Here is a 72,089-nt window from a genome sequence, read left to right as displayed (position 1 = left end):
AAATTTTAGTAATTTTATATAGTTGAAATCATGAGTCAATTGAAGCTAGACTTTCATGGAAAACCTGGCAGTATTGAACGGCCGTTTCATCATATTGTGGGACTCCTCGGGAGTGCGCATCCATGATCCCGCTTCGCGAGATTACCAAATAAATCCTAAATATCTTTTGAAATGTTTATTTTTTTAAAAATTATCAAGATTCTGACTTATTTCTTTACTTATTGTAAGAAATATCCGATTAGAAATTGTTTTCAATGATAAAATATTATTAATGTAGAACAGCTGAACTGTTACAAAAAGATATACATCCGTCTTCGCCCGCGAATGCTCTGGTACGGTCGAGAGTGAGGAGAGTTCGCTCTCCCTCTCCAAATGTTCTCACATGGCCCCGCGAATATATAGCCTCTGCCAGGGAGGTCCTACTAACTGTCTTCTCGTGGCATTACTGTTGTTTACGAAATTGACAGGACAAAAAGCCAATGTCCCATGCTTCAACCGGGTTGATAGACACGGCGTGTCCACCTAGGGGAGTTGGAAAACCCTCATTCCAAACCAATGGTGCACATGGGCTCCAGTATCCTGATGGAACGAATGGCGTATGAATCAATTGCTGGTCATTGGCTACCATGGGACTGCATCTCCTCACGATGCTCCACTGCCTTGTGGATCATACCTTTAGGTCAAAGAATGCGGGTGTTGCCCCCTAAGAAGGCCAGGTGTTTCGGTTTGTGCTCCTGGACAATATCACAGCCCTAACACGAATCAAATAAGATTAGTGTGGTGCATATATATCTGATGCGTCCTTGTACCAATATTTATGTGTTCAAATCAATAAATAAAACATCCGTCTTCAAAACTTTAGTTTCCAAAGATGTTTATCAATAATGAAAAAAACAAAAAAATAGGAAATTGTAAAAATCAATTATTTTCCGATGATCAGTTTAGTTACCAAGCTGATATTCTTCCACTCAAACTCATTTTTTAAAGTTGGTGCAAACTATATATCTTTTAAGATTGTCTATATACCTTGTAATATTAACATTTCATGGCTAATTACTTTTTATTCTCACTATTTAGCATTTCTTTGACTTTATAAATATACATTTACTTAGTTCTTAGCATCAAGAAATATATCCTTTAAATCTTTACCAATGATGATGTAAATATCATGCCCACTGAAGAAGTTAATGGTTACCTGGCCTCATTAGTTCACTGAATAACTCGCCTAGGATTTGAGATGAAAATTACTTGGTTCTAATCCCAATATAAACATTAGTACTATGATCCAGTTAAATCCATCTGACGGATTTTAAGACGAAATCTGTTTCTTGGATTCTACTGCTATCCATAATCCGTCTGTTTTATAAACAGCTTATCTATCAGTAGTTTCTCAAGTGGAAATATTGAACATTGGTCAAATTGGGTTTTTAGTAGCTCGTAACATATTTTTTAAAGATAATTTTCATGAAACAAACTGATATCATCTTCAGAAGTACTAAAAATCTCATGAGTGGATGGGAACAATAGAAACAATAACGGGGCGGACTTGCCAGCATATAGCGAACAATTCTCTTTGAACCTAGCGCACAACAATATTGTCATGCACTGTTCCATCGTGCATGAGTGGATGGGACTGACAAATTTTTTTTCATTCTACTCTGTAACTATTTGGTTTGATCTTTTGTAAAGTAACTGACGTGCCGTGATGAGTAGTTCGAGATGAAAATAAAATAGCTATAGAATGTATGATAGTCTTCATTAGTCCTCTAACTGACGGTGATCACTTGTACAGAAGTACGGATTTAAAGATGATCATTACACAAACAAAATATCTTAAAATCCTAATTTTTAATTGACCAAACGATTGTACTAAACTTCATTTTGTCTACACCTAAAGCAAGCAATTGTCCCATAGAGATTTTTGAGTAGATTGTTAAAAATGGATAAATAACTAAATTATATTACAGTATTTATTAAAGGATGCAATGGACAGCTAGGATCCAGCTGGACGATTTAGACTTCACAGATGATCTGGCTTTTCTATCACACACACAACAACAAATGCAGGAGAAGACGACCAGTGTAGCAGCAGCCTCAGCTTTAGTAGGTCACAACATACACAAAGAGAAAATCAGGACCCTCCAATACAACACAACGTGCACAAATCGAATTACAGTTGACGGAGAAGCTTTGGAGGATGTGGAAACCTTTACATATCATCGATGAACACGAAGGATGTGATGCAGATGTAAATACGCGGATCGGCAAAGCAAAAGCAGCATATTTACATCTGAAGAACATCTGCAACTCAAAACAATTGTCAACCAATACCAAGATCAGAATTTTCAATACAAATATCAAGACTGTTCTACTGTATGGGGTGGAAACCAGGAGAAATATGAAAGCCATTATCCAGAAGATACAAGTGTTTATTAACAGTTGTATATGCAAAATACTTCGGATCCGTTGACCAGACACTATCAGCAACATTCTACTGTGAGAGAGAACATACCAGATTTTAGCGGAGGAAGAAATCAGGAAGAAGTGCTGGAAGTGGATAGGACACACGTCTAGGAAAGCATCCAAAAGAAAAGAGGAAGACCAAAGAACACATTACGCCGAGAAATAGAAACAGACATGAGAAGAATGAACAAAAATTGGATAGAACTAGAAAAGAAGGTCCAGGACAGACTAGGTTGTAGAGTGCTGGTCGGCAGCCCATGCTCTATTGAGAGTAACAGGCGTAAGTAAATAAGTAAGAAACCTATTAGTAGTATGAATACAACAATGAGTTTTAGATATATCCATTTGGCAAGTCTCAAATAGGATGAAACGCTTCCATAAGATTTCATAAATGTAACAAAGCCTCTAACCATAGATCTTATCAACACATCGATTTATTAAGCCTAAATTTAACTTCTCAACATTAATCTAACCGATAATAACAAACCTTTACTAATAATCAATGAGAAGTTATATTAATGACAATATGTAACGTGAAAGCGTCCTCAATTATAAACTATAATGTAAAAACAAAAGTTCATATTCTGTAGGAATCCAGCACATACATACCTCAAGGGTATGTATCCTTCATCTTTATTAGTTTCCATGCTAATAATCTATATATATATATACTTTGAGTTGCTTAAATCTTAATAAGTAATATTATTATTCTTTTCTTTGATTTTTTTTTTGACCATATTAAAACTAACTAACATTCTAATTATAAATAAATATTAAGGCTAGATTAAGGTTAGTTATTATTTTGGAAGGAAATGTATTTCTTTCATTTTATTCACCAAGTGAAAATACAAAAAAAAAGCAAACACTAATCTCTTTCTCATCCCCCCCTCTCCTTTTCATTCTCTTTTTTTTTATTTTTTTCATTATTGTCCTACTTTAAAAGAAAAACACGTTAGTTCAAATCTATAGGGAAATAACTATTTATTTATTTATTTATTTATTAAACAGAGGGGAAGGCATAACCTTTCCCATAATATACATATAAACATATATATGGATACATATTCTCTAGGCAACTGTATAACCAAAAGTTCAAAATAACTATATATAACAAATCTTAAGTTAACTTAATTAATTGTATATTAGACACTTGCGATTATATGTGTTTTTATTTAGAATCAAAAATTAAATTTAATAGTTGAATTCATGAGTCAACCATGTAGAACCTGGAAGCATTGGATGGACGTTTCGTCCTATTATGGGACTCCTCACCAGTGAGCATTCATGATCCCGCCTCGTGAGATTCGAACTCAAGACCTATCAGTCTGTAAAGCAAGCGCTTAACTTCTAGACCACTTAATCGGCCGGCATCCAACGGTGTTAATGTTTAACTTCAACCAATCCACAAAACTGCGTCACCATCCACTATTGTCTTCATTGAGTTACTATCTCACAACAGACCCGGCTCAGTGGTCTAGAGGTTAATCAATCGTACGCGAGACCGATAGGTCCAGGGTTCTAATCCTGCGAGTGGGATAGTGGTTAGCATTGAAATCTGGGACACAGGTTTCAAACTATCAGAGACTAGTCAGATAGATAGATATTTGCCTGAGTGTTGGTATACACACCGAGATTCGAATCTAGTAAATTCTGCATAACACTAATAACAAGAAGATACAAACAATCATTACAAAGGGATTACAATGTAATTTGCTCAAAAGACTTAACTTAAATCGAAACTGAACGAAGTGAAAATTCCAACTTTTAGCCATATCGATTAATCAAATTTCATTTATAAGGTAAAGAGGAATAGAAAGATACGCGGAACTTCATATGGTTCATCTACTACTTTAGTGTTGAAACAATATTCAATAATATTGATATGCTTGATACTATTGCGAATTCACCTTACTCAGTAAACGAAACGAAGGTCAATAACACAGTGATACGATAGGCTATTCTAATCCGTTGTCCCCGGCCCTGCTAACTAGATCAAGAAGTCTTGATGAGGCGTACAGAATGTACTCTACAAGCACCTAGAAAATACGAGGTCACTAATCAAATCAAACATATTTATACAATAATAGAAACGCCCTTGGGAGAGCCACAAAATAGCGTACTAAAAAATCCGTCAACCAATGACAGTCAACGATTCCCGAATGGTAAACGTAACCTGGAGGTCAACTAACCCTCTCTTGGCCCGAATAAAATTACAAAATACGACCTTTTCCAAGTGATTTCTGGGGATCTAACGTCCTTCACAAATATATGTTATCATTTTGAACCATTGAATATTATACACTGACTACTATACCATATCTTTGGTAATCTGATACAAATCAATACTTACTGATCATGATTTCTAATTGATTGTAATAACTTATGCCTTTTAAGCATAATATCTATCTTCATTTATATTCTCTTAGTATTGTTTGTTTGAATCTTCGCATTGATGTTTAGGACTGCAACTGGTCAGTCTCTAATTGGCATATGTGCATACTGAGCGTATTGCCTCGATATAGCCTTAATTCACAAGCATAGTAAGCAAAGATGAACAATGGCTAGCAGTGGAATCCAGGACGCGGGCTTCGTCCTATTTGGGACTTGTCAGCCGGATGTACCTGCATCTCAGAGTTGATGTTCACTCTGAGACTGGAACACAAGTACTGTTCTCTTCGAACGCCATCACGTTATTCACTCAGCTACTGAGTCCTGATAGTTACTTGCTTATGCAATGGGGTGAAGTTTAAATTCACTTAGTATTGTTTGTTTGAATCTTCCCATTGATGTTTTTAGGACTGCAACTGGTCAATGTCTAATTGGCATACCTTCATTTATGAATTTTTTTATATTGAAGAAAATAAAATCTCATAAATTTTCTTTCAAATTTCATATTAGCTAATTGAATTTACTTTACTATTGAATTAAATTTGAAATTGTCCAATATGAAGTTACTTGACTTCATATTGAATCATTATTATTATTGTTATTATTCATTTGGTATTGTTGTTTGCTTGTAACTTCCTATTGTTGTTTTGGACTGTAATTGATCAGTCTGTTGTTGTTGGTATATGGGCATCCTGTGAGCATTGCCTCGATATTGCTTGAATTCACAAGATTTATAAGTGAAGATGGTAGGAACTTACAGTGGAATCCAAGACACGAGTTTCGTCCTAACAGGACTCAGTAGCTGAGTAGATGAAGCGATGGTATTTGAGACGAACAGTACTGGGTTCGAGTGTTGGAGTGAACATCAACTCTGAGATGCAGGTGCATCCAGTTGATGAGTCCGAAATAGGACAAAACGTACGTCCTGGATTCCACTGACAACAACTATCCATCTTTTCATTATTATCATTTATAAATATTTATACAGTCTTCTAATCTTATTTACTATGAATATGGATAATATACATCAATTTTTCTTTTATCTACCTAGAAACGTATGTCCATTTTCAAAATCCTTTTCATTCATTGTTTTTTGTTTTCAGGAACAATGTGAATTTGAATAACTACTGAATAATACGCAAGTGCATTCTTATACGCCTTAATTATCTTCAACTTCGATTATGTAAATAGCACAGACTTGATAATCAGGTCAATACGAAATACAGTAGACATTCACTTCATTTAAATTCCTGACTATTTAAGGACGAAGATTTACGATACAGTACTTAATGGAATATTTGTTTTATGTCTCCAAAGAGCCATTCAGTATCACTCTCAAAAAATCTGCTGACAAAAGTGTATAAAGAGGAGTAATCTAATCAATCAACCCTACGCGTAGTGGGTAATATATCGAAAAGAATTCAGATTTAATATCATAAGTCGAGATGACAAAAGGGATTAGATCACAGTGGGTCTCTCTGTCAAAACATACAATTGAGACAGGTTATAGTTTCCATCTCAAAGCAAACTTTACTAGTTATATCGGAATCTTTAAAGGTATATATTCTGAGGTTTCCGGAAGTCCTAGTAATTAAAATATTTAACCTTCTTTTAAACATTTGGGAAAGGGTTTTTTCTGATTTTAAAATTATCCTAGTAAATCTTACTTTAGTGAGGGAATAAGTAACATTGTTGAAAAACAAATTACTTTCTTAATCAGTTAATTAACTTCTCGTTTATATGCTGTAGTGAGTGAGAACACGAATTAGGACAATCGAATGTATTTAAGCATACAATTACAGACTATCTCACTAAAATCTGATAACCATACAGTAACAAGTTCATTTGCAAAATAACAATCAATTATCTCAATCTTGACTGTTCCTTCTGTAAATATTAGTCTATCTTCTCTGATTTCATTGTTCATGCATTTTCATACCGATTGCGCTTTGTTGCTGTTCTTTCCTTATAGAGTTTCTGCCAAAATACATTCTATGTCTGACGATCACCATATACTACTTATATGGATTTAAATAACCCACATCACTGTACTTCCATAGAAACTTGTTCATTTAGTTACTTATTTGCTTACTCTTTAACTTTCGTAAATCCTCATAGTAAAACTTAGTAACTCAGTACACTACTAAGTGAACTCATAAATCCCTCAGTTTGTACATACATATAAACAGCCTTATTTACTTACCTACTTACTTACTTACACCTGTTACCCATCTTAGAGGAGAATAAGCCTCCAACCAGCACTCTCTATGTAACCCTATCATAGTCATTCTTTTCCTGCTCCCAAATGCCCTGGTACGGCCGAGAGTGGGGAGATTCCGCTCTCCCTCTCGAAACGCTCTCACATGGCCACGAGTATACAGCCTCTTCCAGGGAAGTCCTACTCACTGCCTCCTCATACCACGGGTGTTGTTTACGAAATTCAGAGGACGAAAAGCCAATGTCACATGCTTCAACCGAGTTGGTGAACACGGAAAGTCCACCTAGGTGAGTTGGAAAACTCTGGTTTTAAACCAATGGTGCATATGGACTACAGTATCCTGAAGGAACAAATGGCGTATGAATCAATTGTTGGTCAACGGCTACCATGGGTCTGCATCTCCTCACGATGCTCCACTACTTTGTGGATCAGATCTTTCGATCAAAGTTTCCAGGTGTGGCCCCCTAAGAAAACCACCTGCTTCGGTTTGAGCACCCGGGCAGTATCACAGCCCTCACACAAATCAAATAAGATTTGTATGGCACATATATATTTGGTACTTCATTATCTTCCAGTTCTTTTCAGTTCCTATTCATTTTTTTCATGTCTGCTTCCAATTCTTGGCACAGTGTGTATTCATTGGTCTTCCTTTTTTTCCAGATCCCTTCCGGAATCCAAATTACGGTTTATCTTATTTATTCACCATAATTTCAACAGTTTTACTTTTGAAATACTCAAAATTGGTCGACCAACCCTCTTTGCATTGATTTCGCGAATTTACTACAGCAAAATACGACGCAAATATGAGAAAACCTGATATTCATGCAACCCAAGGGACAACCAACACACCCTCAACAACTCAAATACGGAATGACCACCACTTGTCAGGCCGTTCAAGGTCGCTAAAAAACGAAATGGCGGGTGGGTTTGAAAACGTTCTGACTTATTTACCGTGCCTAATATTATCCAATATATAAAAAACTATTTTATAAATTAAAACAATCATATTCCATTAATATAAAAAAAAAGAGAAATGAACAAAAATTTGACAATTGAATATTTATTGATTTTATTTATTGTTACCATCCACCAATATACAAAAAAAACAAAAATCAGTAAAATCATGATAACAAGAATTTGAATCAATAATGTTGAGAAGAAAGAAAAGTTTTTCACACACACACACACACTCTCTCTCTCTCTCGTTTTCTAAACCACCTATATGTGTGTGTGTGCGTTTGACATGAAAGTTGATATAGAAGATGTTTTACTGATTAAATCATATTTGTAAAGAATATATATATAATTCAATTGGATTAGAGACTATTTGAGTAAACAACATTTTTTTTGTAAATATTTTTTTTAATAAAAAAAAATTTAAAATGAAAAAAAAATTATCAGAAGCGGGGAGGGTTTGTGGAGATTTGAGTAATTTTATAGAGTTGAGATCATGAGTCCATTGAAGCTAGACCAACATAGAAAACTTGGAAGCACTAGACGACCGTTTCATCCTATTGTGGAATTCCTCAGCATAGTACGTCCACAATAGGACGAGTTGGCTGTCGAGTTCTTCCAGGTTTTCTATGGTGATCTAGCTTCAATTGACTAATGATCTCAACTATAGAAAAAAAATTGCCAATGTTTTTTTTTAGATAATTTTATATTTTTTCCAATTTAAGGTTGGTTGTAAAGATTGTTGAATTTTAATGAAATCATGAACCGATCAATATAAGAGATAATGGATGCATACTGTTGAGGAATTCTATACTAAGATGAAATGATTGTTCAGTATTTCCAGGTTTTTAATGGTAATCTAACATTGATAAGTTCATGATTTCAAAAAATCTACAAGAACATTTGTACTCAGGTTTTGTGGTGACTGGCACCGAGTCAACAAAGTATTTTATTAAACATAAGGATTTGAAACTGTATAACACAACTTCACAGTTGAAAAAGCTACTATTCAAACTATGAATCATTTAATTTATGGAAAATATCACTAATAGCGAATGAAACAGTCATGATATAAAAAAAAACAAGAACCAAACAATACTAAATGAATTTAAACTTCACCCCATTGCACAAACAAGTGGCTATCAGGACTCAGTAGCTGAGTGAATAACGCGATGGCGTTTGAAGCGAAAGGTACTGGGTTCAAGTCTCAGAGTGAACAGCAACTTTGAGATGCAGGTACATCCAGCTGACGAGTCCCAAATAGGACGAAGTGGCGCTCTTCCTGGATTCCACTGCTAGCCACTATCCATCTTTGCTTACAAGAACCAAGGAATATTGTCATTTTTTCTAAAGAGGTTCATGTGAGGAACACCTAAAACTTTAGCACTCATATTCATCAGCCTTAACCTTGAGTCATTCACACTTTTGGAGACAGACTTAAAAGAAATGGTACCTAACCATAAGAACTAACAATTAAAAACCTTAGTGAAACTAGTGAACCACATTTTCATTGTGTTATGAAAACGATTAAACTGTCATTTAAACATAATCTAAAATGATAGAAATACACTAATATTACAGTTATGTTATGCTTTCAACCTGTATATTTGATATATGGCTAGCAGCTAAAACCGGGAAGAATGTTTCATCCCATAAAGGACTCTTCAGACTACTGTATTCTCATCCTAGGGTTCATATTCACAACTTTGTATCTTTCACTTCAAACGTTCCATGCATTGTCCATTTAGCTACTGAGTCCATATAGACACTGACATTTCCAACAATCATGAAAATATTCTTAAGGATTTATGATTTCTCGCTACTGATACTGAGGACTGTAAAATCACAAACTGGTTCAAACGTCTGTAGTACACATATTATTTATATACTTTATTGACACATCAAAATATTCAATAGTTTTTAGAGGTAAATAAATCCTCAAAATCAATAGCTCTGTAAGTGTTCGACGTCGAATCCTGACAACATTAGTTTTAGTGAACTCACTTAGCTGAAGGCATTCAGTCAGGCATCCGTACCAGATCACTAATTGGAACCGCGTGCTCAACGTCTCCTGAGATCACTAGCCAGTTTTGACCAGTCACTTCTTGATAAATTGATAATCTATCAAATATATCTTCCAACCTCCGCGCTTCTGACTTTTGATTTCACTAGGTGGGCGCGATTCATTTATACAAGGTGTTACTGGTAAAGCGTTGTCAAACTACAATACCTGTGGTATCTTCAAGTTCTTTTACTAAGCATATATAATCTTAAATAATTGATGGCTCCATATGAAAATTTCATTGTCCAAAGAATAGCTGTCTATCCCCAGTCTCAAATAGTATTTGCGTGAGCAATTATTATTTTCATGTCAACTACATGGTTTTTTCTAAAGTTTATCATTAAAACTTCAAATCTAAGGGGTAAAGAGAATATATTACGTTCAGGGTTGATCTATTCTAGATTCTTCATCTGTTACGTTAAATGAAGCATGACCAAAGATGTCAGTAGTTGTCAACAGGAAATACCTTATTGATTTCACGTCCACCAATATGACTAGTTATTTGACCTTAAATTTGTTTTATTTCATGTTATTAAATTCTCTAGCTGAGGTAATATGCAACCTCGAATGGTGACCTAATCGAAACACTCTATCACCATTTTTTCAAATGTATATTTATTGTCATAAATTTTCTTGATTCGTATTTGTTTTAATTCACTAACTACACTTTATAACTGTGTGTGCTTAAACGCATTCATAAATCTTTTACAACATCTTCCAAATATAACCACTAAGAAACTCAAGAAAGACACCCCAGGGACTCACATATCTTCCCCTTTCCTTGCTCATTAGAGAATTGAGAAGTGATCATATTGGAATTGATGTATCAAATATATTCAAAGATGATAAGAGACGTTGTAGAAGCAAAGCTAACCATAAAAATGTTACGGATAAATATCAGTGGAAGCTTGTAGTATCGGTTGTTATGTTAAGCTCATATGACTTATTCTAACTTCTAAACAATTCAATTCACCTATCCATCATGAGTCATGTTTTCATCTTGTTGATTATTCAATTGTTAACCCTGACCACTTTTATATCAGCGTAGGTCTGTGTACACTTCTTATCCTATTCATCGCATGTCTGTCATTCATTTTTATCTGACTATAAATATCGATTAACGCTTGATTAAAGTGAGTTGACTTACCCGCCAGCTCCAATGCGTATTATTTCGGCTTCGCTCTGTCAAATTGGCTTATCCGCTATCTCCAATACGTGTCATTTTTGTTTCGTTCGCTGATATTTACTCATATGCTTATAACTTTCTGGTCTGTATCATTTGTCAATAAAACTGTAGCTGCCGCTTTTCTTTGCCTTCTGATTCTATGAACCATTAAGATTTGTATTATAACGGTTATCGAGGTGAACGATTAGCGAAGCATGGCACTACAAGCTAATCCCTGTTTAAAAGCTTTTGAACACATTTTTTTCGAATACTGACAAGTTACTTGCTTACAAAACAAGAATTCTGTTGTAATATATCATACTTCATGCTAAGAATTCTTACTGTAATCAAACATACGATATTGAAGAAGAAAGCGAGTATTATTACTATAATCGAGTGATTTTTACGAATAATAGTATAAACATGCTTAACCGTTTCGTCAATGCTCCACAACTTGGTTTTCGAATAGCCGATTTCTTGCCAAAAATTTCGCCTCTTCACATTCAATACCCAGATGATTGATATTTGTATAATTTAAACTAAGTAATCTAGAATATTTTCATAGTTGAAATCATGAGTCAATTGAAGCTAGACCACCAAGGAAAACCTGGAAGCACTGGACTGCCGTTTCGTCCTATTATGGAACTCTTCAGCAGTGCGAAACCACGATCCCTCACCCGCGAGATTCGAACCCAGGACCCACCAGCTTCGCGCCGGAGCACTTAACAGATAGACCACTGAGCTTCCAGGTTTCCATGGTGGTCTAGCTTCAATTGACTAATGATTTCAACTATGAAAATATTGAAATACCCACAAAAACCCCTTCTGATCTATAATCCAGAATAAATCGATTATTAAACAGTATACACTGAGTATAAGATTGATAATAAATATATGTATACAACTAAACTAATTCCCATTACAACTCAATTCTTAGAAGCAATGTTAACCACCTTCTAGTTTCCCTGTTATATCTAGAGCATTGATTCTTGCTATGCCGCGTACTACTAAACTACTTGGACGATCAAACCCGTAACGTCGCAAGAGAGGAGACAGAAGACTGGTAAGTAAGAATGCATTTCCCAACACAGTGTCAATTATGGTACAAAACTGTCAGGTATTTCTAGTTTTTAGTAAAAACGAAGTCATCATTATAGTTATCCAATCCGCACACAGAAGGTTATTAGCATCTGCCCTATAGGGAAGCTACACGTAGTGATTCTGGAATATTCTTTCAAAACCTTATTGGATGGAATATGTTCAGCTCCTTCCGAGCTTTTTAGAGCTTCCTCAAGTCCACCTATGGACCATCCTCATATTCCTCATCAATCAGAGATAATACAGTTTTGGTTTTTTACCTCTTGTAATTAACTTAACTTCTATCATTCATATATCCCTTATTTATACCAAAAAAGACTATTTTAATGGATAAAACCTTCGAGGTTGAATCAACTTAAAGCAATACAACTGTCATATGAGCGAAACAATAAACCTGTTTATCTTAAAACAATCTTTCGAAAATTTCTGAACAACCACTGTTTATGTCATAGTTCCATTTTGTTCAATTTTTGCAAGTGTATAGTTAAGAGGTCAGTTGTATCAATAATTTTGACTAACTTCTAATCTGATCATCAAAAAACGATAATCAATCAAAAAAAAGAAATAAATTAGCAATAAATGAGTATAACAGGGATATGTTTCGTCTCTTTTCAACATTCTTTACTGGCAGTCAATAACGACTTGAGCAGGAATTGAGTTGATGGAATGTCACACTTCAACAATAAAATTCTAGGATTCGAACTGTTAAACTATATCCCGATAATAAATATATTTAAGAAATTAAATTAATAGGCATTATGGATTCGTTGGTAGCTATCATTACTCAGTAGTCAAATATTTAAGGCTATGATATAGTGGTACTAGGTTTGAGTGCTAATATAAACCTCGGTTACATCTGATTAACACATCTCGAATAGAACGAGATGTGCTTCCTTGATACCAATGATAGTGGAAGTAAAGCCAATTGATTCAAAGTTATTTTATTGGTATATATTGGACAATCACCAAGAACATAACACTTAATTTTCCTTTACCTGAAATTCATGAACAATTTGAAAGTTTGACTACTCATAGAACTAAGCAAATTTTGGTTTACATTTTGTCTAGTAGTGTTAATTTAAAACAAACGGCATATCAACAACACTGATTTTCTAGATAATTACAGTGAGTAATATAAGACCACACAGAGCAACCAGTTGTCTCTCACTCATTAAAATGAATACCATTGAATGGTGTCCCAGAAACAATTAATTGATGAATCCACGAGTCAATCTAAGCTAGACCAACACTGAAAACCTGGAAGCACTGGATAGCCGTTTTGTCCTAGTATGGAACTCATCAACAGTGCTCATCCATGATTCCTGACGTGGCACTCGAACCCAGGAACTTCGGTCTCGCGCAAGAACATTTGACCTTTAGACCACCGAGCCGGCATCTAACGGTGTTAATGTCTAATTTTAATCGATCCATGATCTTGAACAACCCTTCATCCATTGTCTGGATAACTCTCTGATACCCAACACTTATTGAACTGCGCTGATCACAGCTTCTCACTAGGACTCCAGAAAATCCATTTTGAAGCTAGTCATTAGTGAGCACATGATCGTTATCAGTATGGGAATTGGTGGAGTCCCATACTAGGACGAGACGGCCGTTCAGTGGAACTATGTCTAGCTTAGATAAACTAGTGAATTCAACTGTTAAAATACTATAATCTCCACAAATCCCCATACTGAAAACAATTAATTGTTGAATATGGAACTTTGATGAACACAGTAAACTAACAGTGTCTTGTGTATTTTTTTCTCAACTACTGTTTTAAAATCAAGCTGTTGCTACGTTGCATAATATATAAAAGAGAAGAAAGAACTAACAAAATATTTTGATGAATGGTCAGTAATATAGTAGTTATGTAAGAATCAAGAGACGAATGTTGAGAATAAGTAAAATACAAAAATGGAAGGAATAAGATAATTGTTTACTAAAGTTCTGCTACAAACTCCCCTAAACCGATGGCCAAGTTAGCGAGAGTGGTTTAACAAACTTCTTTTGGATACAAAGGTTCGGTTTGTGAATATGAATTGCGATGGCTTCAGCAATGTGCAAAAGACGAGCTCGTAAACCATGTGGCAAATTTGATGGAATGTGGTGAATAACCTTAAAAGCTTTATTTAGTTCAACTTGATGACCTGTATCCACCAAATGAGCGAGAATAGAACTCTTAATCCCCCTTACCTGTCCTTTGGTCAACCACGACGGATGGTGTTCTGTTATTCGTTGACGAACTTGCCGAATTGTACGCCCTATATAACTGGCTCCACAGGAGCAGTTGAATTGGTAAATACACATAGATGTGACGAATTCAGGCAATCTGTCTTTATTAACAGTTGTTATTGTGGGGCGGTTGTAGAAGACGGTACTCAGTCTGGCTGCATTAAATGTTTTCTGTACTGCTTTTCCTAACCTCTGTGTCACGATTTCTTCCGTAGCATCATTTAAGAATTGTAACTTTAGGAACAATAGCTTCTTCGGATTGGTAGGTACCCTTGTCCTTCTTTTCGTCTCCTTCATGTGTTTGTCGATGAATTTCATTATTTTAAAAGTTCCTCAAAAGAAAGCTTGAGTTTCGTACTGATTGGTACTTATCAGCAAAGTGTACTTGAAGTCTCGGAAGAAATTGTACTCTTTACCCACCAATTGTTACAATTAGAGATGTTATAACTAAGCTAATCTAACATCAACTTACCTCCTATATAACTAATATCAACATCTAACTGGTTTCGGACCCCTAAACAATCCATACTCACAGCTCTATATATTAGGATCTTTAAATCCCTTAACTAGCGCTATATCCACTGAATTCAAAACAATAACAGTTTAACTTTCATCAAATGGTAATATAATGAAACAATCAACTAGTTCACTTGCTTAGTTACTTTTTCCCTCTCTAATACACATTTAACTTCTAAGGTCATGGTCATAATTCAAAGTAACCGACCATGTAATGAAATCATCTAATCTTTAGAATGATCGCATACTTATTGTATAGATTATTAATAATTCAATTACAACGTGATGAATATTAGTTATACACTAATGAAAATTAATTCTTATTCATTATGAGATTTGGGAATATGTGACTTGTCAATACAGAATTGATAGATACAAATACATGGTTACAAGTTAAATTATGATTGACCTAATATTTAAATAAGATAAAGTAATTCAATTAATTAATCTATATAATCATAATAATCATAGTAACAATGTTTAATCACGTATCATATTCCGTTGAAACAATAGTATTATTATTAGGAGGGGGTTAGACCACCATGGAAAACCTGGAAGCACTGGACGGCCAACTCATCCTAATGTGCGCAGTCCTGAAGTGCGCATCCACGACCTCACCTCGCGAGATTCGAACCCAGGACCTATCAGTCTCGTGTCAGAGCACTTAACCGATAGACCATTGATCAGGCATCTGATGGTGTTTATGTCTAACTCCAACCAATCCACGTAGTTGAGCAAGCGTTCACCAATTGTCTTCAGTGAGTTGATATCTCACAACAGACGTGGTTTGAACTCCACTGGTTATTGCTTCTCACTAGAACTCATGGATTTACTTCTCGAAGTAAGTCACTAGTGAGCATATGATTATAATCAGGGTTTTTTTATGGAGATTTAGTATTTTCATAGTTGAAAGCGTGAGTCAATTGAAGCTAGACCACCAAGGAAAACTTGGAAGCACTGATTCAAGTACCATTTAAAAAACTCGAAACTTCTGATCCCTGTCTTGTTATAGCTTGAGATTTTCCATCCATAGTAAACATAGTCATTAAACTGAAATCCAAGTTTTCAGGGCGACTTACTACTTCCAAGTGCCTAACAGTAATAATAATAATGATAATCGTATTTTTACTTGTGACAAGCTTTAAAATGAGTTTACTGAAGACTTTTCGAGAAACCATGATTTGTAAGATCCACTAAGTAGATAACAAGTCAGTAAACCATTAATTTTATCCAACGAAGATTAACTAGGATTAACTCAAACGTTTGCATGAGAGTAAACATTTTAGTGAAAACTTGTTTGGTCAGGATCAAGGTAATAATTTTTAGCTTTGTGTAGAATCCAAAGTGTGCTGTCAGCCTTCATTTGTTTTATGAAGAGTTTTGTAGACAATGCCTTTTAATTTAATGTTTTAAAATGTGTACGATTGGCTGAGTAAAATTCGCCATCAATATCTATATGTGACTACGATGGAACTATTGATTTCTTCACAAGTTTTAGTCGACATTCGAAACATCTATCTGTTTAGTTTTTTCACATGATTTAGTATTATATGGAGTTATTTGCAGCTTGAATGTATGTGGCTGACAACAACGGATAGCTCAGTGGTAACGTCTCTGACTCTGAAGCTGAGTGGTACGGGATCGAATCCGTCAGGGAGCACCAGTTACCTCAAGATTACAGGTACACCTTGCTGACGAGTGCCAAGTAGCACGAAACTCGGGTCCAGGGTTTCCTGTTGACCACCTCCAACCACCATCTTATGACAACAAGGTTACTAAACATAAGTTTAAATATTATTTCCAAATGTCTTCAAATATCTACCTCATGAAAACAATTATCACACTGATAAACAATGGAACTGAGGAAAAACGGCTGGTGTCGTAAATATGAGTATGAGCCTGTTGTTGGTGACCGGCTACCATATGACTGAATCTCGTCCTGATGCTCCACTGCCTTGTGGATCTGATTTTTAGGTCAAAGGCTCCGGCTGTGGCCCCCTAAGAGAACCACTTGTTTCAGTTTGGGCACCTAGGCAGTAAGTATTACAGCCGTCACACAAATCGAATGAGATTTTTACGGCGCATATGTATCTGGTGCTTCCTTGTACCTGCAAATTGTATACCAGAAAATAAAGGATGAAGAAGCAAGCGTTAAACAAAGAGCTAAAGAATTTCCCAAAACAAAATAAAACTCCTTTAAGTAGATCAGTTTTGCTCCTTGTGAAAAGATTAAATTGATGCTTTTTGTTGACGGAGAACTTTTGTAACACAGTCTATGATTAATCTAAACAAGGAGTTCTGTTAGGCATTATAGCATACTGCTTGTTGGTAGAACAGTAGATAACATTACCTGTTATTAGCGAAGTCCTATAATCACCTAAAAGTTCTGTAATACAAGGAAAGCTTAAACATCCAATTAAATCAGCTATCAAGCTGCATTTTTCGCTACACCACTTTACGAGACTTTGAAACTAGTTAACATAGAAAATGAATCGATTTTAAATATAAAACAAACTAAATACTGCAATGTTCATTTAAGTGACTGAAAAATTATCATGAAACAATAGCTTTGAATAATAAACTGTTATAAGTTGTGGATGCACAGTTAATGTATGACGTGACAAGACCGCCAGTCAGAGAGCAGCGAATTATCGATTTGAACAGTGACACACGAAAACCGTACAAGCAGTCTAGAGTACTGAACGGTCCTGCTTTCCGCCTAGCCCAGCCAGTTAAGTCCAGAACAGCCCCTGTGGTATGAATCATTATATTTCAAACATACTGGGTTTATATATCAATCAAACTGACCACATCGTACCAATAAAATAGAAAATAACATTTGTACAAGATTTAGCTAAATATGGCTGTGAATGTGGGAGGCAGCAATTAACAGACTAGGGATAACTCAAGAATGGTAAATCGTATAACAATAGTCTATAGATCAAAGTACAGCTTATAATAAGGGGAACATGGATAAGAATAGTTTAGTTATTTAGCGATTATACGATAAAAAATATATGCATAATATTGGTCCATAAATGGATCCCAAAGTTACCATTCACTATTGTTATCGGGATATAACATAAACACATTTTTGTTCGATTACAATCAATAGAAAAATTGTATTTCTGACGTTTCGTGACTGACGTTTCGTGACTTAATGTGAAACACACCTATTAGTAACTCTCTTACCAATTCTCAATTTCTTTAAAACTATCAAGTTCAACCTTAGTATCAACACCTATTAACTTATTAATAGCTATTGAAGCTTCCAATAATCATAAAACATTCCATTATATCAAAATATTTATAAATAAATTTTGTCCACTCAATTCATTCATATGACAACATTTTCATTCATATGACAACATTTTCCTGCATTTCCATTTCTCACTATTTAAGTTATAGTTATGTCTATTTTATTTATTTATTTATTTATTTATTTATTTATTTACTTGAACACATAGATATTGGTACAAAGGGGCACCAGATATATTTGCACCACACAAATGTTATTTGATTTGTGTAAGAGCTGTGATACTGCTCAGGTGCCCAAACTGAAGCACGTGGTTTTCTTAGGAGGTCACACCCAGAGCCTTTGACCTAAAGGTCTGATCCACAAGGCAGTGGAGCATCGTGAGGAGATGCATCCTCATGGTAGCCAGTGACCAACGATTGATTCATACGCCATTTGTTCCATCAGGATACTGGAGTCCATGTGCATCATTGGTTTGGAATCAGGGTTTTCCAACTCCCCTAGGTGGACTTTCCGTGTCTATTAATTATGATTAAATATTGGACAGTATAAGACAAAAAGTTCCTTAAACTTAAACAAATAACAGAACCTCCCTCCCCCTTTGTTTTATTTCTTCTCAAACTTATTATACATCCATAAATACTTTCTTGTCCAAAATAACAAAATCCTCACTTTGTAAAATATTATACATTTGAATATTCCCGCTTAAAAAAAAGTTAAAAATTAAAACAAATTAACACCCATACACTTTTGAATTATATAAATAATAATTATATAAACGTTCATTAGCATGTTATGAAAAGATTAAAACTTTTACAAAATTATCTTTTCACCATTCAACAACACTTACATACAATATGAATTCACTCTATACTCACCCTATATACATATATATCTTATAAAGAAGAATAAATAACATAATGACATGACATGAAGAAAATTTAAATGATTACATAATCGAAATTGATGTTTTATTTCCCTTTCCTTCCTTTTTTTTTGTTTTTTTTTGGAGGGGGAGGGGGTGGGCGGGGGGATTTCAAAATATGATTCCACGACAATTTCAATGAAAAAAAATTGAATATTTTATTCTTTATATTCTTCTGCTGTTTCTGTTTTCCTTTGACTAATAACATTCATAATAAATTGGATTTTAAAAAAAAGGAAAAACAGAGTAAATTTTTTTTTAATTTTCATTCTTTGGTGATTACTGTTGTTTGGTTGTTTGTTTTTACTGTTGTTGATGGCTGCCTTTGTTTGCTTGCGCTTTCTTTCAAGTTGGGATAAAGTATATATGTACATATATATTCACATAACTAGCAGTCGCATCTTTTTTTTAAATAATTGCAATATTAATGACATTTTAGAACCCCCCCCCCTATTCTATTTCTTTGTTGTTGTTTTTTTTTATCTCTTCTACTTTCATTTCACTATTCACGTTTAATAGGATTATAACTGTGACTAGTTGGGTTGTGTTTTTTTCCCTGTCACACACACACACTTACTCTCTCTCTCTTTCACACACACAGACACACTTGTTGTATCTTCTGCTCATTTATTCATTTATTCATTCACCATGTCTTCCTCATTTTTTTGTTTTTATAACATGATTCAATACTTCAAGATTTCAATTTTCCTATTTTAATTGTGAAAATTGAAATTTGATATTCGCTAAAAAAGTTTGAACAAAAGAAGAAAAAAAATTAGAAGAAAGAAACCAAAAAAACCAGACAAAGTAAAGAAAAGTATAGAATAGAATTTCATGAAAGTATTTTGATTTTATTAAGAATTATTAATTAGTAACATGGATGAAAGAATAAATAAATTCAGTTAGTCACAACGTAGAACTTCGTACATACGTACGTACATCAGTTCGAGTTGCCATACCACATTAACACAGAGATACAGTTGTCCATTCAAATCCCATAGTGCCCCTAAATGCCCTTGTACAGCCGAGAGTGGGAAGAGTGCGCTCTCCCTCTCCAAATGCTCTCACATAGCCAAGCGTATATACCTTCTACCAGGAAAGTCCTACTTACTGCCTTCTCGTACCACGGGTGTTGTTCACGAAAGTGAGAGGACGAAAAGCGAATGTCCACAGCTTTAACCGAATTGGTGGACACGGAGGGTCCACCTAGGGGAGTTGGGAAACCCTCATTCCGAACCAATGGTGAACATGGGTCCCAGTATCCTGAAGGAACAAATGGCGTATGAACCAATCGTTGGTCACCGGCTACCATGAGACTGCTTCTCCTCACGATGCTCAACTGCCTTGTGGACTAGAACTTCAAGTCAAAGGCTCGGGGTGTTGCCCCCTAGGAAAACCACGTGCTTCAGTTTGGGCACCTGGGCAATATCACAGCCCTCACACAAATCGAATGAGATTTGTGAGGTGCATATTTATCTGGTGCTTCCTTGTACTAATATTTATGTGTTTAAATAAATAAATAAATCCCATAGTGGTAGAAGTAGTTAGAGTATAAGACGTAACCCGAAAGATTAGGGTTCGAAGATGTTATTCAAGGAGTATAATGCAGTGAAATATATTTGGAAAGAGAAAAATGATAGAGACATGAAGAATTCAGAAGATTAGAATTTGGCAGAACAAAAAGAGTGGATGCACCTTCGCCATTGCAAACGATTTTGAGCCATTCCATTCAAGGTCTCTGAGTATCGATTGCTATCATCTCGCGAATCCCAACCAGATAGTCTACACCTACCAGACTGGCTCAGTCAAATTGTCAGTGACTCATGGATTGTGCCACGTTTTGGTCTCTAATTATCTATTAATGTCTACTAATTTATTTATTTTTACAATAAATAAATTAGTAGACATTAATAGATGATAACAGACAAAAAGTTGATAAACTATCAAAAACTGAGAAACCATTAAATGATTGGAGCATGTCAGATATGTGGTAGATATCCACCAATGACTTTGAGGGATAGTTATACAATATTTCTAATCGACTGAAGTTAAAAATGTAAACCATTGAGTGCCAAATCTGTGATATAAAAGTTAGACGCTTACCATGAACAGTCTAGACTCGACTCCTGGTCGGATCGTGGATGCGCAATTCTGAGAAACTTCATACTAGGTTAAGACAGTTCTGCAGTGATTCCTGGCTTTCAATGGTTCGTGAAAAATATCAGCTACATATGCGATCAAATTGTTCAACATCAGTCAAACAAACAAAAAGATATACATTTCTTCGTACTGCATATTTGTACTTTTAAAATACATTCAATTTTATAATAGCTAATTATTACGCTGTCAAAATCATCTAATACACCGTACATATTGCTGACTAATTGCTAGGTAATTTAAATGTGAATAATTTAGAAAGGAATGTGAATATATCAATAATACAAATAAGTGAACTTAATATGTTACATACCTTATCTACTTATTATAAGGTATCTCTATGTTAATTAGTGTATAACAATTACTGAGAAACTAAACAACATACTTCGTATGCGTTACTTATTTACTTGAACACATAAATATTGGTACAAAAGGGCACCAGATATATTTGCACCACACAAATGTTATTTGATTTGTGTAAGAGCTGTGATACTGCTCAGGTGCCCAAACTGAAGCAGGTGGTTTTCTTAGGGGGCCACACCCCAAGCCTTTTATCTAAAGGTCTGATCCACAAGGAAGTTGAGCATCGTGAGGAGATGCAGTCCCATGGTAGCCGGTGACCAACAATTGGTTCATACGCCATTTGTTCCTTCAGGATACTGGAACCCATGTTCACCATTGGTTCGGAATGAGGGTTTTCCAACTCCCCTAGGTGGACGCGCCGTGTCCACCAACCCGGTTAAAGCTCCAGACATTAGCTTTTCGTCCTCTCAATTTCGTAAACAACACCCCCTGCCACGAAAAGGCAGTAAGTAGGACTTCCCTGGTAGAGACTATATACGCGTGGTCATGTGAGAGCATTTCGAGAGGGATAGCTGACTCTCCCCACTCTCAGCCGTACCAGGGCATCCAGGGGCACTTCGTATGACAGGTATATACGAAAAGATACATAACACTGTTAAACCGAGCATAAAGTGTATTCATTTCAGCGACCAGACATTATAACAGAGAAGCGCTGAAAAATCCACTGTAGGAAAACACAATAAAGGCGAGGATAAATAAAATCTAATGATATATCTAATTGAGAAAGAAACGAAATCGTTGTGAATAACAAAAAGAAATATGATCGAACAAGTTTGATCTCACTTCAGACATTGCTTGTTACATGTGTTCCAAATTTATCTCCAAATAAATACACAAGTACTAGTAATCATAGGCCTAATATAAGCGAGTTTTCAAGTCGAAATGTCACATAGTGATGACGAGATTCGTCTTCTTATTTCATTTAACTTATTAAGATAGCTAAAATAAAAACTTCTATTCAGCTAAGCTATATATTGTCTTCTCAACCCGGCCTACCAGTCACGGATATGTTAGGGGTAAACGTTCGCTCTGGACCGAATAGATGTGGATTATTAAATTTGCTCCATCTTGTAGAGGAAGTTATATTGGCTACACTAAGCGATCACTTTCCAAACGCGTCTAAAAGCAACACATGGGGTAGCTTTTAAAAGAGGAATCCAAATCTATCATCAACTCAATACAAGAACACCAGAACAACTCTGGATACGTTACTTCACAGAAGTGATCCTTGAAGGTGATCTTTACAGTCTAAAGAATTGGACCAAAGGGAGGTTGAAACAAAAACCTATACACTGCTGAAGAGTTGACGATCCACTAATTCAAGCCCGTACCACATGTGTGAAAACGATACATCTAACCACTCACCCATTCTTGGTCCTTATTCCCCTATCCAGTATGCTTCGATGTAGTTTTTTATTTAGCAATTTTACAAGACCGTAATCACTGATTATTCTCTTCTAACTACTTTTCATGATTATTATTCAATTTTCGGGAGCTTTACGTTTCTCATTTTTGCTTCATATCTGTCAAGTAGACAATTGTCTCTCTTATTTCCACCCTCCTATCCTTCTCCGACCCCGTGATCATTACGCAACCTCCTTTTGATATTTGGGACGTCGGATCACTTTAAAATCTATCTTCCTGTGGACATATATTTATCGAACAACTATAAACACGAATGTACAGTAAATGATTTCCTCAAAAAGAGAATTATCTTCGCTGAACCCTCTTCATTTTTATGACACAGTGGGTTACTTTAATTAGATAACTGTTTAAAATAGTATTACATCTACGGTTATTATATCATTATTCGTTAAACCCACTTTTGAGTTTAATAATAATCATAATACAAACACACTTCTACGTTGAATTCTGCAAAGACACAATACAGTAGTTTCAACAAATTTACTGACCATTTAGCTTTCGAGAGATACGATGACAATAGTGTGTTAGAAACAAGGTGAAGGTCTATTCCTTATGTATATTTCCCAGAAAACTTAAGCGTACTAAAGTCTGATAATGTGATGATACAATGCGTTGTATAATACAGCTTAAAAACCATTGAACGCTAGGATGATTGTTAAATTTAAGTTGGCTCATCTAGCTTTCGCCAACTTGCGCCATTTATGGCGTAGGCGAGATATCCGTCTAGCAACAAAAGGACGGGTTTACTGTGCGGCAGTTCGTTCCGTCCTACTTTATGGCAGTGAAACATGGCCGATAAGAGTAGAGGATATTCGTAGACTACTAGTGTTCGATCATAGGTGTCTTCGACGCATTGCTCGTATATCCTGGGACCACCGAGTAAGTAATGCAGATGTTAGGGAACGGGTACTAGGTAAGGATGGCAAATCGATTGATGAAGTAGTGAAACTTCATCAGTTGAGATGGCTGGGACACGTGTTACGTATGCCCAACCACCGACTGCCCCGACGTGCAATGTTCCATGGTGTAGGAGTAGGTTGGAAGAAAGCTAGGGGCGGCCAGACCAAAACATGGCATAAATCCATGAAGTCACTGACAAGTGGACTGGGCCATGTTGGTAGGTGTAGACTACCTGGTTGGGATCCGCGAGATGATAGCAACCGATGGTTAGAGACCTTGAATGACATGGCTCAAAATCGTTGGCAATGGCGAAGGTGCATCCACTCTTTGTGCTCTACCAAATTCTAATCTTCTGAATTCCACATGCACCTATCCTTCTTCTCTTTACAAATTTGTTTCACTAAATTATACTCCTTCAATAACATCTTCAAACCCTTATCTTTTACATAATACTTATACTCTTACTACTTCTACCACTATGGGATTTGAATCGACAACTGCATCTCTGTGTTAATGTGGTATGGCAACTCGAACTGATGTACGTACGTACGAAGTCCTACGTTGTAACTGACTGAAATTTAAGTTGGAACCAACTCTATAACGTGATCTACCGGAAACATAAAGGAGTGGACACCGGACCAGGGGATCACGTAGCGAGCACAGTAGCCCTGAAATCCATAAGACAATCTGACGATCGATATTTTCAACCTCAGTCAATTAATGACGTGACGGATGTTCACAAGCATTCTGACTAAAACGATCGAGATATACTCCCAAACATTTATTTAAGTTCTTAGATCAATCAAATTAATTAGTTGCTTTTACTTGTTATAACGACTTTTTGAACTGGTTTTAAGAATAATTCTTTTGAATATTGGGTGAATGATTGGATTTGAAGCTGCATCATTGTAGGATTTCAACTAGCAGCATTTTAAACTATGGGTCTGATTAGGCAGAAAAATATTAGTATTTATGTATGTAGTTGTCTGTAAGCTCAAGTATTAAGTACAATTCATGTATGTTGCATTTAATACAAATACAAAGAGGAATTTCATTACTTTAGTCATTTTCTAAAATCAGTCAATGTATAAGTCACCAAATATTCCCACTGAGATATTAAAAATACAGGTTGGGAGAAATATTTCTCTGCAATTAGTCCTTCATCAAGCCTCTACATTAAATCATATTTGCAGTACTCCATTGCATGAAGTAATTGACAACCGAACTGTTCCATCTAAGTAGGTGTAGACTAGCTAGTAGGGTTCCACTTGGTTATCGTAGCCAATGATTAGGCTTCAAGCGAAATGTCTACGTTGCCCCCAAATGCCCTGGTATGGCCGAGAGTGAGGAGAGTCCGCTCTCCCTCTCCAAATGCTCTCACATGGCCACGCGTATATGACCTCTGCCATGGAAGTCCTACTCACTGCTTCCACATACCACGGATGTTGATGACGAAATTGAGAGGACGAAAAGCGAATGTCTGGAGCTTTAACCGGGTTGGTGGACACGGCGCGTCCACCTAGGGGAGTTGGAAAACCCTCATTCCGAACCAATGGTGTACATGGGCTCCAGTATCCTGAAGGAACAAATGGCGTATGAACCAATCGTTGGTCACCGGCTACCATGGGACTGCATCTCCTCACGATGCTCAACTTCCTTGTGGATCAGACCTTTAGATAAAAGGCTTGGGGTGTGGCCCCCTAAGAAAACCACCTGCTTCAGTTTGGGCACCCGGTCAGTATCACAGCCCCTACACAAATCAAATAAGATTTGTGTGGCGCATATGTATCTGGTGCCCCTTTTATACCAACACTTATGTGTTCAAATAAATAATAAATAAAGTGACATATCTCAGAATCGTTCGCCATAGCACATGTTCATTTACTTCATGTCTTTCTATAGAACCTGAGTCTTGAAATCTCCTTATACCTTCGTTTTCTTTTCTGTATACCAAACCTTTTACATTAATGATATTTTCACTACTCTAAGATTAGTCATGTAATAATTTTATCTCGCCGTGCTAATGTGATATGGCGACTTGAACCAATATATCAGGTTCTACGTTGCCTATAACTGCCTGAACGTATACTATAGTCTTCATTTATCCAAATCGCTGAGACTGACTATTTCTAAACAAAAAGAAGCATCTCCATGTTTCCTTTAAAATATATTTCGATATTAAGACAAAGTATGAAAGACAACAGAAGTCATTATTGTCGTAAAATACGTTTAGATATACAATCAAAAATAACTGTAAGACCTATCAAAAATGTTTGCTGACCCCTATCGTTACAATTTACATTTGTTAAGTAAAAAATCAAAAAGATGAGGAATAAAAGCGTAAAAATAGCCAACCTTAATATGTAAATCATATCAAAAATAAATAAATATTAACTGAATAGATTAGTTTTCTTGCACAAAATTAATAGTAATTATGATTCCAGTCCATGTTTTGCAATAAGGCATTTAGCTTTATCCACGTACAACTTTTTGGCTTCTTCTCTGCAAATACCTGTAATTTAAAAGTAAACAGTAATAAAATCAACAGGAAACCACTTTTATAACTTATGCTAGCGATATGGCAACAAGAACTGATGCGCATATATGCCAGGTTCTACGTTGTGTAAGACTAAATGGTGACTTTTTGGAACCATTTATCAGGACAGTGATACATCAGTAAAAAAACCGCGAGCTGATGGTAACAAAATAAATCAATGCGAAATATTTTGCTGGCTTATAACATTAGTAAGTACAATTGCTATATTTCGCAAATAACTACAAGATGAAATGAGTGAAGATATCCATTTATACCACAAATTGTTTTTCTAAATGTATTGTCCGTTCTTCTTGTTATCTATATGAACTGTAATCCAAGGCCAAAGTACGTCTAGTGTATTGAGCTTTAAGGTGGATAATTCAGACATACGTTTAAAACATCCCTTAGTAAAAGTTGTATCCTATCAGATGAGTGACCGATACTATGGGAGTTTCTTAACTGTCTTCAACGAAAACTCAAGAAAATTGCTGGTAATTTGTACCAATCAAAAGCAAAATATCTGCAATCATAATTAGATGAATACTATGAACTTAGTTCACAGTATATAGGTTTCTTTGTTTGTAGGAGGATGAATGGTCATTGATCCCTAAAGATTGTCATGAACAAGTATTTATTGTGGTTATACATTTAGCAGATTAGAAACCTTGATATAAGGATTGAAAATTGCAAAGCCCAGGTCTTGGATGATTATTTTACTGCTTTCTAGCACTCTGCTGTCATGTTTTAAAATTCGGTCATACGAATGCGTATATATATATATATATTCTTTTATTTTAAGCTTATTCAAGAGCTCAGCAATCTTTTCTATGTTGCATGAGAAATACTTGGGAACAACACGTAACTAAATAGGGTGCCACTTGACTATTACATCCAAGAGGAGTGGATCACAGGTTGGCTTACGGATAAAAAGCCAAAGCGGTCCACAGTTCTACCGGGAACCAAGTAGACCGATCATTACATTTATTTAACTTCAGTGGAAGATTGAAAGTTGACTAGATCTTCGACATGTGAGTTTCAAAACACTGTAGATTACTCGGTAAGAACCCTGACAGCCTCATGATTGGTGCAATCAATTATTGATAAACATCATAGGCCGGTCTACATAACGTTATACTTGGTTAAATGAATGTATGATAATGAGCATTGATTTAAACCAATGTTGCATAATCTATATTGCAAGTCAAGCTTTATGTACATTTATATAAAACTAAGGGATGTGACATCACTACTAATATATTTCTGGACGGTAGAGATGGGCATATCTAACCATGTTTAATAATATTTAATCCTACGGTTTTGTACAAACTGTCTACAAATTTAGTTTGTAGCACACGGAAGTAGCTTATTTAAAAAAAAATAACTATGCACTAGTAAACAAGTCCTTTCTTGGTAGTCAGGCCAAATCTGTTTATTCCTACGAATGTCACTGTGCTGAATATTTTAGTTGAAATACGCAATACTGAGGACGAGTTTATAGTACCTTAAGTATGAACCATTAGTAAGGAATCACAACCACGGCGACATACCGTACAGTGTACGGTAAATTAAGCAGAAGCGCACGCATCCCAGTCATATAGGACTAATAACTAACCATATTGAATCTCTCCGCTCATCGTAAGCAAAAAGATTCCTAGCTTTAGTCTTCAGAGTGTATAGTTGTTATAATGTTGTGGTAAAATGTCTTGCTTCAGTCACCATGTCATTATTCAACTGCAAAAACTAACCTAAATACTTATGCAGATGGTTTTCAAGTACAGGTATGTCTGCACTACATATACATATGGCCTTAAACAACTTACCTTTTTTTCCATTCCAAGCGTTCCACTTCGCCTTTCCTTTCAGATCGAGGATTCCAGGTGAACCTACTGAATAAAATTTAAACTAAAAAACGTACTCGTATTGTTGTCACCAACTGTAGCTTGTTTGTACAAGGCGTAAAGCTCGAGAAGATCATGATCATTCGGTTTTGTTTTAAGCTTTTTGACTTTTTCAGCGTGACTGTCAAATTCCTAAAAACAATTAAGATAAGCAAGAATGAATACTTTCGTAATATCCATTGTTCTTGTGGCGCTACACCAAGGTCGAAGTTGTGTTAGGCGCTGTGAGTTTTAGGTTCGCTGATTTAATTTCAATCGTGTTTTCCTTGTTTGTTTGAATGTGGCTGATGAGCGTATAGTTTAACTTAAAGTTTTTAAAAGTTTATTTATTAGCACGTTTTCACGGTTACGGTCTCTTCAAAGTATCTTAATATTGGTTCTTAATTGGAAAACAATTTGTAAGGATTTACATAGATCCACCGACCTACTATACTTCTTAATGAAAACTCTTCATATTCTTACTGTTTATTTGCAGCTCTTCTACTTAAGCACGTACCGAGTGTATGGTATGGATTTTTGAGATGGTCTTTACTTAAGTGGTTTTGCGTTCGTCACGCCGTTCACGTCTAACTCCAGTAGACCTCCAATCATTCGACAGAAATCATCTACGCTGATAATCTACAGTATGTCTTTTCCCAGATATTTTTCCATTGAGCATACAGATATCGTTAATATAGTAAACAATATCTTAAATAATTCACAGCTATCTGTTATCTAAAGGAAGATGAAAACGCTCCGATTTCTTCTTCGTGTTTAAAACCACGAAAAAGTCAGAAATTTTCAGACGGTCTTACTTAAGGAATGTTTTTCACTCTATCCATAGCTTAACCCTTTCAGTTTTTATATCAGGCTTAGAACCTAACAAAACAAATATCCGTAAGGAAAAGTGAGTCAGCACAGAAGGAAGCCAGTTATAGAAACCTACTGCGCCACTAAATTACATCAAAAGTCTGGTGTCCACTTTACATTTCAGATTCAGATTTGTATAATGAAGACAAAAAACGTAGAGCCTGTGCTAGTTGTTTTCTAGAAGGCTCTGTGAGTGTCTTATTTCCCCTTGAATGAGATAATTGAGGGTTTAGATGCCATATTTTCTCCTAGCATATTTCAAGTGTTGATTAATCGGTGGGAAACTTTGTCATGGTGATTTCTTTATTCTGAGTTTTTGAGCTACATCGCCATTCCCTTCTGATTTTTCTTTCTGCTCGAAGGAAAAAGTGAGTATATTTCAGTAAATTATACTCGAAAACAAGATGGACTCTTAATTATCTGTAAAGAAGAGAATAGGTCTAACTTTTCAAATCCCATTGTGTACTGTTAGGCTCCGTAATTCCCTCATTGCACGGATAGCTGTCCTCCTTACTCCCTCCAAGGTATCTCTCCTAAATGTCCTATCACAATATATGAAATCGGACAGCGGTGACAAGTGGTCTCAAGACTATAACATACCTTTACAACTGTATCGTTGTGACTCAGAGCTGACAGTGTAGATCGACAAGGAAGATTATCTATGCCAAATGATTGAAAGCCTATTCTAGTTAGACGGGAATAGTGTTGCGAACCATCTGACTTCGATGTCACACTTCGTAATCAGCACCTAATGTGGATTACCTCTTCGTCGTATCAAGGTACTATGGCTGCTTTGAAGACCGTATAACACAAAGGACGTTATTACAGAAACGTATTGGTAAAAGTAGATACAACAAGGGAGAAGTTGCGGTCACCACTGTACGGGCAAGTCCACGGTATACGATTAACTGATCCGCATTAGTTGTTCTTGGTCTTGAAGGGAATCAACCGCCGGATGATTTGACTAGAGCTCAATAACATCTCACTGGCCTTACAACAGCGCTGATTTTTACTCAGTTTTTTATTTATTGGTAACTGCATGTCCAGAGTACATGTAGCTACATTTGTTCTCACTGAGAGTCATTAAATATGACTTAGACAAGCCTGCTAGAATGTCTAGGTTGGCGCGAATTTCTTGTGCGTCGGCATCTTCCGCTACTTCTCTTCAGTTTTCAATGTGACCAGCGTAAAGTAGCGTCGGGAATCTAATATACCAGGACTTAATTCACGTGGGGTATTTACAATAAATGACCTAGGATGGTGGCTTACTATAATCTACCAGGCACTAGTTTCTAAGTGTTATGTTATTTTTCTATGGAGGACCCACCACTACACTTCTGGACGGTTATCTAGAGATTCCTAGCTTAAACAGAAGTTCAGTTTATGAAACCTCCTCAAAACGTTTTTTGAAGCCAACGTAGATATCACCTGCCAGTCTTCCACTATCGAGCGACTAACCTCAGATGTGTATGACAATCGTTCACAAAAACCATGTTGTGTACTGTTTGACAAATTATCAGTAATGCGATGGGCCGATTAAAAAGTACCATTCAAGAACAGTACATTGCACCAGTCAGAAATTACCAAATGACATGTGTATTCGTTTTTCCAAGGAATGGCTTTATTTTATAAGCGATAGACCACTAAACACCGGTATACTTAACTTACTAAGGGACTGAAAGATATATTTAAGTGAGTGTATATGCATATAAAATAGACTAGATACAAAAAATCTCCTTTCGACTATATGTTTTCGCACTCGGTAACCGGGCGCATTCGGCGTACTGGAAGATTCCAAATAGAAATCGACATTCAGGCGCCATATGTCTAAGCCTGAGGAGCTTATGGCCTTCAGTACATCATCCCCATTGAATTTCACTGTAATCAGCCGGTTGAGCGATTTAAACGTCGTTATAATTGGAAATATAAATACAACGCGAAGTAAAAACAAACACTTGAGCAATAATGTTTTAACATTACAAAGCTTTTTTCGGCCAACTCTGAATCAACCAGTTCAAGTCGTTAAAATGCTACCGCAGTAATATGCTGAGGGGTCGGTAAACATAGACACCAGCTAGATACTGAATTATAATAACACAGAGAGCATGCGAAGTGGAGGGACATATCAAACAATATTCTCATTGTGATATACAGTACACCTGGATGACGTTTAGGCAGGATATCTCTAGTGACCTTTTATGCTCACTGTAGAAGCCTGCATTTTATTATACACCATTGTGAAGTTCCCTAGCTTTAAGACGAAAGAACTATCTTGATCTTACTAGTTATTCCGTCATTTATATATGTGACCGTGGGCATGCGTGGATAACAGTATGTATCGATACACTCGCCTGAATTTATCATGATAAAGAATGTTTGGTCATTATCATAGTTGATGGTTTTATTCAATAATATTGTATCGTATAATGCAGAATTCTAAGTACAATGTATCTCAACAAGTTTCCCTTTCTTATTTCTTGATCGATCCTGACGATAAATATTGAGTGGCCGCCAGTAAGATGTCAGCAGTCTAGGAAATAACATGTGAAAAATGTTCATTCTTTTCAATTCATATTACCAGACATTACGATGTCTCTTAATGTACTTTTTTAACTGGTACAGCAAAAGGCCATAAACATTTGATAAACGCTCCTGAATAGGTTATGCGATTAATAGACGTAAGGATGTATTAAAACAAACGAATTTAAATAATTTGTCGAACAATCTAGATTGCAGGAACGGGTGGTCCAGATATCCAAGCAAGCTTTAATTAAATTCAGAAGACGCGTTCACCGTCTCTGACTGTCAGTTTGCATTGACGCATGTGTGAATTGTATGTATTTAAAATTATTCTCGAACTTCATTGCATTATTTACTAACGCAAATTAGATGGACAAATATACAAAGTTAAGCGGGGCACATATTCCACAAACGTCATCGTTGTCCGAAAATAATAAACTTATACAAGGGGCAATAAAATACTGATTCTGATGTTTGATATGCGAGGGGATTGACTACCCCGTCGAAACACTACTTAATTTGAACATCTTAGTACCATAGTATTCATCTCAGATTTTGGCTCACTTGTGGACAACCAATTGCGACATCGTTAACGAGATCATGATGCAGTTCATGTCCTCAATCCGAAAGGACAGAGTGAACAGATGGAATCATACTGACATTGCCTAATGAGTGTATAAAAACTACTTGTCATAGCACTGAAGAAAGATGTTAACGCACTTATCATTTTTACTATAATTATGGTCTAATTCTTAATATCTACTAACTATACATTGGTTTCTTATAAATTGTGGAAATAGTTATGTAGATCACCAATGTAAGTGACCCGTGTCTATGATTGGGATCTACTCAAGTCGGAAGGAAATAGTGTGACCTCCTAGCTTACATTGAAGTCACTTAGCTGTTATAAATTGGTTCAAATCATTTCATCGTGACAACTAGGTGAATCAACTTCTCATGTGACTGGCTAGAATAAATACTCCCAAAAGGCACCATGATATATTAGTATTAATATATTACACAATACAAAGCGAGACCACAGCAGCATGCGCCTGTCCATAGTTGGTTGTCTTTCAGCTTAATAAGGTTCCGTAAATTGTTCGACATTTATTCACCTGCTGCTGGATGATTTAGACAGGGCTTAGTGACATTCCACTGGCGTAACAATTTCATAACCTGATAAAAGTAGACCACTAGTTAGATACCTTCAAAAATTACTATGCTTTTCGTATTGTTTACAAATGCATAGCTATGGTAATGAATGTTTACTAAAAAGAAACATTTCTCTCCACAGATTCTTGGATATTGTAAATAAATAATACAATAGAACTGAGCTGTCAGTGAATAATAAGACTAATGAAACATGGAGCGGGAGGAAAGACCATACTATTTAGATGGAGGTGTAAAACGAAGTTAGGCTCTCATCAATATGGAAAACAGTGAACTAAATATGGAAAGAAATCGAATTATTGAGTTGGTAAAACATGCCGTGACATGACCGGATTAGGTTATTTTTTCTTCAGTCTTCTTGGAACACAACGCACTATATACCTAACACCGTCACGCATGATCTACTATGAAAAAACAAATAGCAAGGATATTTATGCACAGACATTGTCAGCCTTGTTGTAATTCAGATAAATCCAAATTACCCGCATCCAAGAAATAATGTTCAATCTGCAATGGGTCCCAAATAGGAAGACGTATGCGTCCTGGATTGTTACTATCCATATGCCATATAAACTTGACATAATAAATATATCAAGTTATTCCGCACAGAGATGCAATTATGTCAATTCATACTGGTCGAAATTAAGGCAGCAAAACATGACCGGCAAGAGTAGAGGATATTCGCAGGCTACTAGTATTAGATCATAGGTCTCTTTAAAGCCTTGCTCGTATATCCTGGGACCACCGGGTAAGTAATGCAGTTGTTAGGAAACAGATACTACGTAAGGATGGAAAATCGATTGATGAAGTAGTGGAACTTCATCAGTTGAGATGGCTGGACACGTGTTACAAATGCCCAACCACTGACTGCCCCGACGTGCAATGTTCCATGGTGTAGGAGTAGGTTGGAAGAAAGCTATGGGCGACCAGACCAAAATGTGGCACAAATCCATGAAGTCAAAAACAAGTGGACTGAGACATGTTGGTAGGTGCAGACTACCTGGTTGGGATTTGCGGCATCATAGTAATCGATGGTTAGAGACCTTGAATGACATGGCTCAAAATCGTTTACAATGGCGAAGGTGCATCCACTCTTTGTGTTCTCCCAAATTCTAATCTGAATTATTCATGTCTCTATCTTCTCTTTCCAAATTTATTTCACTGTATTATACTCCTTGAGTAACATCTTCAAACCCTAATCTTTCACATATTGCTTATACTCTCACTACTTCTACCACTATGGGATTTGAATCGACAACTGCATCTCTGTGTTAATGTGGTATGGCAACTCGAACTGATGTACGTACGTACGAAGTTCTACGTTGTGATTGACTGAGTGGTCGAAATTCAGTTATATTATCAATAATGTAATAACTCAAGTCACTAGAAATTTATTTAAAGTCTGGATTACGTACCAAACTGTGCAAAATTAGATATCAAATGGAAACTAAATTCGCCTAAACTTATATTTTATTGATAAAAGTCAACAACCAATTACAAACGAATATATATTTTAGAAAGTCCAAAATTGAAGAAATATCCCATATATTACAAAATAGGTCAATGACAGTTTAATGTAAGGCCAAAAAAAATAATATATCCATACTATCAAACATTAACAGAAAAGAAAGTGATGGAGTTATCCAATGAAAAAAACAATCACAATACAATTACAATCAGAGGTGAGTAGATAAACTATAGAATAAATGAATTTTTCCCTACTACTAGTGTAGTGAACAAGAACACGGGTGGGGACAATTGAATGAATTTAGACACAAATTACAGACTATCTCATTAAATTCTGATAACCATACAGCAAACAATGAATGGGCAAAATAACAATCAATTGTCTCAATCTTCACTGTCCCTTTTGTAAATATCAGTTCATCTTCTCTAATTTCATTGTTTATGCAGTTTCCTACCAATTGCGCTTCATTTCAGTTCTTTCCTTATCGGTCTTCTGCCAAAATACATTCTATGCCTGACCATCACCATATAATACTTATGTGAATATAAGTAGCCCACACCACACTAACCCAACTACTTAATTTACTTATAATTTCGTATGGATTTTCTTCTTTGTAAAATAAAAACTGTTCCTCTAGTGAGTAGCATGAACTTAACAAAACTTTCAACTCGAATTTTGTTTTAGTTTATTTGATATAATCCAATTTCATTTATTTACATAGTCAACAATTTAAGATTGTTTCTATCTTTTGTAATTCACAAGTAAACTAGATCTAAAAAGAAAGATGGACAATTGAGAAGAATGAATAGTATCGAAAAACTCTTTTAAACTAAAAAAGAGTTACTTAGACTAGTGGCTACATTACAACTTGATAGATAAAGTTCGATCAACACTAAGAAGTACCTGAGCCCCCAAAATGCCCTGGTACGGCCAAGAGTGGGTAGAGTCCGCTCTCCCTGTCGAAATCCTCTCACATGGCCACGCGTATACAGTCTCTGACAGGGAAGTCCTACTCACTGCCTTTTCGTACCACGGGTGTTGTTCACGAAAGTGAGAGGACGAAAAGCGAATAACTGGCGCTTCAACCGGGTTGGTGGACAGGGAGAGTCCACCTAGGGGAGTTGGAAAACCCTGATTCCAAACCAATGGTGAACATGGGCTCCAGTATCCTGAAGGAACAAATGGCGTATGAACCAACTGTTTGTCACCGGCTACCATGGGATTGCATCTCCTCACGATGCTCCACTGCCTTGTGGATCAGATCTTTAGGTCAAAGACTCCGGGTGTGGCCCCTTAAGAAAACCACCTGCTTCAGTTTGGGCACCTGAGCAGTATCATAGCCCTCACACAAATCGAATGAGATTTGTGAGGCGCATATGTATTTAGTGCCCCCTTTGTACCAATATTTGTGTTCAAATAAATAAATAAATAAATAGTTATAGCCAATTATCAAGATAAAACATTCTTATACAATATTTGACTGAATTGAGAAGAAAAAAAACTTACCGAGTTAGATAACTATTTAGGGAAGAAATCGAAATTTCCCAGAATATTTATAAACATATAGAATTGGAAGTATAGATAAAATTAAAAAGCACAAATAAGCCATTCCATATCCGAATACATCTGTAAAGTATGCAGCTATTGTACCAAATAAAAGTTTTCCCAATAATTCTGCTGTACTTAATATGGAATAATGAGTTGCTTGATAAGCTTTAGATGTTTCAGAACATGTACAATGCATCATCAATGTGAATATAATTGTTGTAATCCCTCCACTTACAACTAGTAAACTATCCATCAATAAACAACCTATCCCTAAACGAATAAAAAAGAAAATACGAAAGTAAATATAAAATATATGTTCGTTAAACTGATGAAAAGTTATCGCCTTCTTCCAAACTCTGCTTTCTATTTTGAATTATGAGAAGAAACAACTGAAACTCAAACTAACCAGCTATCTTCATGATTAGATATAAAAGTACGTCCGAAAACAAGCACCTTTGCATGCTGGATCAATGGTTTAGAAGTTAAGCATTCGTGGGCGAAACTAAAAATCCTTGGTTTGATTCCTGCATGCAGGATTGTGGATGTGCACTGTTGAGGAGCCCCATACTTGGACGAAACAGCCATCCAGTGCCTCTAGATTTTTAATAGTGGTTTAACGTAGATCGGCCCGTGATTTCAATAAAATTCAACAACCTCCACAACCCCATACTGAAAGACACGATTGGTATCGGATATCCAGTAACGAGACAAGAAAAAACGGTAACTATAGTGAATTCTGTCTAGTAATTAAACTTAAAAATTTCATAAACCTAAGGTTTTTTTAAAAATAAAAAAAAAATTAATTGTATTCTTACCAAACGCCACCACAACAGATGGTAAGGATAGCGCGCCAGATTTCTGATTCCCATTCTGGTTCAATAAGTCTCATTTAGTTGATACTTATCAATAAGACTTCTTTCTTGTTAACAGTAATACAAATCATAATAACATCAAAGAGCCAGGCAACCTCAACAGCTTTATGCATTTATTCACGATATCATGGTATAAATAAACAGTATTTGGAGAAATGGGTTGTTTTTCATCGTCAATGTAGAACGAGTGTTACATCCCTTAATTACAGTACACTGGTGGGTTTTCGGATAATAGAATAATACTTGGGAATTGATTCTAATCTGGAAAATGACACTTTCTAGAAAGAATTTACACAGATACTCATTATTCAAACATACACTTCTCATTAACAACTTGAGGAGAGCTAGAATAATGATGTTACTCTCTTCATTGATAGTGATAAATTCAACTGATCAGTTACTGTTCCCATATGTGCATCCTGACCGGATTGCCTTGACCTAACATTATGTATCAAGCTACAGAATGTCTTGTATGTGACTAGAAGTGGAAACTATTTGGGAATCGTTACCTCGATTTGCCTACATCTCACTGTTGTTGTTCATACAATAAGATTCTGATCCATGACTTTTCCGTTCAAATCCCAAAGCATTATTCGTTGTGCTACCTAATAAGTTTATATAGTCCAATTCTGAATATCAACAATGGGAAATTACGAACAGACAATAATGCATACCTAACTGTTGTAGTGGCTAAGTGGAGTCAGTAGATTAGTGAATAGCTCATTGAATGAAAGATACTAGATTCGAGTTGGATGAAGGCATGTCTAGCTGATGGGTCCCGACCAGGGCGAACCATGCCACCTGGCTTCTATTGCTAGCCACATGCCAAATACACCAAAATAATAAAATCACTCGGTACTGGAGAATTTACAAGACAAGCCTATATATCTATGTTAAATCCTAGCGAAGATTACATTATAGGTAACTTCTAAGAGCTGTTAATGGATTAATATTATACATGTATTCTTAGATTATGTATATTCATATCCCTCTAATTATAGGCTTTACTATTCTTAAGTTATGCCCAGTTTATTAATTACAGTCTCCCATTCACAACCACTTTTTGTCTTGATCTTGTACAATGGTTATTTTTTATTTTATGGTATGATGTGGTCTGGTTTGCTTGTATATAAACTGAGTATGTCCGAAATAAATGATTCGTATAGTGAAAGCTGATATTGGCGTTCTGGACTCAACAAGCAATGCTAGGTGGAAAAAAGGATCAATAATGATGTCAGGCTGCTCATACCGGTCAATACATCATTGTTGTGGCACAACACAGTGTTAAGATTGTATAAGTCGTATTCCGATTGACGAATAAGTGATGTGATGTCTAACGGGCCACAAGTCATAACAATCTCTGTATTTAATACGATTGTTTATATTCGATTTCTAATCTAATTTATGTTTTTTTTATTTACCTTTCTGTGAAATCAGACCAAAATCTCTAATAGTAGAGTTGTATTGTAGTAAACAAGAACAACAGTGGGGACAACCGAATTTATTTAAGCACAGATTATAAACTATCTTACTAAGATCTGATAACCATACAGCAGAAAAAACTATTAATCAATTGTCTCAATCTTCACTGTTACTTCTGTAAATATCAGTCCATCTTCTCTAATTTCATTGTTTATGCATTGTCCTACCAATTGCGCTTCATTTCAGTTCTTTCCTTATCAATCTTCTGCAAAAATACATTCTATATCTGACCATCACCATATACTACTTATATGGATATAAGTAGACCACACTACAGTATCTTTGGTCTTTAATCTATCACAACTTTTTTAGTCCGTTTGACAATTTAAGTTTACTAATTTATAATCTAATCCCTTTTATAAACTTCAATAATGTAATGGGGCATTTCTTAACATTACAAATAACACACTACATAACTTGACTTTTTAATTCACATTATTCTAAACTATAATTAAATGAAATAGAGTACTCCAGTCTCTCTCAGTCTGTCACAACGTAGAACTTCGTACATACGTACATCAGTTCAAGTTGCCATACCATATTAGCACAGAGATGCAGTTGTCGATTCAAATCCCATAGTGGTAGAAGTAGTAAGAGTATAAGCAGTAATGTGAAAGATTACGGTTTGAAAATGTTATTGAAGGAGTATAATCCAGTAAAACAAATTTGGAAAGAGAAGATAGAGACATGAAGAATTCAGAAGGTTAGAATTTGGGAGAACACAAAGAGTGGATACACCTTCGCCATTGTAAACGATTTTGAGCCATGTCATTCAAGGTCTCTAACCATCGGTTGCTATCATCTCGCAATAGAGTACTTAAAAAAATTTTTTTTAGAAATAGAGTACTAAAAAATTACACATACTGATATAAATAAAAGTGGATTGAATGACTTACAGAAAGAAACGTTAGGTGCACTTGTCCAAATAGATTTGAAAGCAATCATTGTTAAAGGGAACTGTAGACATGCACGAATTATCATCAGGCTTAAAACTGAAGTCAGTGGAGATCTAAAAGCGTTAAGAGGAAATTCGAAGCTGATGATAATGTTATCCAAAACGATCATATAAGCCTAACACAATTACATCATTCAACTTAGATAACAAAATGAAAACAACAAATACATCCACTTGGTGAACTACAAATTCAGCGAGAATTCCTATTTCGACATTTGATAAAAAAAGGACGAATCGAGAGAAACTTCTTTTCCATTAGTTTTTCATCATGGCTCTACAACCACCCTATAATAAGAACGGCTAATAAAGACATTGCCTGAATTCGACACACCCATATGTATTTACCAATCCAAATGCTCCTGTGGAGCCAGTTATATAGGGCGTACAATTCGGCAAGTCCGTCATCGCATAGCAGAACACCATCCGTCTTGGTCGAGCAAAGGACAGGTAAGAGTGATCAAGAGAGTTCTATTCTCGCTCACTTGGTCGACACAGGTCATCAAGTTGACTTGAATAAAGCTTTTAAGGTTATTCACCACATTCCATCACATTTGCAGCATGGTGTACGAGTTCGTCTTTCGCACATTGCTGAAGCTATTGAAATCCATGTTTGCAAACCAAACCTTTGTATCCAAAAGAAGTTTGTACAACCACAATGGTTTGAATCACTGACATAATTTGAGTGTCTATTGTATAAACCTGAGAGGAAGTTCCTGAAATATTTAACACTAAAGAGAAAATGATTTCAAAATCTGAACTATGTGCTGTACGTGTTTCATCTAATCACTACTGGCATCATCTAAGCTGAAAATAAAAATACGGCATTGTTTCCTGACTTTTTGAAAAAAAAACTAACTTAAGTAACGTTTTTCATTTGTTTCCAAGTGGAAAAGATTATGAATATTACTATGGGAGACTGAGACACCACTACAAAATAGATAGCTACAAAAGTTTGTACGCTAACATAGAAATTGCTTAATATCAAAACCCCTTTCCGATACTGTACGAAGGAAAACGGAGGCTGAAAACAGACATGAAACTGCCAGATCGATTGTCATCAAGAGAACAAAAGTAGTATTTTTACATGGACGTCAATATCACCATAAATGAATAGGCAAAATTTAACGATATTCTCGATACCACATAATAACAATCACCAAGTGTTTACTGTTGACTAACTTCGAGAGGTAAATCCCAGAGTTTCAGTAAGAAGCCGTGGCCAGTTGGATGTGATACAAATGGCCCCAATCCCAATGGATGTTGGTCACACGATATCGTGCATGATTAGAGTCAGAAGTGTAAATTGTGACCAGAATGTTAGATGCCCACGGTGAGACCTGAAAAGATGACGTCGTAGATGTGCAATGCTGAGAATTTCTACATTAGGATGAAATAACTGGCCAGTGCTTCCTCGCTTTCATTGGTTATCTACTTAAAGTCAGTCTGTGATGTGGAGCTTTAGATGCAACGATCTTTACAACATCATAAAACAACATTCTGTTAATTTTATTGATTTAAAAGTGAATGGAAACAGTAATCAACCTATTCAGTTGGTGGATGTGACTGAAATGACTTCGTATTTCGTTAGGCCCTCAATCCCAGATAAGTGAAGGCAAAGCAAGAAACCGAAATAAGTGATAGAAATAACCTTTCAATAGCCTTCAAAGCCCATATATAGGAACTGCTTTCGGTGCATCTTCAAGTTTATGACTCCTAATAAAATGAAAATATGAGTATTCGTTAGGTATCCAGAAGTAATTCGTTCGTTTCTAACCTGACCTGATAATTCACAATCAATTTTAGTGCCAATGACAACGTGAAAACCAGTTATTACTACTATACTAAACCATATTGTCTTATATACTTATGATGATAACATTATCTATTTGACCGTTTACTTAGATGTTATACACTAGTTTTCACATGCATTGTTTTGGTAAGTAAATGTGTGGTCAGATTTTTTGAAATGGACTGAGTCAAGCATACCATGTATTTTAGATCAACTCCGTCCTTTCGTCACAATTTTTAAGCATTCGAAAGTATTTGTTTGATAGCTTAAACAAACCTGAGCTTTTTCTGAATATAATATCCAGATGTAGACCCAATTATAGATGCCAACTGTCCAACAACACCAGTCCAAAATCCAACTTTAGATAAAGAAAATCCTCTATCTAAAAGCATCAAAGGTAACATATTCATAGATCCTTGCTCTCCAAGTTTATAAATCAATAGAAGAACAATAAGACAACGTGAACCACCTGAATCACCCAGGGCAATTTTGAAGGCGTTCGTGTACGAATATTCTTTTGACACAATGGTTAAATCTCCTTCGCCGTCTGAATTCTCATTCTCTGATGAAAATTAAAGTCGATTATTCAAGTAAAATGAAAGAAGTCAAAGATATACAATATTAAAATGTAAAACTATGACTTAATTAAACTATAAAATTTATAGTATCTGAAAAGCGTGATTAGCTCAAATATGTTATAAGGCCAAGGGAGTGATAAGGGTGTTACAAATTTCTTATGAACACAAAGACTTGGATCGTTGGATGGAATTCCTATAGCTTCTGCTATGTGTAAGAGATGAGATCGAACCCCATAAGGAAAACTAGTAGGAATACGATAAATAACTTTAAAAGACTGATTTCTGTCAACTTCATGACCGCTATCGATCAAGTGTGAAAGAACCGAGCTCCGTATTGTCTTGACAGTACCTTTTCCTAACCACGAAGGGAGGTGTTCACTAACTCTTTGGTTCAATTGTCTGGTAGTGCGCACAATATAGCTTTCTCCACATGAGCAGCTGAATTCATAGATACACATAGAAGTGACATAACCAGGTAACTTATCCTTTAGTTGGGGAATCACCATAGATCGTGTCGAGTAAGAAAGAAAGAGGTCGGCTGCATTAAACGTTCTCTTAACTGCTTTAGTCAGTCTATCCCGTAGTACATCATCAGCTAAATCGCCGTTGAATTGTAGTTTCAGGAAGAGCGGTTTCTTCGCAGCTGTTGATATCTTTATTTTCTTATTTGTTAAATGCAAATGTTTCTTCAGGAATCCTTGTGGATAACCCCTTTCAATCAACATATTATGGATAACCTCTAACTCATTGTTGATTGAATCGACTGAGCAAATCTTCCTAGCTCTATTTGCCAGACATTTGACTAAGTTTCTTTTATAGTAGAGAGGTACAAAGCTTAATAAGTGTGTGTACTGGCTAGATGAAGAACTTTTCCTAAACATACTTCTACTGATAGAACCGTTTGCTTTTTTGTTTAACAAAACGTCAAGGAAATTTAGTTTATTATCTAGTTCCTCTTCACATGTACACTTAATTGCTCGGTGTTTGTTGTTAAATAGTTCTAGTAGTTCTTCTTTTCCAATGTCCTGATCGACAATAATGAAAGTATCATCAGCGTACTGACAATTGAAGCCAAGCTTATTGATAACATCTTTGAGAGGTCCATTTTCTAGTTTCGCAATAAAAAAAACAGCAAGGATATGACCTAGAGGTGAACCCATCGCTATACTATCAATTTGTCTATAATAATTGTTATTAAAGACTTCTATTGTCAGTACGCTGATGATACTTTCATTATTGTCGATCAGGACATTGGAAAAGAAGAACTACTAGAACTATTTAACAACAAACACCGAGCAATTAAGTGTACATGTGAAGAGGAACTAGATAATAAACTAAATTTCCTTGACGTTTTGTTAAACAAAAAAGCAAACGGTTCTATCAGTAGAAGTATGTTTAGGAAAAGTTCTTCATCTAGCCAGTACACACACTTATTAAGCTTTGTACCTCTCTACTATAAAAGAAACTTAGTCAAATGTCTGGCAAATAGAGCTAGGAAGATTTGCTCAGTCGATTCAATCAACAATGAGTTAGAGGTTATCCATAATATGTTGATTGAAAGGGGTTATCCACAAGGATTCCTGAAGAAACATTTGCATTTAACAAATAAGAAAATAAAGATATCAACAGCTGCGAAGAAACCGCTCTTCCTGAAACTACAATTCAACGGCGATTTAGCTGATGATGTACTACGGGATAGACTGACTAAAGCAGTTAAGAGAACGTTTAATGCAGCCGACCTCTTTCTTTCTTACTCGACACGATCTATGGTGATTCCCCAACTAAAGGATAAGTTACCTGGTTATGTCACTTCTATGTGTATCTATGAATTCAGCTGCTCATGTGGAGAAAGCTATATTGTGCGCACTACCAGACAATTGAACCAAAGAGTTAGTGAACACCTCCCTTCGTGGTTAGGAAAAGGTACTGTCAAGACAATACGGAGCTCGGTTCTTTCACACTTGATCGATAGCGGTCATGAAGTTGACAGAAATCAGTCTTTTAAAGTTATTTATCGTATTCCTACTAGTTTTCCTTATGGGGTTCGATCTCATCTCTTACACATAGCAGAAGCTATAGGAATTCCATCCAACGATCCAAGTCTTTGTGTTCATAAGAAATTTGTAACACCTTTATCTCTCCCTTGGCCTTAATAAACAATTTTATTTTCCATACTCTTTCTTCGTTTATTTTTCTTCATCCCCTCCTACCGCTTTTTTCCCTCAAATACAAGTTTCACGGCCCAATCATCTGAACACATCTTAATACGTTAAATGAGCATAATAAAGGAGATTATACATGAACAATTTGAAGTCAGTCATTCAGTCATAATGTATAATCTGACAAAGATGTGCATTCGCCCAAGTTCCCGTACAATTTAACATGATGAGTTAGAAGAATCAAAATAATGTAGCACCAATGACAATGAGGACTGAAGACTAGGAATGTGGTCCAGAAAAACAGAATGAAAAGGTATACTGAGGAGAGTATTGGAACTTACGATCTAGAACAAAATAAGGACTTCATGAATTTGGGCCATTTATATGCAACTAAGAAACTGGCACAAATGTGAATCGGTTCAATTTTCCGGACCACATTAGCACAGTGAGATGAAATTGTCAAAGCAAATCCCAGAGTGGCAAAGATAGTAATGGTCATAGGAAAGACTAAGCATATAAGATATGGATTCGTGAAAAAAAAATAATAAGATAATTTAGAAACTTAGGATCCAGAGGAAGACAGAATGAATGTGCCTATGCCATTAGGAACAATTTTGAGCTGTGTTATCCGGTCACTAACCACTTTTTACGATTCTGAGACATATTATCCAATGTTTTCAACCATTGATCGCGTGGACCCCAACCAAATAGCCTTCATTTACCAACATGGCTTAGGCCAGTAGTCAATGACCTCATCAACTAACGTTACATTTTGGTTTAGATCTTAGCTTTCTCCTAGCTAATTCATACACCAGCTAACACTGAACATTGAAGTAGGTGGTGATTAGGCATACGTACCACTGGTCCTAAGCACCCCAGTTGATGAAGATCCGCTGTGGTGTGTGCTACTGACGTCGAAAGATATAAGTAGTACGTATCATAAATCGAAAGTGAAATGCCTGGAGGCATTAGGTTAAGAAGATCAAAGAAAAGAGGACGAGAACAAAAAATGATTGGTATGGAAACAAAAGAACAATAAAGTCCGAGACGATTGACTGATATTTTGCAAATGAAGTATTTACTGTAAGGTTTTCAGATTTCACTAAGTTGTTCTGTAATTTTGTATTCAAATAGATTCTACTGTCCCCACTCTTGTTCTCCTTCACTACACCAAAACCTCACCAATCAATTCACCTAGCACCTTATGCCCAGTATTGTTTATAATGATAAACCAAACACAGAACACATATTTTAGGAATGAATAAAATCAGGGGATGAAATCAGATAAATATTAAAAATCAAGATTTGAAGATCGAAAACGAATGCATCTACGGGACTTTGATTGGTTTTAAGAGACATCATTTAGTCTCTTAGCACAGATTACGAGTACCTTGCGGAACAACCAAAAATTCTTTACCTTCTAATGGGGCTCATTGAAACAATTACAGGCCGCATAGGCTGTGATATCGTATTTTGATAGTAGAGTTAATATTCTCGTGAAAATACCAAAAACCATAGTTATGGTGGTTATACTGAACTGCTTAGACTATTTGTTTGTATGGCTATTCCAGTCACCTTAACACGGGTTAATTAGGAAAAAATTCAATCCATTCGCAAGCCAATATACTGAAGTCCCACACATGAAAGTACGCAACCTAACGCCAACCACCCTAAAGTGAAATAATAAATCGGACGTATGAATTAGAAGGATTTGGCATTATTACATGTTTAAGTGTTATGAGATTAGTAGATAGCTTACAGAAGTGACTTAAGGCTTAGTCGAACCACCATTAATAATTGGAGTGCTCAGAGAAGCAAACATTTACTACTCGCTTCCAAACTACGTTCCATAACAAACAAGAGAAATTAATCCAGAATGTCACATATGAAAAGAAGAAAACATGTCCTACTTTCTTCAATTCAATTACATGGGCGTTGACAGGCAAACATAACAACTTGGATTTTTGCCTTATATATTAAATTTGAAATACTTTCAGTAGTATAAAAAGAAGATACAAGTGTTTATTAACAGTTATCTACGCAAAGTACTTCGGATCCGTTGGCCAAACACTATCAACAACAACCTACTGTGGGAGAGGACAAACCAGATTCCAGCGGAGGAAGAAATCAGGAAGAAGCGCTGGAAGTGGATAGAACATGCATTGAGGAAAGCACCCAACTGCGTCACAAGGCAAGCTCTCACTCGGAACCCTCAAGGCCAAAGGAGAAGAGGAAGACCAAAGAAACAGATATGAAAAGAATGAACAACAACTGAATAGAACTAGAAAGGAAGGCCCAGGACAGAGTGGGTTGGAGAGTTTTGGTCGGTGTCCTATGCTCCATTGGGGGTAACAGGTGTAAGTAATTATGAAAAAAGGAAATCAAAAGAAATGGAGAAATATTACAACATACAAGGGTAAGGATTGGAAAAGATAAGAAGCAATAAAGTGTAAAACGTTATCTGAAAGTATGAATGTATCTGGGCAGATTACAACTAATTTTAAGCCGAGTCATCTAGGATCGTTCTAACCAGTGACCATTGTTTCATGAACCTTTTTGCAGGAAATACAAACATACTTGCAAGAATCAGACCAACAATTGATTTCGGTTTGTTTAACATTAGCTAATTTAACTCATCGACAACACACTTTTGAGTAGACGATGAAATGAAGTTCAAAAGCCTCGACTGATGCCTGCTAACAATATTATGAACTAAATCACTCAACCTATAATAGAGACAGGACTGTTAAGTAATAGACACCGCTCCCCAACGAACTTGACTTTACACATGAAATATCCAACATGAACGTTCTTCGATTGTCTTTCCAGATATCAAGATCATTAGAAGCAATTTATGCATTTGACGTAAATACAACTTAGCTAAGTAAAAGACATAATTAAAAAAGTAGCTTAGTGGTTAAGACACCTAACTTTTAACTAGAAGGTTCCAGATTCTGACGTGGTTCCGCCTGCTTCAAGTTGGGTAGCTGGGTAAAAATCACTATCCCTTGGACTGACAATGTCCCTTAAAGATGGAAGCATTAGTCTATCTGAAAAACGAACTGCAATAAAAGAATTAAAGCTGAAAAGTACATCACTTAATATTCCTTAATATCTTATATTAACTCGGGGCCCATCTACTGTGAAACTATTCGTTTAAATCTAGACGAAAGTTCTTATGAAAAACAAAATAATATTACGCAAAAACGTTATGAAATTACAAATCACTGTGCAGTTTATCAATTCAATCTTACCATTTACTTGAATGTACGTTTTTTCGTGAAACTGTTTGACATTACAAAATTTCCAAAACTTTCCAATCAAACAAAAGCACATTCCACTAGCATATAAGCAACTAAGTGATATGAAAAGATAACTAATTTCTACAAAAGCTGATAACCAAGCAAGAAACCCACCACCAATAATAGCTCCACATTTGTAACCAACAACTTGTATAGTATTCCCTAAAGAGATTTGATTAGATGCTAAGGTGGACAAGGTCAGTGAATCAACAGTAATGTCTTGTGAAGCTGCCCAAAAATTGTACATAAAAAGACAAAAAGAAATAGTGAACATGAAATAATTGTTTCCACTGACTAATTGTTCACTTTCGTGAAATAACAAAACTGTACAAAAAAACAAACCACTGAAACTGATAAATAACCATACTCTTTTGTTCACATGTCTATCAATTACCGGAGCATAAAAGCTTTTAAGTAACCAAGGAATATGAAGAAGTTTATGTAGACCTAATGAAGTAAGTGAAAGACCTTTATTGCGAAATATAAGAGGTAGAAATCGTGACTGAACACCATAGGGTATACCTTCAAGTAAATACAAATAAAATAATACAATCAGGGTATACATTCAGGATAGAACAATTTGGCTGCAAGAGGAAATAGAGGATGACTAATTTCAAATCAACTGATAACCAACCATTAAAATTGATAGATCATTTGCCTCAGTTAAGTCACAAACATGTCATTGAACAACTACACTAGAAATAGACTGAATTCGAATAGATGTGTTCAAAATAAGTCAAAAGAAATAATACTAACATCAAACAATGAGTTTTTGTGCAGCTTAAAGTGCTTATTAATTTAGAACAATGAAGGTAAAAATTTGAAAGAAAACTTCAGTATCTGACGACAGGCACAGAGGATGATTTGGTTGTATTTTATATGACTAATATCGGTTTGATCTATAAGATTTTCCAGCAAGTTCTTCAATCAACTAAACGTTGATTAGCTGATGTAACGACAAACAGTGTTGTAAAATCTGAAAACAAGATGAGAAAGTGGAGACCAGTTAGGTACGGTTGATACAGTCAATAAACTCAACATAGAAAATAAACAAACGTTGATAGCATATAAATTTAAGGCAAGCTCAATCAACTTGAACAAATAACTGTTCAATATAGTACATGAAGAAATGGGCATACATATATTACAAGCCGTATTTTAAACGGTAATAGAAAAAGAATCAAAAGCGTGTCATTTATCGTTGTAAAATGAACGTTTCACGTAAACATTGTTATATTAAAAAGAAAACCTGAGGGTTTGCATAAAATAATACTGAGAGCCAAACCGACTACATAATATAACATGGTTAATGTATAGGAAAATTTATTCCAAACTAATAACACTTGTATAGAACGTTTAGATTTAAACAACTACAGTTTTATTACTACCAAATTGGCTTTTCATCTTAATCAATGTGAGCAACGTCCTAAGAGTTCACAGTATAAGTTGCAGATATTCCGATGATACAAAAGGACAAAATTCTATCACCAAAATGTGACCTAGGTATATTTACAACATAAAAATTAGATCCCATTCAGTCAATGAAGCCCTAGTTTTGCAAGTAAAACCAAATAATTAAATTCATGCCAGATTGGAATCCAAAAAAATTAGGAAAGAATATCGTGAGTAGTTAAATACCATAGGCTTTATAGGGTGAAATTCGAAAACATATATAACATTAAGTAGGAGTTTTGAGACTAACACCTATCCTGAAGAGTCAGGTAAGTTACTGTTCGGTCGATATTTAACTTGGATTACAATTGCGCACGCTGCGATTAGAAATGATTCAGCTGTTCTTTCATCTGGTGTTCACTAGAAACGTGGGCAGGTAAACATTTGCTGCCCTAACAAGTCTACCTTATAGTTTCCAAAATTATCTATCAATCATCGAAGCATTAAACGCAACTTATCGATATATAAGAGACAAATTATTACCGAAGCACAAACAGTCTAGAATTTGGATCAGGAGCTCAACTTCTGGAACAAGACAATACCAACTTTGTGGAGGTAACAGAGAATTTTGATACTTCACAAATTGATGAGAACCACTCTCGTACTTATAATTCATCAGTGTGTTTCCGGGGTATATAACAATATATATATATATACAGTTACAACAAAACAATAGCTGGTCGTGAACAGCAAACTCTTAGTCGTGAAGATAAATTGACACCTGCCACATGTTAGTTATTACAGGGTCGCCTATGCCTACCTGTGACAGAAGTCATAGCATCAATCGACATGTTCACATTTGTCGACGCAACAGGAACTTATAGTGTCTCAAGCAATCCTGTCAAATGATCCTGAATCTGGTCAACCGAAAACTGATTAACATCCCGACATTTTATGGCCTACTACACACGCAATAATACGGAATTATGCACCGAAATCATTAGTGTAGGGTGATTATTACTTGACACTAAATTCACAAACGTGGCGACGAGAAACTATTTGGCAAATGAAAAAGGAACGAATCAAGAGAAGAAATTCCTAATCAGTTAGTTTATATATAGGATTTACAATATTGAATTAATACTCATCGAGTAGATACGTTACGTAATAAGCATATGATGACATAACGAATATAAACTAACAATGAGAAATTGGCAGAAAGGAAATTATAATAATCAAAGTAACTATTTGAAAATCAAACAGTTACTACGTTGCATAATGTATAAAAAAGAAGGAACTAACAAAATATTTTGATGAATGGTCAGTAGTATAGTAGTTATGTAAGAGTTAAGAGACGAATGTTGAGAATAAGTAAAATACAAAATGTGGAAGATGTATGAAAATAGTTTTCAAAGTTCTGCTACAAACGCCCTATACCGATGGTCAAGGTAGCGAGAGTGGTCGCACAAACTTCTTTCGGATGCAAAGGTTTGGTTTGCAAACATGGATTTCAATAGCTTCAGCAATATGCAAAAGACGAACTCGTACACCATGCGGCAAGTGTGATGGAATGCGGAGAATAACCTTAAAAGCTTTGTTCAAATAAACTTGGTGACCTGTGTCGACCAAGTGAGCGAGAATAGAACTCTCTTGATCACTCTTACCTGTCCTTTGCTCGACCAAGACGGATGGTATTCTGATATGCGATGACGAACTTGCCGAATTGTACGTCCTATATAGCTGGCTCCACAGGAGTATTTGGATTGGTAAATACACATGGGTGTGGCGAATTCAAGCAATCTGTCGTTATTAGCCGTTCTTACTTTGGGGCGGTTGTAGGAGACGGCACTCAGTCTCGCTGCATTAAATGTTTCCTATACCTCCTTAACCTTTGAGTCATAATTTCTTCGGTAGCATCATTCGGGAATTATAATTTTAAGAACATTATTTTCATCGGAACGGTAGGTACCCTTGTCAAGCATCAAGATTTTGATTATCCAGTGCCAACGAGGAAGATTTTGAAAAACTAAGACATCGCGAAGTAAGGTTACTTTCACATGAGATAAAGTGGATTAGTGTTATAATAAAAATGAGTCACTCAAGTGGCAATCTAAAATGATAACTTCGACATTTCGATTAAACACGCAGGTATTAATTATTTGTTATATTACTGTAAGTTTCACCGACTACTTTTGTGTGAATTTCAAGAGGTTTGTGGCTCCCCAATGCACAGTGAGGGCGAGATCGATCTATTTCTGGCAGATTTCTAGTTAATTCAGGGAAAAACTCGTCGAAAACACTCAAAATTTACACAGATGCGGGATCTACCAAAATATACGCACAATCGCAAAAAACAGCTGATGGCTTTGAATTATCACCAAAAAAGTACTATAAGAGCAGGTATTACCATTTCCCGACTTCAAGCAAAACAAGTGGCATTTTGGTGGAGTTTAGCTTAAAACTTACATCGAGTATATATAGTGAATGTCGCTTCCTCATGTGTGCCTTCATGACTAAAGTACATTTCAAGTAAAAACGCTAATTTTAGAATTATCTATAGTTTTGGCAAGAAAACCATCGCACTTACCCTCATTAGATGATAATATACTGTGGTTTAACCTCCGGTAAACACATCACGAGCAGGATGCAACGCACGCTTTGCTAAATCAGTTTCAGTTTCAGTTTCAGTTTGGAAAGGACAGGAGGCTTGAATGGTTCAAATGGTTGAGGACTGATGGTCTCTCAGCTGATCCTAACGGGCTTCCGTGTCTGGTAGCAGTGGATCACCAATACCTCCAGGTAAGAACCTAGGTATATGAACGATAGTAGAGGAAAAAAAAGGAATTTGGTAAATCATAATAATATGTTATCCTTAGTCCTTAAGAATAAGTCAAGTTTCCTCTTAAAGGACACCTGGGAGGTCGCTTGGACTAGCTCAGTCGGCAGCGAATTCCAGCACTTGACAACTCTAACGGAGTAGAAGTTGTGTCTGCAGTCTGTTCTGCTATGTAGGGTCTCCAATTTCTGGGTGTTACCTCTCAGGTTAGTGTTATGACTAAGCTTAAGAAGATGTTTAAGGGGATGACCAGAAGTATTAAGGATACTATAAGTCATAAGAAGATCACCTCTAAGATGCCTGTACTCTAACGGGTAAAGGTTAAGTGATTTGAGGCTCTCTTCATAAGGTTTGAATTTGAGTCCCCGAACTGATTTCGTGGCCCGACGTTGTATACGTTCCAGAGTGTCCTTATCCTTTTGGAGGGAGGGAGGAAATACTATGTTTCCGTACTCTAAATGGGGACGAATAAAACTGTTGAAGATTATATGGAAGGTTCTACCGTCAAACTGGCCAAAAATGCGCTTCAATGTTACCAGTGCAAGGTTTGCTTGAGAGGCGTTTTTGTCACAGTTCGCATACGATTTCAGGTCGTAAGGTACCAACACTCCTAGATCTTTTTCAACTTGAGAAACTTCTAGAGGGGAGTTACCTAAGTTATAACTATAGTCTGCAACATGTCTCAGATGGACTACCTTGCACTTTGAAGTGTTGAAGGTAAGTCCGTTATCGTCTGCCCAACTTGAGAAAAGTAATGGGCTATTCGTCTGTTTCTGGTCTGGTGTCTTACGTGTAATAGTCGTTTTAAAAGGACAGTGGTATTGTTTCTCGTTGAGTTAAATTCACTGTTTTGATCGTAAATTACGTATCAAAACTACTGTTTACACTTTAATTGAATTTATTTCAGTTAACGTGACATTGTATTTGTGTGTTTTGATCCTGCTTTTGTGTATTTACTGCATCAAAGCATTCTTGGTCGACTGCGGCTTGATTATGTGATCAAGGTTGTGATTTGTCTTACATATCTACCTTGCCTATCATTTTGCTTCATTCTAAGATGGTCGGCTCTGCATACAAGTGTGGACAGCCGTATTGCTTATTCCCTGTGGAAGAAGGGATGCAATGTGACGAATGTAAGAAGTGGTTTCACAAAATGTGCACCCGCTTAAGCCCTACTGTCTATAAAAGGTGTTCGAAACCCAATTCTTATTGGCACTGTATGTTTTGTTGTTCAAGCAAAACATTGCTTATTCTGGAAGCCATTAGCCTTCTAGCATTAGCTACTAAAAAGGTCGACGAAGGCCGTGCCGGCAACATGGATACTGATAACGAAGATTGTATCAGTGTCGTAAATGCTGCCATGGCATGTGCCAGACACCCAATTTTGCAACACGAAACAGAAATTTCTACTCCGATACAACTAATGAAAGACACGACATTAGATATCGAGGGAAAAGTTGCTTTAGCAGCGACTGATGACCCGGCTAGAACCAATATCGTTCAGAGTAGTTCCAATCTGGATGCTGAGACTAGTGGGAAATGGATTACGCGGAAACGTAAAAGAGAAGGAAAAATACCCAAAGTGAGCGCGCGTATAGTCGACAAGTCCTTGTTGGACTCACGTCTGCGCATCAGGCAACTCCGCTTAAGTCCAAATGTAAGAAAATATTTAGCACTGTTGTGGATGGGAACAGTTTGGCTTCACCAAATGTTGTTGTGAGTCACTCGCTTGACTCACACTGTAGTATCAGTTTATATGTTAAGCCCATATACTTTATTCTAGCTACCGGCCAAGCCAATTCGCCTATCCATTATGAGTCATATTTTGGTCTTGTTAATTATTCGCTTATTAACCTTGACCACCTTTTTACATGAGCGCATGTGTATGCATACTTCGTATCTTATTCATCATATGTTTGTCATTCATTTTTGTCTGCTATAAATACTGATTAACGCTTGCTTAAAATGAGTTGGCTTCCCAGCCATCTCCACTATGCATCATCTTTGCTTCGCTCGCTCACACTTGCTCATGTGCCCACAGCTTTCTGGTCTGCATCATTCATCAATAACAATGTAGTTGCCGCTTCTTTTTGTCTTCTGATTTTATACACCGTTAAGATTGGTATAATAACGGTTATCGAAGTGAACTATTATTGGAGCACGGCACTACAACACGACACTGTTATGAAGAAAGCTAACAGTAAGAAGCCAGTAGCTAACCGGCAGGATCTGACATCACGGTCGAAAGCCGTAAACACGACTTTTAAGGAAGTTAAACAGGTCCCTAGTGTAATCATTTGGAACTTGGAAGAATTGAAAGACACCGGTCCTGCTTAGAGACATGCCCACGACCTGCAGTTAGTGGGATCTCTCATCAGAAATGTACTGCCCGATGAGGTCTCAGGGGTACATATCTCGAAAGTCATCAGACTCGGTAAATATGTTGGAGGCGAAACCCAAAAAAGAAGAATCCTTAAATTAGTACTCGGTAATTTTGAGGGAAGAGACGTAGTACTGAATAACGCACGCAAAATTCGTGACTCAAATATTCGTATTCGACCAGACTGGCCACTTGAGGATCGGACCAAGTGGAAGAATGCCCTAACAGAGTTAAAAACTCGAAAGCTAAACGGTGAAACGAACCTTACGATTAAGGTTTTTCGGGTAGCCAGGTCTTGGAAGCCAATGCTTCCGAGACCTGTGTGGGTAGAACGTATGTCTCCAAAAACACCTTTAATGTGTGTTACACGAATGACCGTAGTCTTCGGAATAAGATGTCTGAGCTAAGTTTGATGGTGGACGAGTTAAATCCCGATATAATTGTTATCACCGAAACTTGGCTCACTGTAGATATAGACTGTTCTCCAGTCATTTCAGGCTACATCTGTATCAGAAGTGATAGAGTTAGAAGTCGCAAGGGAGGAGGCATAATATTATATGTTAGGGACCACTTCCGCATAAACTTGATCATATCGGAGGCGCATGTAAGTGGTACGTGTGAGGTAGTGTGTTGTACAATTAGGTCTAGAAACGGGTTAGTGACTATAGGAGGAAAATATAGTAATCCGTGTTGTCTCGCTGACGACTTTATCCTAAGACACGTCTGTTCTTGGAGTAAGGCAGAATGTTGTCTCATCGTTAGAGACTTCAATGCACCCCATATAAACTGGATAGAGCTCACAGCTCCACGTGGGGGTTTCGATAGCGCCCTTCCATCATCAATTACTCAATGCTCACTCGTACAATGTATCGTAAAGCCGACACATATTGACTTGGAACATAATCCGTCATTGATAGACATTGTCCTCACACACCACTGTGAAGATGTCGTCGACATTCAACACCTTCCCCCACTGGTGAATAGTGACCATGTCGTACTTTCCTTTAAGTTCCGGATACATGGTATAGAATTTGCATCTGCTCCACCCCGTCCCAATATCTGAAGAGCTAATATTCCGGCAATCAGGGACTATGCTACCTCGACTGACTGGTCGGTCGATGCTGATGGATCGATTGATGGTGCATGGAATAGGTTCAAATCTACGTTCGAATCCGTAACTCAACCGTTTATCCCATGGTCAGCACGTAAGCTATCACATTGCCCTCCATGGGTTAATAAGGAAACCCGGAAGCTGTTGAAGCGTAGGAAACACTTCTGGGACTTATTCTTGTCAACAGGTCAGGCATCATTTAAGTGCGAATATAAAAAAATCCGGAATATATGTAAAAAGACCATAGCTAAATCCCTCACGGCTTACGAACGACAGTTGGCATACGATAGCCGTACCTGTCCGAAGCGACTGTTTTCGTACGTCAAAACGCAGACAAAACGTAGCGATGGTATCCCCCCGTTACTGTTAGACGAAAATTCAGATTTACTAGCTGAATCTGATCTAGCGAAAGTTGAGACATTTGCAAACTATTTCAGTGAAGTCTACTCTACGTGTAGTGTTACAACTACTTGTCCCATTGACAACGAGATACCAGCCATAGGACCTATACACGTGACCGAGGATATTGTTCTTCCATTGATAACTAACCTCAAACCTTGTAAGATACCGGGCCCCGATGGGTTACATCCACGTTTGCTGTCATCGCTTGCGGACATTATCTCAAACCGCTCACGATGCTCTTCAACATGTCCCTTTCACAGGCTCAACTACCTAGAGACTGGAAAGACGCCATAGTTAGTCCTATATTTAAGGATGGTCAGAGACGGATCGTATCTAACTGCCGGCCTGTTAGCCTGATCAGCATAGTAGTTAAGTTACTTGAAAAATTAATTCGGGCTAAGCTACTGAGTCACATAGATTCGTGCAATCTGTTAACTCCCGAGTAACATGGGTTTCGTAACAAACATTCGTGCTTCACTAACTTACTCATTGCGAGAGAGGATTGGACAGCTGTCTTAGACAACGGCCTGCCTGTCGACGTGATATTTATAGATTTTAGCAAAGCGTTTGACAAGCTTCACACTTAGGTCTTATGCAAAAGCTCTCGAGCTTTGGAATAACAGGTGCTATACAGGAATGGATAGGAAGCTTCTTATGTGACCGCAGACAGAGAGTAGGGGTCAATGGAGCGCTATCCGAATGGAAACCGGTCAAAAGTGGTGTACCCCAAGGCACCATCTTAGGCCCTTTACTTTTCCTTCTGTATATTAATGAACTAACTTTATTATTTAAGTCGTCGACATTATTGTTTTCGGATGATGTTAGAATCTGGAGAACAATAAGAGGTGAGACTGATCGTTGTTATCTGCAAGCTGATTTAGACGAATTGGTTAGATGGGCTCATGATTGGGGCTTGGAAGTTAATTCCAGGAAGAGCGTGCTCATGCACATCGGGCACGATACTAGTTACCATTATACCATTAATGGTACATCTCTGCCACGCGTTCAAGAGCACAAAGACTTAGGAGTAACTATAAGTTACGACTTGAAAACCACTACGCACTGCAATGCGGTTGCTTCCAAAAGTTATCGTGTGCTATGGTCGCTTCGCAGAGCATTTAAATGCTTCGACGAGGATATGTTTCGAATTTTATATCCCACCTATGTAAGGCCACACTTAGAATACTGTATCCAAGCAGCTAGCCCTTGTCTGATAAAGGATACTAAATCGCTTGAGCGTGTCCAGCGTGTGGGGACAAAATTAGTGAAGGGTCTTTCTAAACTCCCTTACGATGAGCGTTTAAAACGTCTAAACCTTTACCCCTTATCTTATCGTAGGACACGAGGTGACCTTATACTGGCATTTCGTATCTTTAATTATGATTTGGGTGTTAATATGTCTTATCTTTTTGCTCCCTCCAGCACTATTAATCTCCGAGGTCATAGCAAGAAGGTTCAGAAACCGCGATCTAATAAACTAAAGGTGGGGCCCCGGTTTTCTCATCGAGTGGTCAATGACTGGAACGCATTATCAGAACTAGTGGTATCAGCACCACCAGTGAACATTTTCAAGAGGAAGCTGAACCTTCACTGGAAGGAAATCTGTCAGGATTAACACAGGTTCATCAACCTACTATCCTTATTACTGAAGACTGAAATGTTCTGTAAACCTTACTCTTGTTGCAGAACGCGCTGTTTTAAGTTTATTTCCAGATACTGCCGAAGTATCAACGTGCGTGTTGGCTGTCAGATGAGGTACTATAAGTGTGGTAGCCGTGTCGTTCGATTGTACCGAAGGAAAATCGGCATGGATAGGGTTTCCTTCTAAATACGCTGCTTTGATTCGATCGATACTGATGCTATAGTTAGTTCAGTTCGTACCGATTATACAATACTGAGGCTAACACTGAAGAACTTTAAAGTGTCCTTCGTATGTTGTTTCGAGAGTCTCGACGTACAAAGACGTTTGTACTAAATCGTAATTGAGGTTGAACGAAAATATCAGTTGACTGCGGTCAAGTGGAAGCAGGTCTAACTGAACGCGTTGCGTTTTTAAGCTTGCTCGTGTAGGGGTTTAGATTCATATTCGCTGAAGAAGCTGAAGGATTCACGAATTTCCCTGGAATTCTGAATGTCGTTCCATAAACGAGTTGACCTGCAGTTTATCCAATGTCAGCTTTCACTGCATTGCGAGTGTCAAGTAAGACGTGTGGAAGAGTGTCGTTCAACTGTGAAACGGATTCAGCTGAGAGTGAAGCTTTTAGTTGTAGATGAAAGCGTTCCACCAACCCGTTTGCTTGTGGGTGGTAGGCGGTCGTCCGAAAGCGAGTGATTCCTAGTAGTGTGGTCAGACAACGGAAAGGTCCAGATTCTGACTGGCATCAGCTGCCTGTAGTGATGGTTGAAGGGCAGTCAAAATCTGCTACCCATCGTTCGACGAAGGCGTTAGCCACTGTTTCAGCAGTAATTCGTTTGATGGGTACTGCCTTCGGTCATCGAGTGAAACTGTCTACACAGGTTAAAAAGTAAGAGTATCCATTTGAATCTCGTAAAGGTCCTACCAAATCCAAATGAACATGGTCGAAACGGCCATCAGGAGTTTTGAGCGAGCCTAAGGGATATTTCTTGTCTAACCAGAAGGGCATTACCTGAAATGAGGATGGTGTACTAGTCTTGGTTTTAAGTGACCTAGGAGTCTGTTCAGTTATGACGAATATGCAACATAGGGATGAAGGAGAGGAAAAATATTCAAAAATACGAAAATATTACAATATATGAGGATTAAAGTATAGCAATGATACATGAAATTCCGAAAAGGAACAGACATACAGTTTGCGAATTGATGTAGTAGATCACGTCGAACTCATCAATGACTTTCCCACAAGTACTTGGGGTTTGACAACGCTTTGACTGTACACCTTCTACTATTAATCGTACCCACCTAGTGAAATAAAAAGTCGGAACCGAGGGGGTTCGAAGATATATTTGATAAGCCACCAACATATTGGGAATCAACTAATCTAGGCTGGCTAGCGATTACGGGGGATGTTGAGCACGGCGTTTCCACTCGTGATCTGGTATGGATAAATCGCCGGGCGCCTTCAGCTAAGCGAGTCGATTAAAACTAATGTGATTAGCATCCAATGTCGGAAACTTACGGAGCTATTGATTTTGATGGTTCATTTACCGCTATAGACTGTACTTCGCTGACTACAGAATCCTAATGAGAAGTTATCTGGAGTACCGCTTAGGATGATGCCAAATTCCTTCACAGTGGTGAAAACTGTAAGGCATGAAACATTCAGAAGTTTTAATATTGACATTTCGCATTAGCTGATATTTATGGGAAGGGGGTAATCGATGACTCAGTTGCGTATCTGGATGAACCAATGGTTCCTTCGTACTTGATGACTGTCTGATTTTGAATTCCAAATATAATACATTCGTTCGTGCTTATCTAGTATTTCTTGATTGAATTGCATTATTTCAGGGATTCCTGGTTTGTACTATAATTCAAGTACTCCTAGTTATCACAGTATCTTATCCAATACTTCTTGAAAAGTAGAGATGTCAGCAGGATCTCTTATCTTACTGAGATCACCTGAATATAGTAGTCTGTGATTCTTAAGTATAAAGTAAGCTGTTGGTCGACGATAATAATCAAGCGACCCTAGGATCAATACTTGTGGGACTCCATCTGTTAATGGCAAAGCAGAACTGACTTCGAAGATCAATGGTTTGTAGATCACCAAAGTAGGAGGTTCGTGTGGATGATTTGGGGCCTACTCCGGTTGGATGAGAATGACTTGACCACCCAACCTGCGTCTAAGTCACACATCGTGGTTAATACTTGACGTGGGTTTTTCGTGCCTTAAGGTAACCCTCGTGCTATTGATAGAAGAAACCAGAGAAGTAGTGAATAGGTCTTTATTTCGATCTTCGCGCAGTCACAGTGGAGCGTGGGATTATCTGTTCAGACAAACAAAGGCTCTCAACATTCAATATAAGATAGTAGGGAATATAACGCTTACAAAAAGTAAGGAAGTGAATGAATACTTGAACAATACTGTTTTAGCATATGCTTGGTTGTTTAGGGTCAACTCTTAACCAACCAACCTGAGCTGTTACAGGTTACCCTTCTACTGTATTCAGGTACTATGGCCACTTTAATAATCGTTCAGCTCACATAACGTTGTCACAAAAACGTAACAATAATAGTAGGTACAAGAAAAAATGTGACCACCACCTCATGCTCTTGTCCATGTGTGCTAATGATTGAGGTGTGTTGGTTGTACTTAACCCTGATGGGAATCGATGACCTATTCGATATTCACTGACTTAAGTGCAGGATGATTTGTCTAGGGCCCAGTAACATTTACTGGCCCTAGAGGTCTCTCCCATTATCGACCTTAAATCAACTTCATCAGACACCTGATAGTTCTAGCAAGATTTAGCTTCCAGAAGAGCTCGAAGATTAACTTAATCTAATGCCTCGAAGAGATCTGCGAAGCTTATCAGTATAAAGTAGATATGCTCCAAAGAGAGAGTACGGCCTTTCCAGACAGTCAGTAAACTTGTACTACAAGGTCTACCGAGAATGTGGATGAAAGAGAATTATCAAGAAGACGGGGCAGAAGAAATACACTAATAACTATTCAAATGATCTTGATAACCAAAGAGAGAAAGAATATTAGACAGAGACCGGTAGTTTATACCTCGTTACTACCTTTGTGCACAAGTATGGCTGCATCATTTTAAAAATCAAATGATAGTCAACTTTTAACAAGAGAACACTTGAAGAGGATATCAAGAGAGAATCAATGTAGATTTGTGTATCTCTTCAGTACTCTGTCAAGTTATTTCTGAACCAGTAAAGATATATGGGTTCTGGAGCATCAGTGTCTCTTTGGCTTTGAAACCCTCAATACCCAATTGACTGTGGAAGATATTTAGCTTGCTGTTGTCTGGTTGAGATATACCAGATCAGGAGTTATTACATCAGAAATTTACGAATGGTAGCATAGGTTGACAATGGAGAACACGGGAACATTCAATTCAATTGAGTTCAATCAGGTGGCATGGCAAGCCTTGCAGACGTTGTCATTATGTATAGCTCGTCTTTACTCACTTCATATATATTATTCTATCATTAGCCTGTATGTATTCTTCACAAACGCCAAATTAGTATCGCTCATTGTCACGATACTGCGAGTAAGAATATAAAGTTATGTGACTTCCATGTAAGATCTTACAGATTAGGTAGTCACATCGTGGCATATCTACAATTTTAAGATTAGGTCGATCATTGTAATCGTACTAATAAAGAAGTGGGTCATAATTCTACACTATTGCTTCGGTAAACCGGAGAGGCGCTGTATCATCTATCTATTATTACTTTTTAAGTCTTGTGGAATGTGAATAGTTTGCTGGGTCTCAAGTAAATGCCGGGCTAGTGCACAGTTTAAAGCTGTTGCGCCTCTCAGTTTCAATCTCTTCGGAGCGCGCCCGGAGATGCGATTGCGTACTCTGTCAGCCTGTGCCATCACATCTGCATCAGATCCTCATTGTTCATCGGTGATGCTGCCCAGTATGTGGAAGTCTCCACCTCTTTCAGAGCTTCTCCGTCAAGTGTGATTGAATTAGTGCTCACTGTGTTGCATTTCAGTATCTTTCCTTTCCTCTAGTATATTTTTGCATATATTGCTGTAGAAGCTGCTGCTAATGAATTATAGTATCATAAACACTCCCAGTTATCCTCTAAAAGACCTATCGGGGTCGATTCCAACACTGACCTTAAGAATACTGCCTATAAAATAAGGGCAGAACATTCCAACATTGATTATGGGTACACCCACTAGCTGAGTGCACTGAATACTTGGACTATACTATAGGCCCTTAAGTAAAGGAACAGGTGATCCATTGCTTTCGAAACAGCATTTGAATTTGTCAGAAATCCGAAATTTTCGATCAGTAAAAGTGTAATCTTAAGTAGGTAGAATTGATCTGAAGCAAAAGAATTAACTAATCTCCGAAATTATCAAAAAATTGTTAATTATGAGTAATAGGACACTATTCTGAGTCATAGAGACCTTGACTTCACCTTAACGCCGGCGCTCTTATTGACTTCAGTCACATGGATACTAAACTAAAGTAGGCTTTAAACTCTTATAACGAGTCCCTTGTTAAGGTTCAAACTAGCTGATAAATTTCAGCCTTGCTTTAACTCTCAATATCCGATCTTCGTAAGTGAATTGTATTTTATAGTTATTAAAATACGCAGCCCACCGAGTCAGGAAACATTTATTGTGGAAGAGATGTTGACGATTCACTGTGTATAAATGTACTAGATGAAAATTCGTTTGCTTTAGTCAACAGAATTCAGGTAAATTGTTTGGCGTTTTTGCCTTAATTTCAGGATGACGAACTTATCACATCTTTCGTTGTCGATGAGGCGGGTTCGGTAAACACGAGTTGTTACGTTTCTTATTCTCTAGGAGATATTTATTGCTACTAAAAATTTGCTTTTAAAACGTTTTGATAGCTCTGCTCCAAGGCCTACAAAAGTATGGATGGTGAGTTGTTCATTTGGAACTCTGACTTTCTGGCTAGTCTTGTCATCAAAGAATCGTGCAAAAAATGGCGCTTAACAAATTTTCAACACGATTAGCTACCGGTTCAGGAGATATGGTTGTTAGATTATGGCATATTGGTCCAAAGGAAGGTTTCTCAACAAGCTGTCGATTGCATCAGGGAATGATAACGTATGTGGACTGTTTTAATTCGATACAATTCAAGTTAATATATTGCTACACGTAGAGATTAACACTAAAAAAGGCCAGCAATATATGTTCAGAGTAGAAATTCATCTAGATCATCTGATAGTTCTCAGCTTACTAAAGAAACCATTTAAATAAACATTTGTCCCTAGTTTAAATATTTCCGTCTGTTAGCAAAGGACTTTTACAGTTAATCTAGCATCTGCCTGTTAGGTCTAAACTAACCGAATAGTTCTTAAATTCTTTCTCATCTCAGATTTATTAAAAAGTCCAGTATTTCTATCATACCTGATAACTGTTATGCCATTATTGACAAATCTCAAGTACGTGACATTCTCAAAAGTAGTGACTAATTGTACACATAAGCGTCTCATATTTGGCATCATAACTGTTTACTACAAATTCCCTTGGTATTATTTACTACAAAGGTGTTGAGTACAGTAGACTACTAGGGTGTGCACTACATTTAAATCCTATCGTCTGATATGTTTTGATCTTTTGGATAACCAGCACTGAAAATCCGAACTCAAAAGGTCACCGAAATCCTTAGACTCGACAAAATTAGTAATAGTACTCTGGATGAATTCTCGCACTGGAGTAGGAGAGAAGTAGATATTTGCAAACCATTATTTTGAAGAACTACTACATTGATGTACTCAAAAAATATGGATTTAATTATTTTTATGCTAGTTGACTTGAAATTGTCAATTTCAACAAATAAAATGGTAAAACACATTTTAATGATACTATGCTAGGTGTAAAATGACTGACAATGTTTTTCATACTCTCAAATGCCCTGGTACGACCGAGAGTGAACAGAGTCAGCTATCCCTCTCGAAATACTCTCACATGACCACATGTATACAACCACTTACAGGGAAGTCCTACTTACTGCCTCTTCGCAGTGGGGTTGTTGTTTACGAAATTGAGAGGATGAAAAGCGAACATCTGGTGCTTCAACCGGGTTGGTGGATATTGAGGATCCACCTGAGGGAGTTGGAAAACCCAGATTCCAAACCAATGGTGCACAGGGGCTCAAGGATCCTGATGGAACGAATGACGAATGAACCTATTATTGGCCACCGGCTACCATGGAACTGAATTTTGTGACGTTGCTCCACTGCCTTGTGGATTAGACCTTAAGGTCAAAGGCGCGAGGAGTGGCCCCTAAGAAAACCACTTACTTCTATGTGGACACCAAGAATAATATCAATTGGTTTGTCTAACAATTTTTTCCACAACATGAAAACGTACTTAGTAGTGTATGGCTGTATTACTCACAGAAGTCTAGATAATATCCTATACTGGTAAAAATTTTAATTTCTTGAATTGCACAGTGGTACTTCTTTATTTACTATCTATTTATTTAAACACAAACATTGGTACAAGGAGGCACCAAATAGATATGTGCCACACAAATTCGATTTGCGTGAGGGAAGGGATACTGCCTGGTTGTCCAAACCGAAACAGGTGGTTTTCTTAAGGGGTCACACTCGGAGCCATTGACCTAAAGGTCTAATCCACAAGGCAGTGGAGCAACGTCACAAAATTCAGTTCCATGGTAGCCGGTGGCCAATAATAGGTTCATTCGTCATTCGTTCCATCAGGATCCTTGAGCCCCTGTGCACCATTGGTTTGGAATCTGGGTTTTCCAACTCCCTCAGGTGGATCCTCAATATCCACCAACCCGGTTGAAGCACCAGATGTTCGCTTTTCATCCTCTCAATTTCGTAAACAACAACCCCACTGCGAAGAGGCAGTAAGTAGGACTTCCCTGTAAGTGGTTGTATACATGTGGTCATGTGAGAGTATTTCGAGAGGGATAGCTGACTTTGTTCACTCTCGGTCATACCGGGGCATTTGGGAACAGCTCTTCTTTAGTCTGACAAGTCAGTCAGTCAGTCAGCGACAACGTAGGACCAGGCACATATATGCATCGGTCCAAGTTGCCATACCTCGTTAGCACAACAAGATGAACACCGGATTCATAGAAGTAATTAATTTAGTGATGGTAGTATATAAAGAAAGGTTGTATATAAGGATATAGTATAGGGAGGAAAAAAGTTATGAAGCAATTTTAATCTTAAGGTTTAAGGGAAGATAAAGAGTGTATACACCTACGCCATTGTGATCGACCTCACTATTACTTACCCGGTTATCCCAGCAGATGCGAGCAATATTTCTAAGGCATCTGTGGTCAAATACTAGTAACCTACGAGTACCTTCTACTCTTAATGGCCATGTTTCGCAGCCGTAAAGTAGAACAGAACGAACTGCTGTGCAGTATACTCGTCCCTTAATTGATAGACGGATATCTCGTCTTCGCCATAGGTGACGTAAGTTGGCAAAAGCCAAACGAGCTTTTTGAATCCGTGCTGAGATTTCGTCAGACACCAACCCATTAGGGCTGATCAGACTTCCAAGATAAGTGAAGTTGTCCACGCGTTCGACTACTTCACTCCCTATCCTTAGTTCAGGTGTTGACGCAGGCCAGTCCTGGAGTAACAATTTACATTTGGATGGGGAGAAACGCATCTCAAACATCTTGGCATTATTACTCAGTTCTAATAGAAGACTCTGCATTTTGCCAGTGTCTTCACCAAACAGGACTATGTCATCTGCGTATTCTAAGTCGCTTAGTGGTCCCCCTGGTAGGAGATCAATTCCTGTAGATTCAGTCGAAGAGAGTGTTATTTGCAGCAACAGGTCTATAATGAAGTTAAACAAAAACGGGGATAGTGGACAACCTTGACGGACACCACTTGAGGTTGTAAAATCATATGACAGTTCGCCATAAGCTCTTACTCGACTAATAGTGTTCGAGTAAAGAGCCTTCACAAGGTTTATGTACTTCTGAGGTACACCTTTCAATGACAGACACTGCCACAGAACCTCTCGGTCTACAGAGTCAAATGCTGCTTTCAAGTCAAGAAAAACTATCATTGTCGGACGCCGATAAGCATGTCTGTGCTCTAAAACTTGACGAATGGTGAATATGTTGTCGATACAGCCACGACCAGGTCTGAAGCCAGCCTGATTTTCTCGTGTTTGCAGTTCACGAGTCTTAGTTAGGCGCCCGATAATTATTGAGGCTAGTATTTTAGATACTATGTTAGTCAGACTAATCCCTCTATGGTTATCACAGGATGATTTTGGCACCTTCTTATATATTGGGACAATCAGAGATTGTGACCAGTCAGATGGGATTACGTCCGTTTCCCAGATTTTAGCCAGAATATTAGTCAACCTAATCGCTAAAATTGGACCACCATATTTAAAGACCTCTGGAGTCAATCCATCTGGACCAGCTGCTCTTCATCGTTTCAGATTACTTATAGCCTTTTGAACTTCAAGTAGGGTCGGGGGGCCTATTTCAATGTTCCATTCAGGTTTTCTGGGAATAGTGGGTAGTTGTGCAGTAGCTAAAGACCAGCTAAACTGCTCCTTAAAGTGTTCCGCCCATCGTTCTAAACGTTTGGGTTGAGAGCAGATAGGGGTTCCGTCTTTTTCCGAGATTGTCTCACTTACACTTGACTTCTTAATTCCGGTTTCTTTTATTAGTCTGAAGAGTTGCCTGGTGTGACAATGTTTTTGTGTGTTAATGTTTGCCATATCTTTAAAGTTTTGGATCCTTGTTTTCAGATCAGTTTCCTCAAAGGGAATATCTACGTTTATTATTTTATTTTTGATCCATGAGTTCTCTGCTATTTTCGTTGCATATTCTTATTATTCCATTACAGACTGTTGAAATTCCATCCGACATTACCGTACCTTTTCTCATCGTCAGTGGGTGATCACTTTGTAGCTGTGTGGGACACTGAGACTGGAAAACATGTCTCTTCTCTAGAAGGTCATCAAAGCATTGTTACAAGTCTGGACTTCAATGTTGCAAAAAAAGAATTAGTTACGTAAGAAACGAAATTTTCCCTCATCATGTGTTTTCAGGTGTGGGCGAGATAAAGTTCTTATTGTCTGGTCGTCCGTAGACTTCACAAAACAAAAAGTCATACCTACCTTTGAGGTAAGTCATGTAATGGAATATTTAAACGTACATTGGTTGATCACTGGGTTCTAATGAATGTTATGCTTTTATAGTTCCAGTGCTTATCGAACTCGGTCAACCAAGTTATAATGTAACCACCAGTCTCAGTGATTCAAAATTCTGTCCGCTATGTTTGATATTAGGTGATTAGAGGTAGTCAAAAGGAAGCTCTGCTTGACCTGCATTTGTCGCTGGTTGGCATTAGCCAGCTAGGCGTACCTGTAATCTCGAGGAACTTGATGGTCTGCAATTAGTTGATCACTGGGTAGTCACCAGTGTCATGTGTCTCAGGTCCTTCTTGGTGAAGTCATCAGTCTAGGTGACTCGACAATTAGTGCTTCTAACAAGGATTTTGGTCACTACCCAACGACCAGTTGTAAATACATCTTAGTCCTACAGAAGGTCAGTCTCGGCCCGGATAGCTCAGGGGTAACGACTGTGACTGTATAGCTGAGTAACACGGATTCGAATCTGCCAAGAAGCATCAGTTCCCTCAAGATTACAGGTACAATGCTCTGACGAGTGCCAAATAGCACGAAAGTCAGATTCAGGGTTTTCTGTCGACTACCTCCAATCACTACCTTGAAACTGATAGTGCTAATGGGATTCGAATCGGGAACTCCCCCTTACGCCTGTTACCCATCGTGGAAGAGCATAGGCCGCCCATTAATATTCTCCATCAGACTCTGTCCTGGACAATCCTTCCCAGTTTTTCCATTTACTACTCATCCTTTTCATGCCTGCTTCCAATTCCCAACACAATATGTTCCTTGATATTCCTATTTTTCGTTTCCCTCCAGGATTCCAAGTCAATGGGTGTCTAGTGAAGGAGTTTGATGATTTCCGTGATGTATATCCTATTGATTTCCACCATATTTTCCTAATTTCCTCTTCATCTGGAAGCTGGTTTCGTTTCTCGCACTGTAGGCTGTGTTTGATGGTATCCGACCAACGGATATTGAGTATCTTGTGCAGACAATTGTTTATAAATACTTGTGCCTTTTGATGATGGTTGTGGTAATTCTGGTAGTTTCTGCTCCGTATAATAGAACTGTCTTGACGTTCGTATTGACGATTCAGACTTTGGTGTTGATTTGGAGACAGTTGTTGTGAGTTCTATATGTTGTTCAGTTGTAGGAATGGTCTGCCAATCCTCACCTTTCGTCTGCATCGGATCCTCCTTGTTTATCGAAGCTGCTGCTCAGGTACGTGAAAGTTTCGACCTCTTCCAGAGTTTGTCCATCAATTGTGATTGGGTTTGTGTTCTCCGTGTTGTATTTGCGGTTCTTGCTTTTTCGTTTGTGTATGTTGAGGCCTACTGGTGCAGTGACTTCTTCCGCACTGGTTGTTTTGACTTGCATTTGTTCATGTGTATGAGATAGAAGAGCTAGGTCATGTGTGAAGTCCAAATCGTTTAGTTCCATGCAATCTGTTGTGGCCGCCGGCATTCGATATAATTCTCAACCTTCATATACTGCTCGTCCTAATAACTGCTAATAGATAATGCTTTTTTTGTGACAGTTTAATGTATCGTTATGAGCGTACAACTAACTGTGATAGGGATAAATATTATTTGGTATTCCGGTATGGTAAAATCAACTTTGCAGGTTCTAAGCCTTAAGGAATCTTAGTAGCAAATGTGTTGTAGTTATTCACTGAGAGGAAGTATGCGAGATGATAACACTGAGACAGAGCTAGTCTCTGAATTTTTCAAGGTATATTGATAGTTACAACGCAAACGTTTATAATATTTTAAATATTAATGTAGTGCCGATACGATAGATTTAGCTAATATTTACGTTATTTCTTTAAATCTTGTTTTTAATCGTGACGCACACCACAGCAACCTTCCCTTTTAATCTTTCGAAGGCCGATATTTTGTTGAAAAATCTTTATACAGATTATCTATACCCAAATAATATCGCCTTATTAGTGATACGGATAAGACGTGGATTTCTTAGATGAGATCCCCAAGGTAGTGACAGTCGATGGTTGGAGACCCAGAGGAACACGACACGAAATCAAATACAATGAAGAAATTGCTCTCTTTTTTTCATTCTAAATTCTGAACAGTTCTGTTACCCTTTTATTTTGCGTATCTGTTGTTTCGTTATTTACTTCCTTCCCCATTCATCTTGCCTTAATCCTGTGCTGTATTGAAGTTTAACGACGTGAAATTAAACACTTTGTGCCAGGTCCAAATCCACCACATCTATTTATCAGTTTCTTGAACTAAACTACAGAATTTATAACTATCAGTAATAGTCAATTTTATCAACAATAAAGTATATTTCTGTTTAACTTTTACTCAGAAAACCTTTCCTTCTGTTTGATTGGATTAACTTGATTTTGTTTATGTTCATTACCTGTTAGATGATTGATAACTTACAATATTCCTAATTATAATTTGTCATATTTCTCAATTTTATAGAGCTTAGAAGCTTGTGTTTTCCTTCCTGTTGGCGCATTAACAAATCACTTGGGTCACAAGTTTTTTGAAAGTAATACTTCTTTATTGTTGACTGGCGGTCAGTGGGGTTGTTTACGTTGCTGGGATGTAGATACTGGGCATTGTGTGTTAGAGATCAAAGGTCCCCTAGATCGGACTCCTCAATCTGATTCTGGTAGTCTCACTACGTTAGATCGCCATTCAATTGACTATGGACTTCATTCCATCAGTCATTTGAATGTATACAATGTAAAAGACAATAATGATAATGTATTGGATGAAAGTAAAAACTCATTTCTACGATTAATTCTTGTACGTCAAAGTAATCATGTTGAATTTTATGACCCAATGGTTGGCAAATTAACAGCTGAGGTATAGTAATTTTATTCTTAATTTATTCATTTTATGATTTGTTAATTTCTTGAAAACATAAGTTTGTTATTCGAAATGCTTCCGAACATTAGCTGTAAAAATCGTGCAACATACCTTAGATTATTAATATTATACGCACTAATGTAACTCAGTTATGACAAAATAATTTGATCAATTGAATCTATGCAGTGATTTGTTTCTCCCTCCTAAAGTGAATTGTTTGCTTTAGTGTTAAAGCTATATTTTTGATCCACGTTTCATCCTGTTCAGTTCAAACTACCAGATATTATCACTGTCCTTTATAAATTATAATCTATCCCTCTTAATGAGATACACAAGCTAATATCTCCACTTTCACTCGTACTTTTTACACAATTGTAAGCACTAACCAATCGTATCTCGTAGTCTAGATAGACAATGAAAGATTTATGAATAACTCATCCAACTTAGAAAATACAACACACACAAAATCCCCATCCTAAATTACAAGTATTGCAAATCAACAGTCTACATATATACTAGTACTGTAAAAATTACGGTCATTTTGAGAGTTTTGCGTTTGTTCTAAAACTTTCAGTTTCAGTTCACTAGGGTTCGCTTATTGTTTAGAAATACGTTCCTTAATTTACCGTGTATATTACTTACAAATTACAAAGTATCTTGGTAAAAGATAAGAACCATATACTGAATACTTCATGTGCAAATTTCTGTCATTTGTCCATCAAATTCTGTATGATTCTCGAAGTTCACAATCCCTCCCTATTTTCCTTTCTATTCTCTTCAACTCAATCTTCTTAATCTTCTGCTGCCAGGTTTTCCACTTCAGATTGGTTTTACATACTACTTATGTCGACAGACATAAGTAGCATACACCACGCTATGATTCCAATTGTTTTGCTAATTATCTTGTAATAATTCGATATTAGCAATTTGGGTTAACCTACTTGTGTGTCAGATTCTACGTTAACTATTCTTGACTAATTGATGTAAAAATTAGTTTGGTCTTTTGTAGTAGACCTTACAAATTCCTATCTATACAAATAAGAAGCCAGAATATCCAGTTTCTAAAAGTAGAATTTAATTTTCATTCTAACAGTTTTTAGGTGATATTGGACAAGTTGATCAATTATGCATTGCAGGCAAAAATCACAATTATCTCATTCTAGCTGATGCATCACCTCACATGAAAATTTTCTTAAATCCATATGGACTCAGTTCAAAGGGAAAAAATACGATTGAAGGTAATCTTAATAGTAAAACAAATGGTTCATGGAAATGTCATCTTATTCCCGGTGGTCATATTGATGTGATTATGGATTTGACTGTATCCACATGTGGTCAATGGATTGCAAGTGGTTCTAAAGACCAATCTATTTGTTTATGGCATTTAATAGAATCAGAAGACTCAACATCGTCATCATTACATAAATCTTCTAAAAATGTTCCTGTCAAATTGGATCTTATTACTCAAATTCACAAGGCACATGCTGCACATATCAGTTCTGTTTGTTTCGATAGGTAAGACAAAAAAATCTATGAACAGACTTAATCAGTCTCTTGTCAAAGCTGACTGAACTGTCTTTCTATCGATGAAAACTTATGATTTGAATGCATTTTGAACACAACAATACTTTTAATTTTTTTTGCGCAGAAAGTCGTCGTGGTGTACAGTGTGTAAATAATAATGATCTCGGTAGCAAATGATAACGGTTAAGCTGTATAGAATATCGAAAGCACAACCAAATAGCCGTGTGTTAAACTTCCATTATGTTTGTTAATTTTCTAAAAGGTACCACAATACCCGAGTATTTTAAGTATCTAAGTCTTATGAAAACGCATCATCTAAACGGAATTACTGCGTCTAGCATAGCAACTGTATCATGCACTGTTGTGAATGATATCTTTTACCATCTGTGGTCAATACAATTTGCCTTTAAAAAAAATAAGCAAAAGTGTATTGTTGTATCCGTGTTGCATCCTATTACTTACCTTTGAAGATGAGGAACCACTACAATCCTTACAACAAAAAGTAAGAATACAAAAGACTGGTACAAGTGAAGATTTACTCACTTAACACAACAATCCTAGTCAAGATTTATTTATTTATTTATTTAAACACATAGATATTGGTACAAGGAAGCACCAGATACATATGCGCTGCACAAATCTCATTTGATTTGTGTGAGGGCTGTGATACTGCCCAGGTGCCCAAACCGAAACAGGTGGTTTTCTTAGGGGGCCACACCCGGAGCCTTTGACCTAAAGATCTGATCCACAAAGCAGTGGAGTATCGTGAGGATTATTATTGTATGATTTACTGTTCTTAAGTTATACTCAGTTTATTGATTATTGTCTCCCACGCTTACAGCCTCATTTGGCTTGGTTTTGTACAAATATTATTTTCTATTTTATGGTATGATGTGGCCTGTCTGTCTGTTATATAAACAAAGTATGCTTGAAATAAACGATTCGTATTGCCGAGGCTGCTATTGGTGTTTTGGACTCAAGTGGACGGGTTAGGCGGATAAGGGCCAATAAGGACGCTAGATTACTCATACTGATCGAAGTCATTGTCACAGTGTGAAGGTCGTAGAAGTCGTGTTCTATTGGTGGATAATTTACGCGAATTACGTCCTTGTTAAATTCGTAAGGTCATAACGAATCAGTGACGACCTTGGTCAAGTCGTAACAATTGGCTACAGCCTAGGTTCAAAAACATAACATAACTTTTGGATATAACGTGGTGTGGGTTACTGATATCCACGTAAGTAGTATACGGTGATGGTCGGGCATTGAATGTATTTCAGTAGAAGTTCGATAAGGGGAGAACGGGAACGGCACGCAATTGGTACGAAAATGCATGAACAATTATAATCGGAGACTATGGACAGATATTTACAGAAAGAACGGTCAAATTTAGACAGTTGATTGATACTTTGCAAATTAACTGTTCACTATATGGTTCTTATATTTTAATGAGATATTCTGTAATGTGCCAAAATACATTCAATTGTCCCCATTAGTGTTCTGTTCACTACAATAGTATCAGTTTCATAAAAGTTACACCATTTTTATTCA

At 36.9% G+C, this 72,089-nt stretch overlaps 2 protein-coding genes across 2 annotated transcripts in view; one reads left to right on the top strand and one right to left on the bottom strand.

Annotated features, from left to right (window-relative positions):
- Positions 1–26,557: 26,557 nt before the first annotated feature.
- Positions 26,558–51,167, bottom strand: Smp_149150 (putative acyl-CoA-binding protein (acbp) (diazepam binding inhibitor) (dbi) (endozepine); the record flags this gene model as incomplete). The annotated part of the gene is made up of 9 exons (XM_018797307.1): positions 26,558–26,637; positions 28,482–28,544; positions 28,577–28,691; positions 36,191–36,384; positions 39,365–39,477; positions 41,489–41,594; positions 41,682–41,774; positions 47,204–47,413; positions 51,110–51,167. 9 exons carry the CDS (start codon positions 51,165–51,167, stop codon positions 26,558–26,560), a joined length of 1,032 nt encoding a protein of 343 aa, XP_018652362.1.
- A 10,303-nt stretch (positions 51,168–61,470) lies between these two features.
- The window catches only part of Smp_050470 (hypothetical protein), a 30,009-nt gene continuing 19,390 nt past the window's right edge, over positions 61,471–72,089 (top strand). Inside the window, exons 1-10 of the mRNA XM_018797306.1 lie at positions 61,471–61,522; positions 61,560–61,614; positions 61,653–61,754; positions 61,788–61,832; positions 61,867–61,944; positions 61,982–62,133; positions 65,889–66,056; positions 66,094–66,169; positions 68,622–69,011; positions 70,108–70,529. Coding sequence (XP_018652361.1) covers positions 61,506–61,522; positions 61,560–61,614; positions 61,653–61,754; positions 61,788–61,832; positions 61,867–61,944; positions 61,982–62,133; positions 65,889–66,056; positions 66,094–66,169; positions 68,622–69,011; positions 70,108–70,529 — 1,505 coding nt within the window. The 5' untranslated portion in view covers positions 61,471–61,505. The remainder of the gene's footprint in view (positions 61,523–61,559; positions 61,615–61,652; positions 61,755–61,787; positions 61,833–61,866; positions 61,945–61,981; positions 62,134–65,888; positions 66,057–66,093; positions 66,170–68,621; positions 69,012–70,107; positions 70,530–72,089) is intronic.

This window comes from Schistosoma mansoni, chromosome 4 (assembly GCF_000237925.1).
Source record: "Schistosoma mansoni strain Puerto Rico chromosome 4, complete genome".
NCBI lineage: Eukaryota > Metazoa > Platyhelminthes > Trematoda > Strigeidida > Schistosomatidae > Schistosoma > Schistosoma mansoni.
This window is presented reverse-complemented; position numbering and strand designations above follow the sequence as displayed.